General features: G+C 39.2%; 1 protein-coding gene across 3 annotated transcripts; it reads left to right on the plus strand.

Annotated features, from left to right (window-relative positions):
* Positions 1 to 1,976: 1,976 nt before the first annotated feature.
* LRRC28 (leucine rich repeat containing 28) lies at positions 1,977 to 54,308 on the plus strand. 3 transcript variants are annotated; one of them, XR_008489255.1, is made up of 11 exons: positions 1,977 to 2,061; positions 2,495 to 2,723; positions 7,043 to 7,083; positions 9,675 to 9,712; positions 10,448 to 10,585; positions 33,023 to 33,229; positions 39,911 to 40,013; positions 44,261 to 44,436; positions 47,033 to 47,192; positions 50,091 to 51,192; positions 54,283 to 54,308. XR_008489255.1 is itself a non-coding variant. In XM_054387855.1 (10 exons), the coding sequence occupies exons 2-10, from the start codon at positions 2,556 to 2,558 to the stop codon at positions 50,161 to 50,163; spliced, it is 1,104 nt and encodes a 367-aa protein (XP_054243830.1). In that variant the 5' UTR covers positions 1,977 to 2,061; positions 2,495 to 2,555; the 3' UTR covers positions 50,164 to 51,432. The 3 variants fall into 3 exon arrangements, 1 of the variants encoding a protein (XP_054243830.1); XR_008489256.1 differs by lacking the exon at positions 54,283 to 54,308 and having other exon boundaries at positions 50,091 to 50,891; positions 51,104 to 51,123; XM_054387855.1 differs by lacking the exon at positions 54,283 to 54,308 and having other exon boundaries at positions 50,091 to 51,432.
* The last annotated feature ends 17,781 nt before the right edge of the window (positions 54,309 to 72,089 follow it).

A 72,089-nucleotide genomic window follows, 5' to 3' on the forward strand; every position in this document is an offset into this window, starting at 1 on the left:
CCGGCGGCACCCATGCCGGTGAGTGGCTTTACCCGGGGCGGGAGGGGGATAGGTGGGACGGTGCGGATCGGGTTCTGAGGGAGTGTGTGAGTGCCTTCGCTGCTCTGCCCTGTGCCTACCGGGACACAGCTGCTTCTTCGTGAGGGGGTGTGATACTTCACCGGGCCGAGGTCCTTTCTCCTTACACTAGCCGTGGGGGCGGCCTCCCGCCGCCTCCTTAACCTTCACAAGCCTCCGCCTGTGGCGGTCCTCCCTACACCTCCCCCCCGCACAGTCAGCACAGGCCGGTTCGTCTGCACCCACCACTCCCCAGGGCCCGAGGAGAGCCGTTTCGGACGGCTTCGTGTAGCCCCACTTCAGAGCCTCCTTCTGTCGTACCCTGCGACTCCTGCAAGTTTTCAGTGGCTTTTCCCACCAGTCAGTCCCGCTTGACGGCCTGGAGGTCTGGAGGTGTCCTAAGCCTCCCAGTGTCACCCCTTCACATCCCTTCACAGCCTCTGCTCCCTGACGTGTGCTCAGTGTGGGTTTATTTGTCCATTCTCTGTGCAACGGCGGCGTTCTGCCCTAATGACTCTTCACAGGGCCGTCATCATTGGGTATTACCTGCCCTAACTCTCCCTTTTCCCTTTAGTTAAAGACCATGATTGTGTCCTTTTTGGTATCGCTGTGCCTTATCTCTGGAAAAAGAGTGTTTAGAAAGTTTGGCTTCTGGTGGAAAGGGGTAAGAGAGTTTGCCTCTGAACTAAGAGCCAAAATAGAGGAGGTTATGGCTGAACTTCGCACTTGTGGGCTTGTATGTCTATGTCTTCATGTGTGTTATGGCTAAATGTGGTTCAGTTGGTGTATGGAGTCCTAACTCTGAAGAGAAGTCTGTAAGTGCAGAACACCTAAAAAGCATCTCTGGACAAACTGTAATGCCTTAATTTCCTTTATCTGCTGAACCAAGGAATTTTTTATGTTGCTAGTGCTGGACGCCAGACATGTGTGTACCCTGTCTCCTGAAGATAGCTTAAGAACGTAGATGCTGTAGCAGTGGTTCATCTCACATGAACGCTGCTAAACCAGAGTTGAACTGATACTTTCTAATCTTTTATAGAATTCTCCAAAGGCTAATCATCTGCTTGCAGAACTGATCATTGTGTGGCCTGAACTGGGGATAAATCAAGACTAGAAAAGGTGTACAGGATGTACCTAACTTGCACCTAAGTTTTGATTAGTAGTGTGTGGAAATGTAAGAAAATAAGTGCTGTGTCCTTCTAGAAGGACATAAGTCAATGGTAAAAGTGGCTGATCTGCAAATAGAGGGAATTGCTGAAACTTGTAAAGTAGTTTGATTTACATGTATCGTCCAGTTGTCAGTCTTCAGCTGGGTAAGGCATTTTGTTTACAAAGATTGCCATATAATCAGATAAGACTCTTTTTCCTAATTCAGTACCTTCACTTCCAATACTTGTTATAATTAGAACCCTTTCCTTCAGTAAAGGAATGAACTAAACCAGAAAACATTATTAATATAAACCAGTTACAATTCCATGTCTTTCGTTAATGGAAATTAATTTATGCAATGAGTCTGTAGAAAATGGGTAACTTTTAATTAATAGTCTGGATTTATTATGTTCTCTTGACTTGGAGAAAATTGAAAAGATGTAGCATTGCTGTTATACCTAAATAGAGATGACATAAGAATGACTAGAATTTTGGTTATACCTGAAAAACAAGCTAAGGAAAGTCTGGTTCCAGGTATGAGTTAGTTTGTAATTTGTCTTCATGCTTTTGGTTTTGCATTTTGAAGTTGTCAGTTAAAGCTTGACATTTAGTTCTTTCTAGTTTTAGGAATGAGAGTTGAAAATCTGCTCTAACATTTAGCTCTTCATAAATTTTCTTGCTATAAGTTTCAGATTTTTCCTTTTATTAGTTTATTATTTTTAAATATCCTAACTGGCTGCCCATCTCCAATCTCTCTTCCAGCTGATAAATTCTTCTGATCCTTTTACATGGAAAAGGTTAACAAACTTTCCTTGCTTTGTTACTCTGGATTAAAGGTATTTTAGTCATCTAAAGGTAAGAAGACTTATGATCTGTGGGTTCTTCTAGTGTACTTCACAGGATAAGTGTAGTATATCAACAGTGGTTAATAGAGAGTGATTTCTTTTTTTTTTCTTTGTGGTGGCAGCTTTGACAAAATTATCTGAAGAGTCCATGGAAAATGGATGAAAAAACACATTATGTATACCTTAAGATTTTGTTACTGTCAGTCCAAAAACACACTAAAACTTCATCCAGATAATAGTCAAAGACTTGTTTCTAACATACTTTATGGTGTGGAAGTTCTGGGTACTTTATTTATAGATTAACTGGAGCAAGTGTGTTTAGATAAATTATCAGGTAGTATGTTTTAACAAACTCTTTCTGCAAAAGAATACATGGTGTACACCTTGGTAATGCCTTCTCTTGTTTTTTTTTTCTTTTTCTTTTTTATCTTTTTGTCTCCTAGAAATGGGTCTGGTTTCAGAAGATGCAATGCACTAGATCTGGTGCTTGGAACAGCAGTAGTCATGGCATCAGAACTATGTAAAACAATCTCTGAGGCAAAGTTGGAAAGGCACAAGAACTTGTTCTTAAATTACCGAAATCTCCATCACTTTCCTTTGGAGTTACTGAAAGATGAGGGGCTGCAGTACCTGGAGAGACTTTATATGAAAAGAAATTCCCTGACCACGCTGGTACGACAACTTTTTTATTGTAATGTTTACTGTCTGTATGTTTAGGAATTCTGATTTTTGGAATGCAAAACCCCAGTATAATTAAAAAAAGGAATAGTCTTCTAGCAAATCTGATCCTGAATGATGTAATATGTTGTGAAATATAGGTATTTAGTTGTATTATTGTTTGAATTTTCCTAGGTAATGTGAAGCATAATAAATGAACATTTATGACATATTTGGTTGCCCTCTTGAAGCCTGTGAAGATCTCCTGGGAGTGTATTGTGAGATTTGTTGTTTGGGGGTCTTTTAACTGCTATAAATTTTGTTCACGTGTGGTCAGGCCTTTCAACTTTTGGGTGATGCTATGCAAGTCAAGTCTACTTTCCTTCATAACCTTAACAACTTTTACCTTGGTGTGTGCCTTATTTTAAAGGTGTTGTCAATCCCAGGACCTGATTCAAAGTATGCTGTTAAGATGCTAGCAAAAACGTGTGTCTGTGGGCTGCTGCTGCTAGGAGAACAAACAATTAGTTTCAGGATTGTGAGGGGTTTGTGCCTTTATTTATTTATTTTTTAACCTGAACTGAACAATTTCTCACCCTGAATGAATGTGACCTTAGTATGTAGTGTGGGCTAGTTACATAACTAAAATTTCTTAGAGTCGAAACTTGCCATTGTCAATAGGCCCAAGTCTCCAACTAATTCAGTTGTTTATGTTTGCTTTTTTTTCTTGAGGTCTTCCATGGTGTGATAGGTAAAATAACAGCCAGGGAAGAGGAGCTTGAGGGCCTGACTGCTTAAATTATAGTATTGTAGTATTTATAGTATATATCCTTTGAGTGCCTCCTAGAAAAAGTCCAGTACTTCAGTTTAAGGAGAAGTGTTTAAAGCTTTGACAGTGGCACATTAGAATTCCTCAATAAAAGTTTCAGTTCTTGGGTTGAAAACTGAAACGAATCTGAAGATTTAATGCTTTTCTTCATGTTGAATGAATCACTTAAGTTTTCATGTACTGTGGAGAAGTATTTTGGCACTTTTTTTGTTTTGGTAGTAACTTTGCTTAGTAACTTAATGGGAGGATAGGATTTATGGTTACAAGTTAAAGGTGCTTTAAAAATTTAACCAGAGACCATAAACTGTCCTGCTTTGACACTGAAATTCAGTGATTATTTAATGGTGTAAGGTTTATGAAGTTTGTACTGCTCAAAAGAGAAAACAATAATAAGGAGACTTTATCTGTTTTCTTCATGTTTGTGTTAGAGTCTGTTTCTGTTTTTCTCAAAGCAATGCTTAAAATACATAGATTGTAGCTAGGCAAAATGACTTGTAAACAGCACGAAGTGGAGCTCCAGGATTCAAAATGATCAGCATAACTGATGGAATCTCCTTCAGGTGCACAGCACTATAGCTAGGACCTAGGTGAACAAAACTGGATCTAATTCACTGAGCATCTGTTCAGCAGAATAGATGTTGGAAGTTCAAGGCAACAGCATGTTACAGAAAGGCAGATGTCTTTTTGGAACATAGAAAGTTTCACAATCTCTGTTAACAGTGGAGGGAAATAATTACTGGATACTGTTAAAGCACAAGCTGGAGCAGAGATTGAGTGTGAGGTTTCATGCTTGTGAACAACCCACGTAAATTGGAAAGAAGGTAGAAAGTATCAACAAGGGATTTTTAGTGAACATGCCCTGTGAGAGAAGATGGAGAGATTTAGGTTAATTCCACTTGAAAAAGAAAAGACAGAGCAGAAAAAAAAACAGAAGAAGAGAGGGAGAAATAAATAAGGGAGAGCAGAAGTCATCACTGTATTTACAAAGCAGTATTTTCATAATGTTTTTTAAGCTGGTAGGACAAGTAATACTCAATTTTGGTAAAGAAGTAGTAAGTTCCTTACATGGGAGAGGCAGGGGAGGGAATCTCATCTGAGAGTAGCTAAAACCAAACAGGTTATTGAAGGACTCTGTATTCTGTTCACTGAGACTTTTGAAAGAGAAAATGTACCAGTTCCTTTGAGGGGTGATCCTGTCTGAGAAGAGAAATTTTCATGTCTAGTTCAGCCTGTGCTCCTTTGATTCTGTGCAGGATAGTGAGCAGTGGCTTATCAATAAATACTTGAAATTGCATATGAATTATTGGCAATCATCAAAACTATATCTATAAGGTGGTGCTTCTGTCCCACTGGCTCGTTCCTTCAGAGTTATGAAAGATCTTGACTAAATCAACTTTTTTTTTTCTTTTTTTGCTCTTCTCAAATTACTCTAGTCCTTGACAGATGGCTCCTATGAAAATGTCTGGAATAGTTACACCAACAGAATTTACACATACCATGCCTAAGAATAATTTAATTTTTGTCTTTGCTGACAAGATGGAAATGCTAGAGGGCTATGACATGATGAATGGATCAGGAAGCTGTATAGCACACATCTGTCCCAGCATGAGTCTTCCAGCTTCTGCTCATGTAATATTTGATTGCTAACACCAGCCTTCCAGTAATCCTATTCCCCCGTCTATTAAAGGAAATACTGGTGTGCCTTGATGGCACTGTCAGAAGCATGAGCTAGCCATGTGAAAGAACAGTTGTTAATTTGCTAACTCAGACTCTGCAATGCTGTCCTGTCCAGACAGCCCAGCAGGGTCACGTTTGGGAAAATGCCCAGTGGGTGTGAGAGCAAGGTGAGCTTCAACTGGTAGCAGAATTGATGATTCATTTGTCATTGTCTGCTGTCATGTCACCAGCAGAGAGCAGAGTTTGCTATATGTCTCAACTGAAGGATCATGATTTTTTTTTTCTTTTTTTTAATCTTAGTTTCACTGTAGGATGATGTATGAAACAACTTTGACTCAGACCCATTGTTATTGTGGTACTCAAGAGGATAAACAGAATTGCTATTCTGGACTTGTTAAACTATAAACGTGTCTCACCTGAATTTCACTTTCTTAACATATGAAACAGTTAAAGCAAGAAGAAGAGTATAACCTTCATGTATAATGTGAAAGTAGTTCATGGTTCAGGTTAGTGTCCGTACTCTAACAAAGGGTATTAGGATGACAGTGTGCTGGTTGGTGGTTTGTTGTTTTTTTTTTTCTCGTGTTCCCTCTTTTTTTTTTTTTTTTTTTTTTTTTTTTTTTTTAGTTAACTCTTGGATATTTTTGTGCCTGAGCATGTTGCAGCTTTTGCATATTTTCTCATCTGTAGTTTCTTTTTTTTGTTCTTTGACCAAAAATTTCTGAGAGAAGACAGATGTACTGTAGGAAACCTTCCAGCAGGTGGCAACAAGGGATTAGTTTATGGCATGTTGGTCGGGTCATGACGTCGACAATTTGCTTCTGGAGCCATCATTTACAGCACCACAGTTTAAAACCAAAATATTCCTTTTACTCAGATCTATAATGTAGTGTGTTTGCTGCATAAGAATATTCTAAGGTTAGTTTTTTCAGATTAGCATATTTGTTGATAATACGTTTATAAACACAAAGTTACCTTTTAGATAATAATATATATTAAATTTACATGACAGTGAAAATTGTGAGGTTGCTTTTGAACAGGGAATTGCTCATAAAATTGAGCAGCTTTTAAAATTAATTTCTGCATACATATGTATTGTGAAACCTTTTTTCAATCAAACATATCTGTTTAAGGTAGATATCTTAAGCAATAAAGCTGTCTTAACCTTCAATAATTTTGAGTACGGTTGCCATCATGACATCTGAAACTTAGGAAGCCGATTCTGTGATGCATGTTCATGGTTATAAATGCCATCATGAAATAGAATTGCAACTAGGGATCAGTTAGCATTTAGAAAATTATATGCATGTTAATATGGGAATATGGCTTAGTGGGAATTGATTAAGCTACACAAAGTTTGTAGGTCGTTTCTCAGTTTAGCAGCATTACAGAATGAAATACACTATGGATATATGTCTTGTGTAGTTCTTTAATCTGTAAAGGCTGCAGCTTTCTAGCAGTCTCTTGGCTTCAACTAATTCAATTATATTTGAATATATTTTCAAAGTAAAGTTTTGGTAATCTATCTTTTTAACCTCAGAAGTCTGACTACTGTTTGGTTGAGGGCACATTAATGTCACTTCTAGGCTGTAGTTCTGTTTCAGTAGAGAACTGCTCGCCCTTGATATATCCCAGATTGCACTGATGGAGAATGTGCAGTCTGGGGATATGGAAACAGGGTATTATATACAAACTCTCTGTTGATTTTTTTTTTTCCTGTGACTTAGCTGCAGACATGTTTTAGTACAGTTATTAAAATGACTTGGGTGCACAATATGTGTGTCTGCTTTGTGTTTAGAAACCTAAAAAATCTCTAACTCTTTTTCAGCCAGAAAACCTTGCACAGAAGCTTCCAAACCTCGTGGAATTGTGAGTTTGTATAGGAGTTCTAATGTATTTTTATTATGCTGATTGTTCTTATCTTAAAATAATTGTAGAATGCATTGCTTGCACATAACTGCCTCTTAAGTGTGAAGGGTTTTCTTGGAGGGCTAGAGAGGGTCTTCTTTTTTTTTAAAAGGAGATATATCCAGTTGTATTCAGTCTCATGCTAATGTATATTTATAATTTCTTGTTTATTGTGTAACTTTCCAACTCCTGGGTGGACTGTTAAAGCACCCTGATAAAACAATGGAGCCTCCAAATGGTTAGATGGTTGTGACAGAGTAACAAGTTACTGCCTCCATCCCTAGTTGCTCCTTTCTGCCTCACAGAGTTACTATTATCTCAGTCTTTCTGACCGTAGTAATAAGATTTTTTGGAACAAAGTCACAGATTGTCAAACAGGAGCAGGAATGAGCAAGTTGGGATAGTAACTGTTTAATGATGTTTTCTAAAGGCAGAGTAGTTTGTCCAATCTTGTCCAAGGAATGAATGTCACATGAACTCTATTTTTTGGCAGTCAATTTTAAGCTGTGAGCCTGAGTATCAATGTTTTCTTGCTTCTCCTTCTAGTAAGGTTATAATTTCCTTGTGTGATAGCGTTTGCAGCAACAGAGGTAAAAAGGACATGTTCTTTTCCACTTTTAACTCGTTTGGCTTCCTTTCAGTTGTATAAGTGGTGGACCATTGATCCTGTTCATTTCATGGAAGGCAGGAGGAGGTGTCTATCTGAGTAGCCTAGTGCATTCAGCTGTCTGATTTCATCATTATAATTTGGCCCTTGAAATCACCCCTTTCTGGTACACTCAACCACAGTATATTTGAACTGTTTTGTAGGTCACTGTAGTCTCCAGCTTGCTTAAGAGACCATCTTGTCTCATCCTGCCTGAGTTTTGAGAATATACTTATGCTCTGAAGCAGTAAAATAAATATGCTTGTATTTCATATACTTAGTATTTAATGGTTTGCCATGGGGCATGAAGAAATCTCAGTGTCATCTGATGGCACTGTTAGGAAAACTTGTATGAGTTACACCTTAAAGTAGTCTTTTAAAAACACTGAATTGTAGGATTCAAAACTAATTGTTTGGGGTTCAGCAAGCTTAATTGCACCACCATTATCCCACACATCCTGATGGTCTAGAGAGAACTGCAGTGAGCCTGTGTTTTGTGCAGCTCCAATAGTACAAGTTAATTCTGATCAGAGAGTAAGATCTTTTGTTGACAGAGACCACAAAATAAAGATTTATTGAAATAATAATTTGTTAGTTACTTTACATTTTCCAAAAAAAAAAAAACTGAACTGATTTTCATTTTCCTGAAAGTTACATCCTTAGACATTTCACTATATATTTTTAAAAACTTTACTACTATCTGTGGATTTTTGTACATCATGTCCCTCTTGTTGGGATATTGGATGTGCAGCCTCATAGTAGTGGTGGTTGTTTGGTGGTTTTTTTGGTTTTTTTTTGTTAGCTTGAGCAACATATTTCACAACTATTTTCAGGAGCTGCAGCTGAAAGGGATAGAATTCTCACCCTGAAATCATATATAAGGATTTCTACAAACATATCCACTATCTTTGTTACATTTTTAATAAACTCTAAATGTCTGCAATTTTAAAAGAAAAATAGAAGGCTCAGGTGCTCCATGTAGTTGAAGTGTTTATATGTCTTTTTCTTTATTTTGCCTCTATCTTCCCCAAAAGATGGACTTCTACATTAAGAAATATTGTTTCAATAGAATATGGTAGAAAAAATATGCTGTGCAAATAATTTTCGTGTGTTCCTGAGCAATTGGACATTGAATATTCATTATTTCTGTACAATTAGAGATACCAGTATTTGAAAATATTGTTGTTGTCCAGAAGACCCATTGGTTCACTTGCAGCAATGATTATATTGAAAACTAAAATGTGTCAAGTCTAAGTTTTTATGTTACTAGCAGTACTACAAGTGCTTCAGCAGAGGGTGCTGAATATTCTTAGTGACAAATCTGTCCACCCTCAGTAAGTGTCTAAATAACCACGTGTAAGATTGGGTTTTTCTTTTGAAAATGTACTCCAGGTTTGAAAAGCCCACTTGCAGTGACTAGATCATGTGCTTCTTTCTTCAGTCCATAAAGGTGCAAGAGTTTGTGCAGGGGAGAATGTAATTGTATAACTTAGGTGGGTTGGGGATTTTTTTTCTTTTCATGCCTGTAATTTATTGTGGAATAACCTGGTGATCAAAAATGGCTCATTGTGGTTATTCCATCTGTTTTATTTTTTTTTCTTTTTTCTTTCCTCTTATTACTTTCAGAACTAAAGCCCGTAATTATTGTAATTGTGAATGTTTTGTTTTGCATGATTGTATGTAATTCTCTTTTATTTTTATGTTAATTATGCAATAGTCTGAGTGAAACTTAAGTCCCTATCCATTGCCAGTTTATACAGTTTCCACAGCTTTTGTGGTCATAGGGAGGAATGGCTTTGAGGGTGTACTTTCAAGCTGAAATTGGATATTTTGCAAACTGATTATGTAGCAGAAATCCTTGAGGGTAACAGGTGGTGTCCTCTGCTTTTTTTTCTCCTTCCCTCAGGTACCTCCATTCAAATAACATAGTTGTTGTACCTGAAGGTAAGTAATCTACCAGCTCACAATAAGTGGCAGGAATCATAAAATATTCATTTTTCTTCTTTGAAGAGGCCTATTTTTCCTTTGTTTCCCCATAAAACATTAAAGATTTTCATACAAAATATACCCATGTATCTCTTAGTCAATAATATCCTTGTTTATGCTATCTTAAATTCTTTTAATGAATTCTCTAATGCACCTAAATGCTGTTTGCTTCAGTTCTAATTGCAGAAGGCAAACAGGCTAAATGGTGCTCGATCCGGAGTGTCTTCTGCTTTCATCCAGTCACCAGTTACTCTGCTTATTTAGATCTTGACCCATTTGAAACCTGAAGTATCAAGAAGTCATAGAGGTTTCTCTTCTTTGACTTAATTGTAGAGTTTTGTGTCCAACTTCAGGGAAGTACTTTGAACTCTTTCTAAATATATAAATTGGATAGACTCGAAGGAATGAAAAAAGTGATTTCGGAGCAGAATTGTCTGAGGAGAATCTAGAAGTGGGAGTGTTCTGTACATCACTCTTTGTTTTCTTCCCTGTCTCACTGCCAGCAATACTGTTTGTCAGACAGATAAGCATTTCCACAAATCATGTCATTCAGTTGTGAGACTGGCTTTAATACGCCAAAACGTGCTCAGACATAGGTGTTAGGTACCGAGGCTTTTTATACTCTCGAAGTCCTATTAAGATTTTAATATTACTGTTGGGTCACATTCATGTTTTAATCTGTTCTCTCACAAGCCATTGGCTCCCTCGTTAAACTGCAGTTTCTGGACCTAAGTGATAATGCTCTCGAAATTGTGTGTCCAGAGATTGGCCGCTTGAGATCTTTACGTCATCTTCGCTTGGCTAACAACCAGCTGAAATATTTACCTGCAGGTAAGTACAAGTGCCCGAGGGATGATAGCAATGACAAACGCTTGTTGAATTTAATTTGCATAGTGATCTGCTCTAGGTTTATTTGTATCTTACAGCTGAAGCATGGTACAACCTGCATTTAAAGACCAAGGAGGGATTGCTATTGTGTATGTTGTACTAAATATACGCTATAGTTAGAAAAAAGCCAAGCTGTGTATATTTGAGGTAAGGAAAAGTCTTGGAAAATGCTTCTAAAGTGGGAAAAAAATTATCCATTTAACAGTCTTTGCCATTGTGCAAAGAAAATATTGAACTTCCTTGAGAAGACATAAAATGGCAATGACAAGTGTCATTGTGATAAAGTTACGTTTCTTCCCATTTTCCAGACTGTGAAGGATTCCAATCCTTCCTTGCTTTTTATTTACCCAACAGCCCCATTCTTGTATTTTCTTGAAAAGACATGTCTAGTAGGTTTGCCTATGGCAGTTATACCTCGCTATGACAATAAATAACAAATGTTTGTCTGCCTAGTTTATAACAAAACCCCAAAATTTACTCAAAGTAAATGTGACACTAAGCCAGAAAAGTTGGCCAGGGGCAGATTTTGAATGATTTATTTTTTCTCCTTCTAAATACTTTGAGAAGCAGACATAACTGATTATTTTTCTTCCATTGCCCTTATTTTTCCAGATAAGATGGTGATTTTAAGATTTATTTGATTTTATTTTGAAATCTTTCTTTGCTGTTTTTGCATTTTCTGATCTGCAGAGATAATAAAAGTCTAAGGCCAGCGTTTTGAAAAAAACGGGTCTAACTTAAGCTAGCAGGATTAGCTTTTGGCTCTAATTTTAACTAATTTCCCAATACGACCTTCTTGTGTTTTTAAGCTCAAGTTGCTTATTTTTGAGAAATATATTCGAATTGCTCCTTAGAGGTTCAGGGGCAGGAATCTAGCTGTCCTTTCCTTGTATTTTTCTGGGTGTAATAAGCTTAAGAACATGTCAAAGGATGATTATGATTAGAAAGAACAAAAAAAATATGACTATTATATGATATGTAAATGCTCTGGAATAAAATTAGATAAACTTGTTAAACGTTATGACCCAAGACCCAATAAAATTTCCATCAATTTTCAGATGTCCTACATTCAAAAGAAAGGAGTGACTTGAGCATGCTTTATGTTCCTCAAAGATAATTTACCTTATGGTGCTGTACCATGAAAGAAAGACTTGTTCAAAGAAAAAGTGACACATTTTCTGCAAAACTTCACACATTAACTTAAAAAGGTTTCAAAAAAGACTTTCAAAAGGATAATTTACATTACTGAAGAATTGATTTTGAGTCTACCACATTTGATTAGGAACTGGTATCAGCTGCATAGGAAGACTGCATTGCATTTCTCCCGAATCTTACAAAATTCAGTACTGAGCAATGTCCCAAAGAGCATTTACTTTTGTGCGTGTGAAAATTTTGCATGCTTGGAAATAGTACTGCTGTAGCCTATTTTTGAGTCAGAGAATCCAGTGGTGTCTGGTCTTCCTGTTTTTGCTGGTAGTGTACCATCAGTTTATGCATATGCCATTACTGCTATCATTGCTAATCCTGTCTGGATGCTCTTGCTATCAACAAGATGTATGTCATACAGCTGTAAGTGTTATCAGTCCAAGCAAGACTATTCTTTCACTTAAATGGGAGAGTTTGCCCACTGGAGAGTTAATTTACTGCACTATTTTCTAAACTGTAAAGAGAACTTGCAAGCATATTTTCACAGGTTTTCTTTGTAGAAATGGTGAAAATTTGAAAGATGACTTTATAACAAAATCTTTGAAAATAAAATTTACGTTCAACAACTGAAAAAAAAAGTGCAAAATAGTAAGTTGAGATGAATTGTTTCATCCTTACTCATTGGTAGCACGAATCTTCATGGTATTGTTAAGTAGCCTTCTACCAGGAAAGCTAGCAAAGTTAATAGAATGAACTAGGATGAAATGTGATTTCACTGCAGTCCATCATTTTACTGTGCCTTAACAGCTTTACATCAGATACTGCATTGCAGTGCACTGTTAGAGAAACTGACAGCACTTAATTGCTCTTAATTTATAATAAGTAACCATTTAAGATATGATTTGCCTTCTACTGGTGCAGCTTGTGCAGAATTTAAAGGCCTGCATTACAAAATATCTTTTGGGTATAGGTGATGGTCGTTTATGGAAGTAACTTTTCAAAACTTGGTGACCATTTTCTTCCAGAGTTTGTCCTGCACATAGCACACAAATGGCAGTGAACTGTTTATCACAACAGAGGATCCAGTGATAAAAGTCTGATCAGCATTCACCTTGTGTAGCCAGATAGGCAAACTTGCAGCATAATGATGTCATCACATAAAAAGCATATTTTAGAGCTGCTGACCTGTCATTCTTCTTGTCTCTCCCTTCCCAGTGTCTGGTGTGATAACCACCCTCAGTTTTTATTGTAACTACATGGATATCTAGAAGGATACACTTAGTAATATCCTTAATCAATTGCTACAAACTGTTTTCATTACTACTACAGACAGTTGGATGGTGAATATTTGCCATTAAGCATCTGAACACCCACACTTTTTTATTGCATTTTGTATTTTAAGAATGATTTAGAACTGAAAAAAACCTGATGGAATTAATAGCATATGTTGTTCATTTGTAATGCTTTTGTTCAAATTTATGCTCTTAACACTCTTTTTTTTTTTTTGTGTTTAAGATTTGGCTTATAGGAATCTAGCATAACTAATATAAAAAGAATTGAAATAGTATGTGTGGTGAAGCCCTATAAAGATTTATGTCCTCAGTATGACTGTAGACGTTTGGACTCTATAAAGGTTGAGCCTCTGCTGTGGTTTACCTTCAATGTGATAGGCAAGATTTTTGTCTCTAAGCAACTGTTTTCATTGGACTTGTGAGAATGTAACAGCAAAGCGCGCTCTTCTTTCTTGGGTTTGGAGATTATTGCCCAAGTAGTTTTAAAAGGCTAATTTAAGGGAGGAGATGGGAAGAATGATGAAAATACGTGCAGACAGCATGAATACATAAGCCTTGGTTTCCTGAAGAGGCTGAGCAATACAGGACTGATGAGGGGAAAAAAAAGGCATTAGGTGAATCATGGAAATTGTGTTCCTTGGAGATTAGAAAGCACTTTCTCTGCTATGCCACTCATGTGCAAATGATAATTCTATTTTTGTGCTTAGCGAGTGCTACCAACTCAGTGTTACCCGTGGATAAGGTCATGTGCTTTGACTGCAGAGGGTTTTGATTAATGGTGCACCACCACTGAAACAATGGGACGTCCATCATGTATCATTAAATCGTGAGAATTGTTCAACGATGACTGGGCTAAACTTTGAGAATTAAGAGCAAAAATTTGTTCAGAATAAGCTGTTGAAATTAAAATACAGTATAAAATAGCTGGAGGAAAAAGCTTTGTGAAATTCAATGGAAGTCATGTTTCAGATAGACTTTGGAGAGGGTTAATAAGTGCACTGACCACCTTCTGTTTAATGCAGTCATTGTTACCTAGATTCTGTGGTAAGCAGAATCAGTAACTGAGAGACTGTCTTTGGGAGGAGAGCTGATGGAGAGAGTTAAGATGAGATTTAACATTATGCAGTTCTTTTGAGTACTTTTTATTTCATTGACATGCACAGGCTTTTTGTTGTGCAATCTGTAAATCTTGTAGCTTCTGTCTAAAAACTTTTTGGTTCTTCTATTTGGGTCTGGTATATGTGGTTCGTTAACTGTAGCACTTAATTTAAATTCTTGAGGGCCATTTGGAAATATGTAACACCAGAGATCTTACTTGAAAAACTCTTTAAGAGTTGCAACATAAACAAAAGATAGTTATTATTTCATATGATTATGTTAGTTCATGTGTAAGATTGACTTAGAGTTGATACTACATTTTCATAGCAGCTTTATTTTTTAGAAATCTCCTTTTATTCAGGGAGCTGATGTCTCATTCTAATTTAGAATTGTAGAGTTAGTCCTATCTGTGCTGTGAGAAGTGATTTTTCTGAATCTTCTTACTCATGAATGACCAATTAGAAAGTTCTCTGCTGTTTCTGATATTTATAGTGTATATGATATTTCAACTCCTTTCATTCTTGAGAAATAAATATTATTTTCTCTGTCTAAGAATTATTGCATCATTTGCAAAAAACCTCAATGTGCTAGATAGTCTTTCTAGAAAGAGTATTTTTTTCTAGTCTATTCTTCCTCTTTGGAGTCCTAAAGCCAAAGTTATCTCTCACTTTTGCTGTGCTACCGTTTAGACTTGATTTTTCTTCAGCCTTGGAAACATCTGGTGTGAAGTGGTGGCTCTTCACATTTACATTTTGGTCTTGTGGTTAGTGAGCACACGTTTGGACAACAAATGACGTAAAAGAGAGTGGGGTATACTCAAAGTGGGATTTAAGTTTTGTATTTGACACGGATTAGATTTTTTTTATAATGCATATTACTTGAGAGATAGTTATCCTTAGAAATGGCAAGTCGTAGCATCTTGTTCTAAGATTTAATTAAAAATGAGGTTATGTTTACTCAGCACACATTGCAGTTAATTATAGATATACTAAAATGAAAAGCTTAATGCTTTGCCAAGTCAAGAGCAAAAGCAAAGTAATTAAACAAAGAGCAGGGTATGGTGCATGATCTCAGCCCATCTTTTGGCAAAGATCTTTTTAAGAAGGATAAAAAAATATCAGCAGATGTCTCTACAGGGGCCAGACCAGGTTTTCTTCTGTGTTTGTTGTCATGGAACTTTAAAAAGCAAGAGTTGAGCACATTGATCACCCAAAATATGAAATGCAGTCCAAATAATACCAAGCCTCATATAAACTGGGGGATGCTTTTTCTTTAATCTGTAAAGGGAAAGTGCAGGTGACTGGGGAGCACCAGCAGCTGCTGTTGCTGGAGTACTGATCTCTGCAAGAGTCAAAGGCAGGTTTAGGTTTAGCAAATGCCTTTCTTCCCCACAGGAGGAAATGCATGGCTTGTATTTCAGACTGGCGTTTCTGTGTTGTCTCTTGAGACTTCTGCTTATTGCATCCAGTTGTTGCCATTTTGCTTCACTCAAGTAGAATTCAAAGGAAAATTTATTCGTCTGCCTTTGGTGTTTTGAAAGGGCAACCTGCAACCATATTTAGGGGAGGTTAATAGCATGTATACTCTTAATTTAATTGCTGTTCAAATCTTTTCCCTTTTTCAGGCAAAATGTTTTAGAAATACAGTCTGTTTAAGTCTCATTATTATTATTACATTCATAGGCTTGTAATACTTCATCTTCAAAGCATTTGAGAAAGATCCTGTGAAGCTGATAAGGGACTGTTACAGAATGGAAAAGTGTTTTTAACAGAAGTGATTTGCTCCAGGCCACAGCAGGAGTCAGTGTTAGCCAGAAATAGAACTTGGGTGTTTCCATTCCATTTGTTAAGACCACACCTTTTTGAGGTTGATCGTATTTAATATTGGGGAGGATCTAGTCTTTCCACCCACTATTAGCAAATTAATAATTATCTCTCCATAACTAATAATCCTCTAAGTTAATAGGAAATTAATAGCAGTAAGATCGGTGAGATTTTATAAGAGAAACAACTTGTGCTTCCAGAAGGCTGGAAAAGTTCATTGAGATGGATTGTGAAAAATGCAACTTAGATACAAATACTAGATTATTTTCTCTTGCATAGGTAACTTCAGTAGCAATGACAAAAAAGGTTCAGTTGTTATTAACATTATAAATCAAACTACATGCTGATTACTGCTTTGTCTATTTATAAAAAAACCCTCAGAATGTTAATTCATTATTGCTAACTCTGTTTTACTTAGGAATTTGCTTTGCTAATTGGAGGCAAGAGAAACCTTGAGACATGAAAACCGCATATTCATTTCTCTCGCTTTTTTTAAGTTGCTATAAAGTACTGTATTTGCTATTCATACCAGTATTTCACTGCTAAAGAGTACTTGTATACACGACTTAGTAATTCTGAATAAAGCTTAATATAAGGTATTTCAGTAAGTCTTAATTAAAGGCATATAAACACAACTTCTTCCCTACCTCCTTTTTACAGTAGATTTCCACTGATCATGGGGACAGCATGCCAATAGTTCTATTCTAATTCTAGACCCTGGCATTAAAATATGTAGTCCTAACTAATTTTTAAGACTTGTTTTCCCTGTTTTGATTTAGAGCCTTCAAAATGGGGGGAAATTAATTCGGCTGCCTCTTCCCCCCTCCTTGTGTGTGTTTCCGTTCTGCTCTTATTACTGTCTTATTAGAGTAGGTCACTTTTGACATTTAAATAAAGATCAAATCTTTTTTTATAATGATTGTGACTTTAAAAGCAAAGGCACAAACTGATGCAGACCCTGTTCTTTTTTTCAGAGTTGGCATAACCTTAGTCCACTCTGCTTTCCTAATTTAGTAACATGTATAAAAATATGCACGACGCGACAGGTTTGGTACGCCAGGCACCCATCCAGGAGTGTGGTGTTTTTAAGTAAATGGACTTGTGGGGATTTGAGGAAAACATAGATTAGGTTACATGAGCTTTGCACTCTGTAAGTATGTGACTATTTAAAGGAATATAGACTCCTAAATAAGTACATCTTTTAATTATTACCATAATGCATAGTTTTCCTTGAAGTAGCTTAATGCCAAAGTGTTAAAAATAAGTTTTTCTTTGCACAGATCTGTAAAGTATATGCTTTGTTTAATAATTGATTTCTATATTCAGTTTACAGAATAAAAACGAGTCAGCGTATTTAAAGTTTACATTAGCTCTTAGGTTCAACAGCAACAAATACATATTTAATGTTTACCAGTGTCGATGCAAAACTTACTAGTGCTTGCCTGATAAAGTGTTGGATTTTTTTAATATTTGGATTAATAAGGCATCAGTAATTCTGTTGTATGGATGTGGGAGAATAATAAAAATACCTGATAGTATCTTTAAGACATTCTTTGGATTTCTACGAGGAAAGGATTTTTACATGTTTTAATCTTGCATAAACAGCCTTGTCCTGAGAGCCAGTAAGGAGTGAAATTTTTAATAAGAAAAATTTCATCTACAGAATCATAGCAGAGAGTGATCTCTGAAGAGTTAGAAAGAAAGTGGCAATGTGGATGCTTACTGCTTGTTGTTGGACTTTATGACCTAAACAGAGGTGACCAAAGCCTGGGGTAGTCTATTGTACAAGTGGTATTCCTTACAGCTTAGCTTTCATGCATGTCCAAAAACAGTGGTATATATTTAATTATCACAGAACCACAGTGGTTCTGTGATATTTTATGACAGTCTGCCTTCCTCAGACATTTGGTTTGGGTTAAATTCTCAGGAGGACTACTAGTACTTCTGAGTGCTTTAAATTTTTGGGAGGGAAGTGAGGACAGAGAATAAAAAAGAATTCCTGGAAATTTTTGTTAACTGAAATTTTTCCTATATATTTTCACCTGTATACTGTGTCAGAATGAGTCATCTCATATACAGAGGTGCTCACTATTCTTTCTTTGTCTTCAGACCCTTATTTTTGTTCCACTTCTCCCCTTATTGTGGGGCTTCCAAAAGCCTCTTTGTTAGTATCATACAGCATTTTTCAGTATACCGTGGAAGGTTCATAATGTCACTGAATGCTGCTAGCAAAAACCATATTATAAACATAGAAAATAATCTAGAGCTATATTGGAAGCTTAACATTTTGCTCTGATGTATGCTTTTGTTCCAACACTTCTTCCACATAGGCTTCAATTGGACATACTGCAAGTGAAATATTTCCTGTAACTGTAGCAGGAATGATGTTAAGAAACAAACCAACCCAACAAACTATCTCTTTCAACAATGGCCTGTGGTATTCCTCATTATGGTATTGCACAGCAGGTTCTCAAAAATGCATGTGCTGAGTATGTTTGTGTTGTAATTCATTAATCTGAGAACTAATAGGAAACAGCTGGAGGAAGCCGTCAGTGCCTTTCATTGTGATGCTGAAATTCCATATTCAAATATTGTTTTGCGCACTAGATTTATTGTACTAGAAAATTCCATCTTAAAATTTGCTGTTCTAATTTATTGCAATCACTGGAAAAAGTATTTGGAAATGAAGCTATTTTAATGAGCACGGTTTTAGTTCAAAAAGATAATTGTGATACGGCTCAGTGCATCACCTTTCCAAGTACCTGCGTTTTTATAAAACACAGACCTTAAAACAACTTTTGTCATTACCTATCTGGAAGAATGATCCAGGACGCACTGAAACTGGTATCGATGCTTCATGTCAATAAATTAAAGGCTAAAATCCTATTGAAGCAAAAACATAATGACCAAGTATTTGAATTTTCTAATAATAGTCTTAAACACTGAAAGTCTCTCAAAATTCTAACATAACTTTACTGATGTAATTTTTTTCCCCCCTTTCTTATGTATTTTAGCAAAATAACAGCGATTTTTGGACCAATCACACTTTTTCCTATGTCCCTAACTTGATTTTTGGTGACTTAATTTGAAATATTAAAGGGTCCTGTGAATCAGTGTTTCAGACCCTGTTAATTTCATTGAAAATCGTTACATGGTCTGGTCAGAAATTGACCTTTAAAGGTCCCCTTTTTATGTGATATTTTTGCAGGCCACAGAGTCTTTGTGAAAGTAATATTGCAATCACATGTCTAGAAAGAGACATCTCACTACATTCTCACTACAAGAAAGGCTTTGAGAGCATCTCACAGAACTTGTCCGAGAAGAGCAATGAAGCTGTAGAGGATCTGGGCAACAGGTCTTCTGATGAGCAGCTGAGGGGACTGGGGTTGTACACTCTGGAGAAAAGGAGACTGAGGGGAGACCACCTCACTCTATATGACTCCTTGAAAGGAGGATGTAGTGAGGTGAGTGTTGGTATGTTCACCTGTAGTAACAAATGATAGGATGAGAGGAAATGACCTCAAGTTTTGCCAGGGAAAGTTTATGTTAGATATTAGAAGAAACCTCTTCATTGAAAGTGTTCTCAAAGATTCAAGCAGGGTCTTCAGGGAGGTGGTTGATTCGCCATCCCTCAAGGTGTTTTAAAAGGTGCATGGATCTGCTGCTGAGGGACATGGTTTATCACCAGACTTGGCAGAGTTAGGTGGTGATTGCACTTCATGATCTTAAAGGTCTTCTCCAACCAAAGCGATTCTATGATTCTGTGTGTCAGAGTGACACCATGGGAGTTGTAATCACTAAAATACCTTTTCTAATTACAGTGTATTTCTGGTAGAACAAGCAAGTTTTTAAAGGGTAAGAATATATCAGTGCAAGGCTTTCTGTGAACTGCTGTTGCCCAGTTTTTTATTTTCAATTTTGATCTCTGAAGCATCAAAGTCCTAGACACCTGGTTTGAGTGCTTTGAAACTAGTTTCTGAGAATGGGTCAGTGTTGCCATTTGTTTCCTGATATTCCACACGAGATCCTTGTGAAAGTAACATCAAAGCGGCAGGGGTCCCCCTGGCCCCATACTCATAGTTCCCACCTGCTCTAGCTCTTCCTTTCCTTTTCTGAAAAGGAATTTCTAAGAAAACTGCTGAGGGGTAGGTGAAATCAGAATGGAGCAGAGAAGAGCCAACCTAATATTACCAGTGGTGCTCTCAAGCCTGTTGTGCTTCTGGCTTTTCTGTGATCCACTTGTGAAAATCCAAGTTGTTGCAGGAACACGTATGTTTTCTAAGCTCTGGGCCATGGGCTTTCCCCCTGATAGCTGTACCCCCCAAGGGCTCATAGATAGAAGATAAAGGAGTTTGAGTGCTGCTTCTGATGGTGAGGTACTTGGATGATCAGTGCATTCCTGAGAGCATGGGAGCAGATGTAGCTGTATTCTCCATTGTGAAGAGATTTGGTACTCCGTCTTGAATCCTGGCTCCTTCTTTTTGGCAGTGCTTGATTTCTCAAGTCACTAAGCCTTGTTTCTCCAGGGGTTTTCCTCTTGTCTGTGGGGGTGAACAAGAATTTTGAAGATGTTGAGAGTGCTTTTAAGTAATCATGACAAGCATTCATCTGAAGTTTAAGACTTTATGAAGATGTTGGAGCTCTTAAGTGTAACTGGAGAAGCATGGTAATTATGTTGTATGTTCTTAGGCCTTTTATTAAATAAGGAATATGAAGTACAAGTAATTTCAGCACAGTTTATTAAAAATAAAATGGCATAATATTTTTATGCTAGATTAAATTTGATATTTCAGTAAATGATTAAAATTCAGATTTATTTTTTTATATATAAGTCTCGCATACTTTGCTTCAAAAAGTTTGAAGCCAGTGACATGGCATATGCAAAATGCTAAACTGAAAGGATTTTAAAATGAGATTTGATTTCAGTACTAGAGTGAGAAGAGATCTTCAGATGGTAATAAAATCAGGAACAGGGTAACATGGCTGCTGCCACATACAAACAGTTCATACAGTAAGGTACAAAGTAGTCTTTCAAACATCTGACAGGAGAAATTACAACCTGAATTTTCTAGGGTATGTGAGAACAGAGCCCTGATGGAATTAATCTATCTGGCTCTCCAATCCTGCGATCATTAGAGCTGCCACTTGAGAACAGAGGGCTTCTGAAAGAAAGTCTCTTGACCTTTGAATATACTCCCAATGACATGCTGAGCCAGAGGCAACAAGACAAAAGTGGGAAGTTTATGCAGCAATATATAACTTTAAAAAGCATTAAGTTGTCATTGCTGCTTTGATCAGTGATAGAGTATACTTTGATAAAACTTGGATAAAGGGCTCCAGGCTGTAGCATCAAAACAATGCATTCGGTTCCTTTTCATTTGAAAAATGTATTTCTACAGTCTGTTTTTAAAAAGTGGAATGTGCTTGTGAGAACTGATTAGACCTGGCATGCAGACCTAAATAATGAAGGTCAGCTAGAATTATTTGGGGTTTATGTTTTGATTCTTTGAAAACTTGGCTTGGAGATTTGTGGAGAGGATTCATTGTGACACAGTTATATACCACAGAAAAAATAACTCTAGAAGTGGCCGCAGTTGTGTTTGAATTCTGATAATTTTTCCATTTGTGGTGTTTGTTTTATGTGAGTTTATTGACTGCATAGCAGAGGAAGAAGGGTCTTTTGTTGCTTTTGGTCAGCCCTATTCTTGTGAGGTTGAATCTAAGCTGTAGAAAAGCAGACGAACAGAGGTTTAATTTTGTAGGTATGTAATTCTGTGTTGTAGTCTGTTTCTGAGTGCTTGAATGTTTTTTTATATAAAGGTATCTGAAAAGCCACAAAGGCTATTAAAAAACCCCATTCTAAGTGCTTGAATTCTATATTTTACCTTTGAGGGCTCCAGAGCTCTACAGATCCATTCATAGCTCTGGTAAATCCCCTCCACATTCTTGGTGGCAATGCTGATAATCTTTGTAAGTGAGAAAGTGTGGTGATATGCTATACAACTGTCTTCAGTGCTGTTTATTACAGTAGAATACTTGGATTTGTGCTGAGATATTGTGGGGGTTTTTGCTTGCCTTTGTGCTTAAAAAAACCCCACAAAACTAACCCAAGAAGGATTTTTTTCAACTTTATTTGCACATAATAAGAAAACTACGTTAAAATAAAATTCATGTACATTACTGTAACTTTTTTAAGGCATCATGCCATTCCTTTTGCAACTTCTTCCCTCAATGTTCTGAATCCACTACCGAGAGCACCACAAAGCCTCTTCCTTGGTGTTGGATAGGAGGGTTTGTCTGTTGTAGCTGGCAACAGTGGTGTTCTGAGCAGCGTAGCTTGGGGCTGTCAGGGCAGATTCTCCCTCTTGCGCAATGCATGTATTAGCCTGTCTTCATGAGAGGATGAATTTGGGACTTAGAGTAAGTCTTTTCACTTTGGCCTTACAAAAATTGTCACTTACTATTGAGAGTTAACATTTCCAAGAAATAAATGGAACATGAGTGACCATAGTGCCTAGTATACTTCCTGAGTAAAGTAATGAAAGAAAAGGTTGGTTTGTAACTCATCTGTAAGCACTGAATTCTTCTGCCTTTACTGACTGCCTGGTTCAAGGCACATGTGATGTATATGAAGTTCACTTCTGAAACTCCAGAACAGATGCTCTTTAAAATACTTGTAAAAGTCTTTCTTTTTAGAATCGTTACCCAAAAGCAAAACTGAACTCAAAGGGAGTATTAAAATGCTCAGGGCCTTTCTTGTAAACATTGGCCAATAGCTGTTCACATAGGTGAAGACAGATGTGCACGGACAAGGCTGAGACTAAACCTCCAAGATGGAGACTTGGTTCTATGGTGAGGAAGATGTGTTTCATATACAAATGATGTTTGTGTTTCTGTAGTCTGAAAGCATCTTTAATACAGACAATCTGTTCAATAGTGTTTAGTCATGGTTTCTGTCATGTGCAGGTATTAAACTGTGGGTCTTTTCTTCTTTGAAAATTTTCAGCAGTTTGTTGATGTGTGAAGAAGGAAATGGTAATACTGTTTTCTAAATTCAGGCTTACATTAGAAATGCTTAACAGATTTCAGTATGCTGTACTGCCAAAGGGCTCCAGCTTTGTTTTGGTGCACTGACTGATTTCAGGAGGGTCTTAAGTAAAGATGCATCTAGCCATACAAGCAAAATCAGCTTTTCAGGAGGATTATGTCTGTGCTTACTGCCTTTACTAATATTTAAAAATAAAAAAATGACGAAAACTCAGTTCATTGTATCCTTCACTACTATAACAAGGCTGATAAAAGTTTAATAGTGTGTATCTGCTGTGGCAGTATGCGGCTGCAATCCCCTTCATAAAGTTCAGTAGTTGTTAGTTCATGGAATCTATTCAGGTTTTTCATTTTCTGAAAAATAATTACATGTTAACTAGGCTAAACTAACTTGCTATTCATTTTTCCTGTAAAACTTCTTACTAATTGGAAATTTTAGAGATTCCTCTGTGTTGCACCAAATCAACGTTTGTGACAAGAAAAAATAGAGCTTGATGCTTAGTTTTAGTAATTTTTAGAGTTGGGTAGTAAAAGTTTAACTTATTTTCCCATTAAATTCTTGTATCTTTATTCATAAAGTTATCTGAAGGTACTTTTGTCTCTGGTTCCCTTGGTGTGCTTTTCTTTCCCTAAGCTCTCTGTAACTTGTGTGATTAGTGCTATTAACAGGTAGTTGATTTTACTTGTGCATTAAGCAAATACTAGTAGGACTTGAGTGCTTAGTGAGGCTTGGGGGACAAAGTCATTTAGTCTTTGAAAGTCAACAAACACAAATAATTAGTGCTGTGCAACAGAAAAAAATTATTTTTACCGTGCTGGTCAAATATAATTTTCTTTTATACATATCATTTTGAGAGTTAAAATACTATATATTATCAGTATCCTCGCTTTTACTCATCTAGTCTGTTAAATAAATTGAGACAAAATAAAATGCATCATTTACTGACGCTAAATCTAAATGGAGAAAGCCTTTATAGAGAATGTGCAACACTGGAGGTATTCTGTCAGATTAACTTGCCTGTGGTTCATGGCACACACAGAGCATTTGATAGCTGTATTGCAGTTACCTTAATTTTATTACAGTAGTACTTAAAATAAAACCCCATGTTTGACTTAGCGTTGTCCAAATCTGCATTAAATTGTTATTTGTTATGGACGCCTTAGATACCAAGCAAGTGCAAGTATACTCCAGTTGATAATTATTTAATGTTTGAAAGCTTTAAAGACTAAGACAACTTGTGTTGCTAAAAGAATGCAGTCAGTAATAGCTGAGTGAGGGGTTTGGAGTATCATTGCCAGCCTTACTTGGCTACTTTGTGCTGATTTGAAACACTGAACAGCAGTATCTTCTTGCAGTTGCTCTCAGTGTTTTGAGAATCAGGACATAGTGTTATTTTAAGTCAGATATCTTCTTTTTCTAGTGTTAGCCTTAGCTAGAAAATTTTACTATTTGGTTCATGTGTAGTAACCACATCATTATAGTAGTTCCTGCCTGCCCTTCTCAGCTGGTGAATTAACCAGCCTACAGGGTGGCTGCACAGGCACTGATCAATAGAAATGAGCTGGGCTAGTAAGGAGGAGCAAGAGAACTTCCTGGTACTGCTGCTAAAGGGCATCCAAATCCATTGTTTGTATTTGAAAAAGGTGTACCTCTGTTATATTGGAAACATTTTCTGTCAGTATTTAGCCAGTCCCTCCCCTGTAATTACTGTCACAATTTGTAGTAACTCCGGGGGCCTGGTAGAACTCTTATTTTCATAGGACTTCAGTTAAGACAATCCCATCCATTATAGCATTCCTTTGAAAAACAAATATGGTGACTCCACTGCCAGAAGCCTAGTTCCAAACTAATGATCTTCCTTCAAGTCTTTTCCTCACTGCACTCAAATTTGTAGTTGAACTTTTTTGTTATGGAGACAGTTGACCTTTAGGGGAGAGGGTTCTTTAGTATCTCCCAACAATTAGATGAGTGAGCATAACTTGGCTTGATGTTGTATAATACTTTTCCACTGAAAGTAATCTAACCTAGACTTATTGCTTTTATTACAAATTTGCTTATTTCTTGGACAGGAAGGGGAAAAAACCCAAGCCACTGTCCTCAAGAAAAGAAAGAAAGATGCACTTGTTTCCAGTTGGTTGGAAATAGTTGATAGCAACAGTCACAACAGCTAGGTCTTTGCTTGGATTATTTAGACAGTAGTGTAGTAACGGGTTAGGAGCTGCTAATCTATGTTTGTCAGAGAGACCAGTCCCTTGTGTGGATCTGAAGTTTTTCCTTTGAAGCGGAAACGAAAAAGCTGACCTAAAATTTATAGCCAGGACTGACCCTGTCTTTGTGGCTTCCTGAGCTATTCTTAATCTCTCTCTGGGATGCTCATTTTGTTTGCCTTAATTTCAGGCAATTACTGGCTTGTTGTACTTAGTCAAAGCAGAGTACATAAGTAGCCATCTCTAGGTGGCTGGCACCTTGAGTTCATATTATTAGCTCTTTGTTTTATGCACAATTTGTTTGGTGGGAAGTTTCCCCATCCTTCTACTTAGTGATATTAGTGCACAGGGAATTGAAGATGATGTGCAGCAGTAAAGATGGTAAGACACAAACAAAACAAGAGAACCAGGTCTCATGCTTTATTCATTCGCTTTTGTTTATTTGCATATCACCCAGGAACACCCAGAAAAAGGAAAACAGCTGCTCCTAAAAGGAAAGACAACAGGAAAAATATATCCCTTCCTATGTAAAAGACTTTTCAGTAAGGTGCTAGCAGAATTTTTCATGCAGTGCACTTGACAAAGTACCGTTCTGTCTCTTCTCACTTTATTTTGGCTCCTCTGTCCAAAATTTGGGATATCATTGCATAAAACCATAGAATAATATTAATATATTAATTTCAAATCTATTACTTACTTGTGTAGCAATAGTACCTTGCTGTGTGGCACTAAAGTCCCAGGCAGAGTGCACTAGAACAAAATGAAAGGGTAGATTGTCTTCTAAAAAAAACCCCAAACCGACCAAACAAACAAAAACCCAACCCAAAACCCAGCAAACCTGATCGTTGCACGGCCTTGAGTTACCTTTGTGCATAAAAAACTTTTTTCTCCTCTCTATTCCTCTTGCCCTTTCACCCACATCCAATTATTTGTTCTAATTGTTCTTATTGAGACCATTAAATTATGGAATGAAATGGAATTCCAAACCTGCATTGAGGGGAAGTAGGGAGCACAAGTTAATAAATACCGTGGATCTGTGCTCCCTGCCTGATACTTCAGTGCTGATACCAAGGAAAGCACAGAATGCCAGACTCATGAAATGCAGAAGGCTGCCAGTTTTGTTAATATGAGTTCAATTATGGTAAAAGATAGGGAACCAGTGACCTTTAGAAGAGTTTGACTTAATGAGACCCTCATGACTGATGTCTATTTTCAGCTGCTTTTAGCTGAACTGAAATTACTGTTTAGCTACAGTAGACAGTACAAAGCCACTTTTCTCACCTTTGTTTGTGAATGATGCTACAAAATAACATTGGGTACTAAATTTGCATGTGACATTTAGCAAGGCTGAGGAAAAATTATTCTATTTGGGTAGGTTGTAGTAGTGTGTGTTTTTCACGTGGTTCTGGGGTTATGTCTACTGCTTAAATGTTTTGGAGAAGAGTCATTATAGTTTGGCTGACGTAGGTGAAGTTATGAAGTGGGAACATCTTTAAGGTGTTCCATGCATAACTGTTCATTCACAAAGACAATCCTGCCCCAGAAAATATTTTTCTCTGTTCTTTCCAACCAGGATATGTGTGTGAAATCCAACCATGTGTATAAAGTAAAAGTTGCAAGTTTCATCAGCTGAGATAGAGGCTGTTTTCGTAGAAATTTATGGGTTTGAACTCATATTCAGCACCTTATTTAGAAACAGGTTATACATAAAAGTTACTGAAGTATCATGATGTGTCTTCCAGTCACTTCTTTTTCTTTTCTTTTTTTTTTTTAATGCATTAAGCAACTATTAGCATACATGGGAAAATACAAGATAAAAATCCCTTTCAGGTCTGTTAGGCTGGAGAAACAGAACATTTTTCAAGCCTTCTCACAATATGGTAAGAGATCTGCATACAGCAGTGTCAAAATGTAAATGTGATTCAATTTGCTTCCTCCTTTCTTTGTCCTTAAATCTAATGATACCAATTTTCAGTTATGGTCAAACTTACTTGTTTGAAGATGGCACAGGCCTATCATAAGTGCCAATTTTTGCTAGAAAATTTAATTTTTATAGGCTATGAAATGTGAGCTGCATGGTAGGACAGTAAATGTAATACAATATATAACAGGCTATTTAATATGTTTTAACCATCTTAAAATCTATTTAAGTCCTCCTGAGACATCCTAGAGCAGGTTTAAAGGGGATCTTTTCCATCAAGCTCTTAGTGATTTAAACTTACTTCCTGTCCATTACAGTTTTAAACTGATAAATAGTATCACAATTTAAATACACATCAGTGTATGGAGACTTGCCTTTTTTTCCAATGGGACAGGTAATAAGCTTTGTGTATGAAAGACCTGAAGCAGCTTTTACTCACTGTGTAGGAAGATGCTGCTTGTACTTACATTCATGGAAGTTGATTAAAACAGTATTTCAAAGGTGAAGTATGGTAGCCAGTTTTAGCACTGTTTGTTCTTTTCCTGAAACAACAACTTTCTTTTTTGACCCCAGGATAGAGAGGGATCACTTGATGCATGAGGTCCAGTGCTTCACAGTCACAGCGAACCATCACAATACTTGGATTCTGAAAGAATTCATAAGAGTATGTCCCTCTGGGTATCACACGCTGGAAAACATTGCTCCATGTTATATAGCAATGATTTTTAGTACAGAGTTCTGCAGCCTTGGAACACAGACATGCCGCATGGATGGCAGGCAGCAGAGAGAATTGCCTCTACATGGGAACTCTTCGGTAGATGTAAACGTTTGTATGATAACAGCAAGATCCTCATTATTTATTGCCTGTGATACAGAGGTATATTAACATGCTTTCTTGCTCCTAATACAGTGCTAGCTACATACAGGAGTTGCATTAGTTGTTTTCACTGGTGGCTCATTATCTTCAGGTGGTGAACCAGTATAGCCAGTCCTTCGCTTCCTTCGTTGTTTCAAGCAGAGGCCTGAGTTGCAACACTTTCATATCATGCTTATTTTCTGCTGGCTTTTTCATTCCCTTTCAATCACTTAAGTCTAAGAGCTTTTACTCTTCTTCCTGTATGGTAATTTGGTTCTCTATCATGTTAGCTGTGCTTTAGGTGCTTGTGTTGACAGTAGACCAAACCTATTTTGTTGTATTATTTTTTTTAAACCGAGGTAGACATTCTAAACAAGTAAACCCTTGATGAACACCACTGCTAGTATTGTTTTCTCCATTGCAGTAATTTGCCATGAGATGTGATACTCATGTGTTGCCATTAACCAAGAAATTTCATCCAAGAAAGACAAGCCAGTGTAACATGATTTACATTTGGAAAGATCTGGGTTGCGTTTTCGTTCTGCCATCTATTTAAGTTCCAGTCACTGATTACTCTTGGCTGCTCTTTCCCCCTAAAACAATTGTTAAAAGATGCTGAAGAGTACTGGGTTCACGTTAACAGGGCTTTTTTGAACACAGGTTCTACATTTCCTCAGCTCTAGGCTGCTATCCCAGAAAATGTCTTACTCATTGAGAATCCTCATGTCTGAACTTGCAATTTTGATATATAACCCCTTTGTTCAGTATTCTGGGATGGAAATATTTAAGCAGCCTTATGTCATTTTAGTAGTGGATGTGGTAATTTTCAGTGCTTTGTCCTTGTTTCCATGAGGTATTCTGTCTCTGTCTTCACAGCATTATTTTTACAGAAAAAATGATGCAAAAAAAAGCTGATTTAATATTTGGTCTGTCTTCCTAATTTCTGCCCTTGTTGACATTAGTTCTTCATTTCTTGTTCTTTATTTCTTGTTGAGAAACCTTTTGTTTGTCTGTGACTTCCCATTTTCCTGGCCTCCTGGCAGTTTTCATTTAACTTCTGCAGCCTGACTACTAAATGCCAGCTCTCCTTGCTGATCAGTCCCTTTTTCCATTCCTTGTAGGTTCTCTGCTTTCTCTTAATATCCTGCTTTGAGGTGCATTCTCATGCAGGTAGGTTTGTAGCCCTTTGCTGTCCCCTTTTTTGCTTTTCTTGGATGGAAAGACTTAGCATTTGATTTAAAGTAAATCCATGCCTTCCATACACTCAGATGTAACTGTGTATGTGCTTCATATATCTTTGAAGGAGATTTTGGGTTATGGCCCAACACAGAAAGATGGGATTGGCCTTGAAATGTAAAGAAAACTGTTAGCTATTTTTCAGTTATGCAGTAAGTGAGGCCTGTAGCCCTAGAAATTTAAGGAAGTTTGAATTGTCTTTGGCAATTATTGTATGTTGTATAGGCTGCTTGCTTCCGGATGGATTTTTTTCCTTTATGTAAAACCATGGGAATTAATTTTCAAAACGGGCATTTAAACCACTTGACTCAGAAATAGATTTTTTTTTTTCCTTTCTTCCTGATGCAAGGTGTGTTTATACAAATTCAGTTGTTAGAAGGTCAGTAATTTTGGAAATGTCCTGAAATTCATTCAAGATTGCACTGAAAGAGATACACATCTGTTTCTGTTTGTGTTGAAGCAAACCTATTTGACAGTTCTTTTGTCCTTTTTTCCAAGTGTTTGGGAAAGCTGTTACTGTGCATTCAAAGGCTACTTTCTGGAGCCACAGTAATCACTTCTGAATCTTCATATTATCAAGGATGAAAAAGATGAATTAATTATACAAGTGCTGGCAGTTTTAGCATACAGTCTGAGGTATTTATGTGTATGTCTGTGTCACTGAAACCACCTTCACAAGGCTACAGGCAGGACTCCGGGTATAAGTCTGTATTTAAGTTCTTGTGAGGTAAGGCAGCATTGTGGATTTAGTGTCTGTCAGCTGCTTGGTGTGTGCTGCACCATGAACACGTTTGTACCATATGGCCAAGCCACAGAATTGCTCAGCTACATATGAAGGCAGTAATCTGTGCAGATGGACATGGCTGAAACACTTGGGTTCAACAACCATCACAGGAACGTCCAAACTCAAGTCTGTCAGTTAGAGGCTTGGCAAAGCTACTGAGGATACTTTTCTGGCTTCTGATATCAAAATGGGACTCAGTATTCTGCCATGTTGAGTTTGATAGTGTTATTCCTAGAGCTAATATAAAATTTAAATGATACATTTATGAATTTCATTTAAATGTAATTGGAACTTCTCGTTGTGGTTTAATGGTGATGTCTAATGCTTGTTTCTTATCCTTGGAGGCAAGGGAGAAAAAACCTCGGAATAGGGATCCCTTCTTTGTCAGTTGTTTTTATTTGGGAATAGCAATTTCTAAGTCCACTTCTCATACATGGCTTAGTGGTCGATAGGTGAGAGCAAGAGAGATTTGTGTCTTTCATTGTTTGTTGGTGAAGGCATTCTTCAGTATATATATGTTGTGAGTTTTTAACGCATGAATAATAGTAAAAGCTTGAAAAGCTTATTCATGGACAGTTGATATCTTGTGTTATTTCTTTTCATGGTTTTCCTTTGCTTCAATGAGATAGTAACCAATTTAGTGTCATTAGTAAGTGTCTAAGCAAGTTCTTAAAAAATGAGTTTTTAACACTATGGTGGGGAGTCTGAGGATTATATCTTTGATTTGACGGCACTTAAGTTGTTTGGTTTACTTTTTAATTTCATCATGGGTCAGTGGGTGTTCCTGTAACATACGGCCATGTATGTTGAAAGTAGATATTTACATCTGGTATGCATTGGAACTTTAAGGTAGAGAGGATGACATTTTGGTCAAGTATGTGTTTTTTGGATGAAGGATAAAGTGAGAATACTTTTGTTTCCTCTTAGATTTGAAACATATCATTCTAGCAATGCCTTTGAAACTCTGCCATCTTTGCCAACCGTAACATTTATGGGATTTTGGACCTAAACTGAATTAGAAAACTGTTTTTAGTGGCAGAGAAAAAGGTTAGTGCATGAAAATAGCTAGGTCTGTTATTGACGCACGTGGTCAGTGGTTTGGCCAAACGTAGGTGGCTCTTTTCCTGTCACTGTTTTCAAGCATATGGCTTTGTTTGTGATGAATATAAAACTCCTTAGAAATAAGTTCTAGTGCAGTTCTTTTGCATGGTGGTCTCTTACTATTTAGTGGTGATTATTTTGGTTTTCCCATTCATTTTCAGTCTTGTAATAAAAAAACCCCAAACCCCCCCCAAAAAAAACAAACTAAAAAACCCAAACCCCCCAAAAAACCCTAAAGACCAAACAAGCTCATGATTCCTGTTGACATCAAAACTAAGAGTTTGAAGAATGTAGTCACCTGTGTATAGCAGTGGCTTCTGTCAGTGACATTTTATAAAAGGATGCATATACTATGGTGTTTATTATTATAGTTAATTCTGGGATTGTTTGCAGTGGGTAGAAACACCTTTTAAATGTGTACACACAATTTGTATCATTAGGACTTCTATGAACAACTCTGATACTGAATTATAACTTCCCTTTTTTTTTTTCCATGTTTCCAATCTTGAAAATAAAGCAGTTTTTCCCAAGGTCACCATCACATTTGCCATGTCTTTCCCTATTGTATAGAAGAGAACTTGAAATGAACCTAGTGTTTTGTTTTCCTCTTCACGTGTAGTGTATAAGATGCTACCTAAGAGCTTGGGGAATAGTGAATTTTCTAGCTCCTGCTGCAGAGAGAGCTTCAGGACACAACAGGTTCTGTTTAACTTAAACAGTGTAACCCTATTTATAGCTTTAAAAAAAGCCTGGGTGATAGAGCTGTAAATTGTGCAGATTGTGGATTGTGTAGATTGTCTGGTGTTTTCAGTGCAGAAAATTCTAGTGAATCTTGTTTTAGCAGCTCTCAGATGTGAGAGCTGGTTTCATTCAGCTGAGAGCAAAGTACATTTGGTTCTGCTATGCTGAGAACTGCCGTAAGAATTCACCAAGCACTTTGTCCATTCCACTGTTGTCATGTGTTGGAAAAAAAAAAAAAGTAAAACTGTTTAGTTTCTCCATATTTGGGGAAAATGATTTATAGAATTATCCAGTTTATAGAGTAACCATGCAGGAATAAATAATCCAAGAGAGAACCTGTAGAGTTACTTAATACAATTGTCAGTCCTCATAGAAGTGCATCCTGGTCCCACAGGCCAAACACAGGGGTGATCGCTCTGTGGCACAAGTGAGGCTACTTCTGTGATCACATCTTACAGATTTTTAAGACCTTCATTTGTTTACTTCATTAAGAAAAAAATAAATTATACTATTGCAACCTAGAGCTTATTGTAATATCTTCCTACAGTATAACCTAACCATATCACTCACAGGTTATTAAAAAATTCCTTTTCTAATGTAAGCTAGGTCTTTTGAATTGTATTATCAAGCCAGGGCTGTTCGTAAGCATGCTTGGTAAAAGGCTGTCACTAAGCAAGAAGTGCTATGCATGTATTTGTAAGTCTCATTGCAAGAGAATGTTAAGTAAGGTGGATATAAGCATTGCACCCTCATCTGTTTTAAAAAAATAATTGCATTTGCATGAGTTTAAGGGACATGCAAAACACCTGTCCTGACAGTGAGCTGTGTAATGTGTTTTGTTTGGGGTTTGACAGCAGTAATTGTCACAGTTAAGAAATGCTCTTTCTTGAGAGATCTCCTATTTAAACATACTACCTGATAACCATTCCTCATCAAAAAGATTTGAAATAAAAAGATAATGGAGATGATTAGTATCAGCTGTGAACACAGATTGGTAGCAAGGTGTCTTAAGCAGCACAGCTAACTAATGACCTTTGTTTTCAATTGACGTGAGGTGGTTTTTTTTGTGGTCTTGCTAGTAAAATAGTTGTATTAGTAACTCTCAATGTGTCCTGTTTTGATTGTAGAAGTTGGTGACCTGAGGGAGCTGCAGACACTGGACATTTCAACCAACCGTTTGATAACGTTACCTGAAAGGCTGCACATGTGCCTTTCGCTGCAGTACTTGACTGCAGACCGAAACCACCTGTGGTATGTGCCCCGCCACCTGTGCCAACTACCAAGCCTCAATGAGCTCTCCATGGCTGGAAACCGCCTTGCATTTTTGCCACTTGGTGAGTCACCGCAGACATTGGGCTGGGGGTGGGAGAGAGAAGACATAGGAAAACAAACTTGCTGTCTTCAAAAGGGGAAATAACCCCCCAAACCAGCAATAAAAAAAATGCAACAGGTTGTTTTCTTTGGTGGTCCCTACAAACTGTGTTTCTGGAGTTGTCACAGCAACAATATGGTCAGAAATTAAGTCAGTAAACCAAAAAGCAGGCTACGGTTTCATGTCTGTTTTAAAGTAATAGGTCCGCTATCAAATCGGCTTTATTTATAGCTAACTGAGGGGAAAAAAAGTTTAAATGATGTTGTGTTTAAATACAGTACTATGTAATCTGAGTTCCACTAGTTTCGGTAATGATCTGTTTCTGTTTGCTAGATCTGATGATTTAACTAAGATTCTTCAGCTAGGGTTTAAAACCTGCTGTGGAATCCCAGCAATTCCACAAAAGTTATGTCTCATCATTGGGAATATTGATACTGCATATAATCCAGATTTAGTTTGTGGTGTGTGTAGGCACCCATCAAGACTTCCACTTAGTCGCCCAGGAAAGAATTTATCTGCCTTTATCTCAGCCCTGTCAGAGTCTGGAAGTGAGGAAGCAGGTCTTCAAGAATAGGAGGTGCAGTCAGTATGTGGTAGTTTGTTGTGGGAAGCAGTTGTGGTGTTGATATCTGCGGACTGTATATCCTGTTGGTGAAAAGCAAGTTCTCTTCCCTGCCTTTGTTACCTTTCAGCCCTGCCAAGAGATAATCTCTGCTGAAATAGGCACGCAAACCTATCATGTCAATAGTCACGCAGATCTATCATGTCAGTTGAATTGCCACTAACAATTTTTCTAGAGTACAGAGTTTGATGTTTATTAGGTGCAGATGAAGTTCTGATAATCACATTGAAAAGAAGCTGAAAATGGAGGTGGCTAAAAATGAGATAATTTCTGAATTAATTACATTTTATAGGTTTAACTTAAGTTTTTCAGTACTAGCAATTTAGTCTTTAAAGAAGTTTATCGTCTTTCTGATTTTCTTAGTTTATGTTGCTGGACAGTAAGTGCAAATCATGCCTCCAGACACAGTCTTTTAGTTATGTCCCTACATATGTCATTATATAAATGAGAAGACAAGTTTTCCAGGATGCATCATCCAGAACCCACCATACTAATGAAAAAACCCCATAGTAAATTCTCTGATTTTGAACTCCATTTCATGAGACAGGAAGTGGAATATTTTTAATTTTGTGAAGATAAGATGCTGTTCAGTTGGATGAAATGTGTAATATAAAAGGGTAAAAGTTTTTGCTACTTTTGTGCTAGTAGCTTATCTGTGAGCAAGCCATGACCTGGATGAGCCGTAGATCTGCTGAAGTGTTTTAAGTTCAAAAGGAGGAAATAAATCTCTAATATAATGACACACCTTCTTTTTTTCTTTATTTTTAGCCTCAAGTTCAAAACATTCAAAAGGAGCATTTTAAAGTAATGGGAAACATCAAAGTCTGTCAATTGACCTTGTTCGGTAGTTCTTAATAGTGACTCACTGGTGAACATTTGGAGATAATTTGCTATCTCTGGATATGAAACTGAATCATAAATCCTAGAGTTCAGAGGAAAAGCAGCCCAGTATAAATGTAAATGTTTAATCCTTCCTCTGAAGAATCAGAAGGCTTCAGAATGGTCAAGATATGATGAAATGAAGTAGAGGAGAAAGTTAGTGCATTGAAAAGCAAAAAGATTAAATCTATCTTAAGCTGTATAGGAAAATATTTTTCTTGGAGTATTAGCGTAGTTAACGCATGATTGTAGCATTATTTCTGCTAGCTGCACGTGTTGACTAATGTGGTTTTTGTGTGTACTTGTACATTCAACTTCACTTTACTAGTTAATGACTGAGTCAGGACATTAAATAACAGTGAAAGATACTGTAGAAATACCTGCAAGCAATACTGAAGCAAGAAATGTCAAATTTTCAGTTAGGGAGTTAAGCTGAAAAGCAGACATTTTATTCATCTCCTGACAGAGTGTGCAGGGTTTTTTTCCCCTCTCCCTCCCCTCTCCCCTCTCCCTCCTCTCCCTCCTCTCCCCTCTCCCTCCTCTCCCCTCTCCCTCCTCTCCCCTCTCCCTCCTCTCCCCTCTCCCTCCTCTCCCCTCTCCCTCCTCTCCCCCCCTCTCCCCCCCTCTCCCCCCCTCTCCCCCCCCTCTCCCCCCCCTCTCCCCCCCCTCTCCCCCCCCCTCTCCCCCCCCTCTCCCCCCCCTCTCCCCCCCCTCTCCCCCCCCTCTCCCCCCCCTCTCCCCCCCCCTCTCCCCCCCCTCTCCCCGCTCCTCCCCCCCCCCCCTCTCCCCCCCCCCTCTCCTCTCTCTCTTTTAAACACATCTATATTAGAAGAAATGTGTTTGGAACATATTGCTTAATGCTTTTTAAAAGTGCGATTTATTTATTTCATATGGTGGTTGAAATTTATTATGCCAAGGAATCCGTTCCTCAGCTAAATGTGTCCCTTAATGCTGCCAGTAGAGTCTCTTGTTAAGTGTAATGGAAATCTGCATTATCCTGGTCCTAGATGGATAGGTGTAAGATTAATTGCAGCAATAGCACAGTGCTTTCACAGCACTGCTGCATAGGTACTTCATAGGATTTTGTCCTGGACATTCTTTTAAGTTTGTGGGCATGTGTGTCTTGAATGGAAAAAGAAGTATGACACCAGTGATCAATTTTACAAAATACAATAATAATACCTGATGCCACTTGCTGACTTTCAGAACGGGTACATGAACAAGCAGATGGGTGAGCAATAATGAATTAGTTATTTGTTCTGCAGAATATATTTAACTCTTTAATATGCCAGCATTAAAAACAAATAAATACTATCTCTTAGGTGTTGAATATTCCAGTATTCAAATAAACAAGGCTCTGTGGATCTGAGCCTTTGGACCTTCCCAATCAATTTATTTTTTAAAAGCTCCCAAATTGTGTAAGTTGAAAAGGAAACTGCTTCCTGGACAGCCCTGTTATTGTCAGTGTAGCTTTTGTGTTGCCCTAATAAATGATCTTAGGAATGCTGTTCTTCAGTGGAACTACTGATAATTTTGTATCAGTCTGCTTATAATGTGATTTATCCTTTGATTGAAATTTAACTTTAAAATGTTACTACTAGCAAATATTCCAGTGTCTGAAAACTACATTGCAAGCAGAAATTTCAATCTGATGACATTGCAAAAATAAAAATGATTTATGTAGTAAAGTACAAGTATAATTAAGATAGGCCATAAATTCTCAAGTGTGCCAGCAGTACAGGGGATGTTATGACAGCACATAGTCAGTGTTACATCACTTTATTGATGGTTTATGTGCACTTTTTTGTTAAGAAAAGGGGCTAATAATTATCAGTACACAGTAAACAAAGGTCTTATTCTACCTCAGTATATGCTGGTTTTGTGTCCTTGCCCTCACAGTATGGTTAAAAGAGCATCAGGGCAGACACACAAGAGCTTTTGTTCCATCTCCAGCCATGTGGAATGCATATGCCAGGGCCCTGAGGTTAAGGGGAAAAAAAAAAAAAAAAGGGAGAAAGAGAGTAAAGGGAGGAAAAAAAAATAGAATTGGAGTTTGTTCAGGACTCATTGCATTTGGTCATTTCTGGGAGAAAGGTCTTTGATCTAGGAGCCTGGAAGAAGGAAAGTGGAAATGTTTTAGACACAGTACAATGCTTGCAAAAGCCACATGAAAACCTTCTTTGTAGCTTTAGCCTTTTCATAGATGGGCAGCATCCTTATTTTACAAAGGTCTTCAGAAGCATGGGGGATTTTGAGAACTTTTTAACAATATTTGTTGACTGATACAAAAATTAATGTGGATGGGATTACAAAGAGCTTTTTAAAGTGATGATTTATTTAAATTTAAACTTTATAGAGAGTGTTTGAAACTGGAAAAAAATCTTTTGGGGACTGAAAAATACTTGGTTATTAAATGCAAAGAAACTATATCGAAGGAACATTTCTAGTTACAGGCTATTTGGCTTTGGGAATTGAATTTCTCCTACTGAGATATTTTGTCTAACATCCAAAAATTTACTTTAATTACCTAGGAAATGCAGTCAACTCAGAACTTAGAATCTAAACATAGCATAAGATAAAGACAGAGGGAAGAGATGAGATGCAGCCGAACTCCCCCCTCAGCGCATATGAAAAGAACAGCTTTAGAGCTTTTTTTTGACTTGCTTGATTTTCAGTCCATTTGCATACATCTGTGTAGAAATGAGCAAGATGAGCCTCTTTAAAAAAATTTCTTCCATTCTCTAAATTAATATGTTAAACAGCAGCACATTCAGGCTATCCCAGAAACCCAAAGTTTTCTAAAGGCTTCTGCAACATGAGGTGATGTCCTCTAAGCCTTAGGTGTACCACACACATGCTATCTGCTTTAAATTTCATTGGCTGATTCTTTTCCAGCCTTACAATACTTTATGGTGTTACAGTGCCTCAGTCTTGCAGTGGTTTTATTCATTGTAGGATAACAGTGTTTTTGTTTCATCTAAAAATATCCCAGAATTTTACTAAACTATTTTCAGCCCTGCAATATTGAGCCAAAATAAATCAGCTTTTTGAGGTGTTAGCACATAACAATGCAGAGCAGCATCTAGCAGCAGTGCCCATCAGTCAGCAGAGATATTTGGACTTGTTTCTGGTGGCAGGACGGTATATGGATGCAGCTCTGTGAACTAGAATGTCTTCAGGACAGGGTCAGAGAAGCCTGTGATGGTTCAATGTGGCCCCTGATGTACAGTTTGAACAAAGCCCAAATCATGGCCCTGAAACCTCCATAGACTGTTGCAGGGCAAGGATTTCTATTAAAAGAATAATACCCAAAGCTCAGGTTTTCTATGTTAACATTTTTATTTCAGAAAAAGGAATCTATTTGTTTTCTGTTTATATCATCACTTATTCTTTATATGAAAGATTAGATAATGTGACACCCTCTGAAGCTCCTCTTCAGCATGAGCTTTTAATGTTTCTGATGCTTACAGCTGCTACTCAAGTGGGTGACAGCTGAAGACATTCAGTATATTTTAAGATGGGCAAACATTTGGGAGGGGATCACTCAAAATATCATTTGCTTTGACTGCACTAAGTGGTGTCCAGAGTTCTTCTGTGCAATAAAGCTTTACTCAGTAATAAAGCAAGAATTATACTGCCTGTTGTCATAGTGGGGAATGATAAGAGATCATTCTTCCAAATAGAATTTATGAATAGAAATATCATGGAAATGGTTACTTTTATTCTGCTCTTGGCCACAATTGCAAAAGGGACAGAAGCTATGTGAATTCCTTTGGTTATCCTAACCAAGGGTAACTGACAGCTGATAAATATGGGAAGTCAGAATTAGTCAATATTAGTATTGTCTTGCAATGTGACTGATTCAGCCAAATGCTTGTTTATCTTGCTTAGTTTCTATACTCATGAAATTTTAAGAAGTTGGGAAGGCAAATAGATATTATTTTGTATTACTCTTTTTTTTTCATAATGCAGTATATGTGGGTTGCAGCTCTCCCCTCCCAGGCAGAGTCTTTGAGACATTGCTCGCTTGATCTGTAAAACACACACATCTCTTTCCCTAATCCAGTATCTTGAGTGGCATAGGGAGCTGCAGGTGGAATGGGCTACCCAGATTATCCTATGTGGCATGTTTCTTTCCAGTTCAAAACTCTTTTTAGGCTGTTCTTTTTAACTCACTGTTTGCTCTGTCTTTCTGTATTTCTCACATTTAGTGTGTTTTTCACTTCTACTGATAGACAATTTTAGTCCTTACTAGATCTTGCTAATAAGCCAAATTCTTGTTTCCAAGAATTCTTCCTGGAAGCCTAAAATTTCCCTTTCAATTTTTCCCACTTGAATTTTGGGAACAAAATAAAATTATTCCTTATCTTTATGGTCCTATCTGTGGAGGTATGTACATACCTATTTCTATTCCAGGAAGGTATTGCTTAAATATGCTGTACTTGGTCCTTTTGACTGCCAGCCATAAATATTTTAACATACATCATTTAAAAAGCACGCCTTCAGATGTATTGATCCTTTACTTGTAGCCACAGCTTTTGTTGTATAATATCCTGCAGTTTAATGCTTGTATATTTTCTTGTGTGCTGTAATTTGCACCATCACGGAGACTTGTTTCGAGTGATTACTATTTGTATTTGATTATGGCTAACATATTTAGACAAGTATCTCTTCTTGGAGAAAACAAAGAGTGAGACAGGCCAGATTCTTCTACATCCTTACCACTTTACCAAAGATAGTGGAGCTGTGATTTCAGTGATGTGAGGCCAGTTAGTGAAAACAGATTTGACCTTACGAGCTTGAAGTATGGGCTGTGGAACTGAAATCGATTGTCCCTTTGCTTCCTCAAACTGACTTCAGAGTTTGTCAATGTTTGGATTTAATTATTTACAATGAAATTTTCAGGGTTACTGAAAAGGAGTTTTGGGTTGGGGTAGTTATTTTAAATGCTATTTTCTAACCAGCTTTTTGGCTCAGCCATAATAAAACTGTTGGCTGAAATTTTGCAACCAAGAACTACTAATTTATGTTTGCTTGCATTGAGTCAGATTATCTTACTTATAATTAAAGAGAATTGCCTTGCTTATAATTGTCACTATGCCATCCCTTCTCCTCCTGGCATTTCTTGTTTTCTAAACCCAGATTTAGGTCGTTCTCGGGAGCTGCAGTATGTCTACGTGGATAACAACATTCATCTGAAAGGTCTCCCATCTTATCTGTATAATAAAGTCATCGGTTGCAGTGGGTAGGTATGAATTAATTCGGCTGTCGCACATACTTGTTCCTCGTAACGTTTCTCATAAATATCTTCCTGTGTGATACAACTGATTATTTTTGTATGTCTGTGATTGATTCAGAACTGATGTTAGTTTTAGGAGATTATTGCAGCTCCCAGTTCTGTTTTATTTTTGCAATAAATCTTCTGTATTAATTGCTGACTTACTTACGATATTTTAGTATTAAACTGTAACAGGCAGTACAGTTATCCTGAAGCAATTTGTAATGATAATGAAAGGCTTAAAGCTGAATCCTAGCTATGTTTAAGGGTTGGCCAAAAATTCAGGCTTCAGAGAATTTCCAGAACTAAAGAATGAACAAAATGTTTTTTACATGTGTAGCAGCATCTATGTGTTTCATAAATTCTCACAGTGAATTATGGGCCGTATCTTGGAATATCACATACAGCCCCTTCACTTATTTTACATCTTAGTGTCAGATTCTTGTAGGTCTTGGAACTACTGACTAAAATAAGAACTTCTTTTAGGAATTAGGGATTGACAGGTATATTTTTACATGTGGATTTTAAAAATATCCTAGGCTGTCTCATGTTTGTGGTTAGGATCTGAGAAAAGAGCGGTCTGTCTAGGACACTAGCTTAATTCTTTCTGCACTGACACTAGCATAAATTAGGATCAGTACCACTGATGAATGGAGCTTTACTGGTGTAAAACTGATCAGAAGAGGATTGTCCCCATTACCATCTAATTATAAATTTCTGGTATGCTCGCTTTCAGCAAATCTCGCATTAAATATAAATTTCCTCTCTGCAGCCTGCACTCTCCTGCAATATGTGAGCTGCTGAGTCTTGGCATTTTAAGGTTTTTTGATATTTCTGTGTCAGCTGGTTGTGTGATATTTAAATACTTGCAGTTGGATTATAATTTTGCTGAACTGTGTGCAGCCTCCAAATTCTATTAATTTTATTTTTCACAAAAAAAAAGAATTCTAGTCCTTGTTCTTTCAGAACTGGCTGTAAATGGAATGACAGACATTAAATTGACAGTAATGGTAGTAGAACTGTATTGTTTGTGACTGAAAACACTAGTGATAGTGCAGGAAATACTCCAACAAGTTTGGTCCAGCTCACCTACCTATTTCAGGTCATTTTGAACGACTGTGTCTTTATTTCTTTGGTAATGGTAATTTCTTACTCACTTGAAAAAAATTATCTTTGCATTGACCTTTTGTCAAGATATTAACAATTCTTTTTGCTGTCATTACATGTACACTGCTGGTGACGCTAGCCACTAGTATTTCTGGTGGAGAGTACTGTAAATCTGATATAGGAGAGATGAAAAAGGTTGCAGGTGTTGCAATGAAATTAATTTTTCTAATGCTTCTGTGGAATAAAATTAAAAATGCCCCTTAATAATAAAGAATAAACTGAATTATTTTTAGTAAGCAAAATAACACTTGTATACCAAACAGTATTTGTCTTTATGTTGTGAAACCATCTTGAAACATCAAAGATAATTTTTAAGGAAACTTTTCAACACGGGAAGAGCACTTTATATATTTTATTAAGAAACCAAAGGGTTTATTTCGTCATGTGCTGAGTGACGAAAATTATGTAGTTATAGTTATGTGAAGAATTCCTCTGTTCCTTCCAAGAAAGCATTAGTGACCAGTGCAAGGTTTTCATGGATGAGGAGAGAGCTGAAGATCCAGGCTTTAGTGCTCAGTCTGGTCATTCACTGGAGAATAAAATACGGCATGCTGCTGTTACTAACATAAAGCTAAATTTCTGAAAATAGAATATAAATTGCATTGTGTAATTAATGAATCTCTGTCTGGGAATTCTGCAGTCAGACTGACTGAAAAATTCTTTTATATAAGAGGTGATGATCTCATCACTCAGAATAAATTTCGATCTTATTTTTTGCAGATTGGATTTCAGAGTCTCCAGCTAGGTATCTGTCAGTCTTGTTGAAGGCAGCCAATAGGTGGTCACAGCTTTTTTTTTTTTTTTTTTTTTTCCCCCATTACTTATTCACCAGGGTTCTTCTGCAGCTCCACTTGTTCTAGCTAGTTAGCTCATCCACTATTCCACTTTTTAACCCCCATGGATTTTGTGTAGGTTTTCTTTAATGCTTTGTTCTTGCACCCAGTATTACTCATAGGTTGAGGTTCATTCCCTTCATCCATTTTGATTTAAGGGTGTATATCTCTTAGATTACTCCTCTTGATGGCCTGTGTTGCTTGTTAACTTTGGTTTTCAGTGTTGTGGTCTGACATTAATAGACTCACCCTTTACATAAAGTAGACCACATGGCTCAGCTCTGAACTGGAGCAACTGCAGTGAGTTCATGGATGTGTCTCTTAGCTAGGCTGCTAAGGGGTTTATAGCTCGAAAATACATCATTATAGATTTATCTGTTATGGTAGCTAATGCATTGGGTATGGATTGCCTGGGAATGGATTGTTGGAATATTTGATCTCTGCTTTCCAATAATAAATATTAATCCCATTAACGGTTTGTGGGAAAGTATTAAACAAGGGGTTTATTGACTTAATGTTTGATGCTGCTCTTCTTTTCCTGTTTCTCTGGGCTGTTTTTCCTTTAATCGGAAGAGATGAGATTCTTTGTTATCAGAGAAGTACTATGAGATTTCTTTCACATCAAATAAGGTTGAATGTAGTTACCTCAGTTTTAGGTCCAATATCTGGGAAGGCTGACAAATTTGTGTTTCTGTTCCATTTGTTAGGACTGGCCCTAACAAGTTGCTCTTGGCTTCAAATTTAATTTGTCATAAACAATTCCAATTCCCCTGTTGACTTCCCCAACCTCTTAGTAGAATTTTCCTATGCATGTCTCTTTGGTATGATAGCTTGCAACAGGGATCATGTAAAGAGTTATTATTTTTACAAAAGCTAAGTTTCTCTCCTTGGATCCTAATAACCTTCCTCTTCCTTATATGATTTATAAAGGACAAAGCTAGCAGATTTATGACGGTATCTTTGCACTACAACTTAGGCTGTTCTTTTTTGTTTTGTTTTTGTTCTTTTTCCTCTTCACTTAATCCTCTGCACCCTCCAAGGGAGCTCTGTGGATGGGGAAGGGTATATTAAAGAATCACCCATGTACTATAGTTGAGAAATCCTTTACTATTCTCAACTGGTTGATCTAAAACACGTGAAGCCAACTGTTGGGTATGAAACTGCTCCCCTTGGTGAAATATTTAATAATGATGGCATTCAGGGGCTAAAAAGATTATCGTGTTGGCAAAGTCAGGGACACACAGTGCACTTGGTTCACCTCCTTGGGATTGTGTTTTCTTTTTCTCCAGCTTTTGAAAGTTATCTCATAAGTAGAGACGTCCAGATATCCCATGGCTAGCACATTAGAGAAGGTGGGAATCTACAGAAAATGTGTTAGCACAGTCATAAAATAGTTTGGGTTGAAAGGGACCTTTAAGGGTCGTCTAGTCCAACTCCAGCATATATTTCACTCTGCAAGGAACCGTTGAAGGGTGCTGCACTGAAGAACAGTATCAGGCATACTTTGGGTTGGTCATCTGGCTTTCCCCTTGTGACGGTTTTAAGACTGTCTTTTTAATTTTTCTTCACCAAGTTCGAGCAGAGAAAGTGAAAGAATGTAAATAAATCACTATTGGGTGTAAGAAAGCAAAATAATGATTATTCTAAACATTTCCATTGGAGAGACAGAAATGTTTAAGAACCTCTACTCAAATCAAGGTTGGGGAGTTGAGCAGTCTTGGCTTGCTCAGCTTCTGTCTGCCTGCTTCTTCTTTTCTGGCTGAAGATAACATGCTGACCTTGACAAGATAAGTCTAACAGCCTCTCTGCTTCTTGACTCTCTGCCTTCTGCCAAGGGGATCTACGGGGAGTCCTTCTGGCTGGGGGGGAGGCCCCTTGGGGAAACGTTGCTTGAGGGAAGCAAAGGGGGCTTGGTTGTACTTTTGTGTTGATTGTACATATTTGTAAATGTTGTGAATAGTGTATATTTGTACATATTAATTGCATTTCATCATAGATTATAGTTTTGCTTGTAAATACAGCTTTCATTTGCTTCCAGACTGAGCTAGCCTGGTTATTGTCAGTGTGGGACGGGGATTTCAGCTCTCACACTGTTACAATTCATATTTTGGTGCCCAACATGGGGCAATTGCTTGTATGATTTAGTTCTGCTCAGACCCCTTAAAGTTGTTTTTATTATTCTAATCACTTTCTAAATACCTTGTGTCCTCCTAGTTGTGGTTCTCCAATTCAAGTTTCAGAGGTGAAACTACTCTCTTTTTCATCGGGCCAGTTAACTGTGTTCCTGCCTGCAGAGGTGAAATCTATAGGAACAGAAACAGATCATGTGCTGCCTTTGCAAGAGTTGGCCATGAGGACCCTCTATAACACCTACTACAGGTTTTTAAAAGGTAAGAAATTTCTGTGTTCTTCAGTTTACCAAAAGAATGGAAGTGCTTTTCTGGCAGTGATAGGAACATTTTAAATAGCCCTTCCAAGATCTGGTCTAGGATTAATATTTTTAAATTGTTGTTTAATCAAATTATGTTTGAAATGCTGTATCAGAACAAAAACATCCAATATAAAAACAAAAGAAATCAATCAAACAAAACCAACCAAAAAACCAACAACAGAAATCCAAAGACTATTTCTAAGGTCGAGAGGTGTTACAAATGTTTTCTTACCTGAGGACTGTATAAGGAAGGATGCTTTTTGCAGGAGAAACTCTTTAATGGAAAATACAGATGAGAAATACAGTTCCTGAGGCAAGATGCATCAGTCAACAATGCAACTTCTCGCCAGGCAGCATGCTCCTAAACTGGCAGACTTGTTATACCTAAGGCGAAAGAAATGTTAGCAGCCTGTGGCCATGTCAGTACAGCATGACAGCTGAGCTGTTTTAGTTCTGCCCCAATTCAGACTCTTCATTCCAAAGTGGCCTTTGGCTCATCTGGTTATGCATCATGTACCACATGCGTTAGCAATATCTGATGATAACCTGCAGATGCCAGTTCTATCAGATTTAGAAGTGTTGTGACTCCCCCCTATTCATGGCATTTTGAGAGACCATCAGCTTTAGAGGTGAAAGTGGAAAGCAGAAAGGTAGAGAGATACAATAAAAAGATTAAGAGGTTTTGTGATGAGTCGTCACTCTTACCATGGCCACTGGAGGAAATTGTAACTGCTGGACTATTCCTTTGCTAGGAAAAGTGTGCAAGGAGGTCTGCAGCAAATAGACTGTACAGGAAGTGGAGGAGTGGGATAACTACAGTGTTAGGTGTTCAAAGGAAATGACACTGCTTTGTGGAAAGTGTATTTACTGACATAATGAATGTACTGACTGACCAGTTCTTGGTGGTGTGTGTGTTGTATTTCTGCATAAGTGAGGAGAGGTCAGGTTTCTGCTTGTTTAAGATCAGTGTACCAACTGCACCAGCATCACACAATGATGAATATTGTTGCACTGTGATTTGCAAAATTCTGACTGCCTGAAAAGGAGTTTGGGAACACTAGGTACAAGATCTTCTAAACCATCAGTAACTGCTTTTCTCACCTGGCTGTGTCTTGCACAGTAGTACAATAGTTGCTAGAATATGACTGTGAATGTGGTTTCTGAAGGTGTTGGTGAAATTTGGTGTGGGACTAGCAAGATACTGAAAAATCGGTTTAAGAAATGGTTTGTAGATGGTTTATACAAGGCTGTGAGGATTGTACCTAGTTGCAGCCAAGAGACAAAACCTGGAGATGGTAAAACGTGTTTTTAACTATCTTGCCTACTTTTAGTTTGCTACACTGTACTATTTAGATTTTTTTCCTATATTTACATATACATACACATACAGATCTTATTCTGAGTGACCTTATTAAAGGCTATGTGCATTACCACTGGCAACACCCTCATTTCAGTGAGGCAGCAGTAATGCATAGTTCAGACAGGTGCAAGATAATGGTGTGCTAGGGAAGCAGGTGGCACATATGATTAAGGTAGCAGATTTGATCTATCACTACTTAAATTTGTGGTTTCAAGGGTGCTGTTAAATACTTGGTGGCTGCTAGGTAAGAATGGCAACAGCAACTGGACTACTTTTCTGAAGATCTTTACTTGGTTACAGAATGTGACGCCAATGTACCATTTCTCATGCTCATCATCTCAGCTGAGGCTGTTGTGGTACATTCTGTGTGGGGAGGGTTAAAACTTACAGCATTTGAAAGTTGAAACTAGTGTGATATGGCATAACTCATTTATCAGGTACTGCATCTTGTCATGATTACTCAGCACCTAAACTCGTTCACCTGTCTTGGCTGACTCTCAGATTCCAAATGGAGGTTAGCATGCTGATTTTCATTTATAAAACACTACGTGGCTTGGGCCAAGCCTGAGAAAGTGATTGCTGTTTCCCAGGAAAAGACCCTGGCACCTTGTAAAATGTAGGGGTGCACTAGGAGATTATGACTGTGTTGATCTTTTTAGAGGGATCTCTTCGGTTAGATCCGTGAGAATTTTGCTGGGCTGGATTGTATTTCAAGTGATTCTGAATATTTCAGATTGGTTTTTGCTGATTCTGAGATTGGGACTTTTCAGTGAGCTTAGCTATCCTGCTGGACTGATTGCTGGAATACTTCAGTCAAATACTACCGATGTCCTTTCCAGAATTTTATTTATTATTTATTAATAAACACCTGTCTAGGTCATCTTTGAGTCTGAAAATGCTTTATTATATATTACTGGGGTTTATTATTTGCTTCTGCTATGATATTTTCATAGCAGTTAATCTTATGCCTACAGATGCTAAACTTAGATATCCAACTTTAACTTTTTGAACTTATATCATGGAAAGCACCACATGTTGCACCCTCATTGTGGTAATTGTTTTTACCTTGCTGTTCTTTTGACGAAGTCTTCAAAATGTAAGACAGCTGATTTTCTGACTTGTTCATGGATCATATTTGTTGTGTTTGACTTGATCATGCAATTGTTCTGTTACAAGCCTTTTTTTTTTCTTCTAGATTTGAACTTTCTGACTCCAATCTCACTACCCAAAAGCCTCTTGGAATTGCTGCACTGTCCTTTGGGACACTGCCACCGCTGCAGCCAGCCTATGTTTACCATTGTCTACCCAAAGCTCTTTCCCTTGAGGGAAACTCCAATGGCAGGATTGCATCAAGGGTAATTATAAAGGAAATTACACTAGGGTTTCATTTAAGAAGAAACACACCTTATAGAACAAAGGATTTCTTAAGGATTTAATTTTTTTAACTTAGCAGTCTTTCAGATCTAAAGCCCATGTCCTATGATTGCATGTAGAAGTTGTCAAGTCTTTTGTTTGCAAGACAACTGCAATACTGCTGTTGGACTGTTTAACAAGGGCTACCACGCTTTCCTATTTCAGACTGCTGTAAGATAGTGAAAGGTTTTGGTAGGATGGGATAGACCTATTTGTTGTGGTACTGCAGCATATGCATGGCACTTCTGTGCCTTGGGAAGGAAATTAGCCAACACCATTACCTTCGTGATGGTCTCAACCCCAACTTTAGGAGAATGCCACCACCAAGTGAAAGTGCTATAGGATTAAAGATGGGAAAAGCTCTAAAGCCAGAGTTCAATTTAAATGTTCTGCAGTGAAATACTCTTGTTTTTCCTTACCACACTAATTACCTTGAGATTTCCTGTGAGGTATTTTGCATTGTAACACACATTTCATAGCAGTATATCTGTTTAACAATATTTCAGTTTTTATGGTTTTAGCAGTTGTGAATGGGTCTGCAGTATTCACAAGTCAAGTAGACAAGTCTACACAGACTTCCTGGCCTGCTGGACAGTACAGTCATAGAAGGGACTCAAAACTGGGATATGCTTCAGATAACATTGCCCTAATGTAGACAGAGATTTAAAATATCTGTAAGGTGAGCACTGATTGCTTTGCAGTGATTCTTTCCTTAACTGCTCTTAGACAGTCTGAGTTGATAGTGTAGCCTACCATGAGCCGTACCATCAATAAAGCCACTTTGTGCAATGGAAAAGCATCATCAGAAATATTTAAACTGGTTTTACTTGAACAAAAGTACAATATCATTTGAAGCCTAATAAGTATGGTTTAAAGAAAAGTCACCTGGAGTTAAAGAAGCAAATGTGATGTTCAGGTTCTGTTTAGAAAATCAAGGCGTTAATGACAAAGCATATGCCTGAATGTGGGGAGCAGAAAAGAAAGGTGCTTTGAAAACCAGTCATTCTGAAAGTACTTGTTGATGTGTATAAGTGACAAGAATGCCACTTAGTTCTTGTCTTGCTGAAATCCATTGATGTGATAGTTATCTTCCATAACAATCAACTGCTTTTCAGTAGAAGGAACTTAAAGAAAAGGAGAGACAAAGTGGTGACTCAGGTCCATGGTGCCTGTTTTCCACAGCAACATTTTGCTGTGAGTTTTTTGGCATAAGAATCTGATTTGCTGGCAATTCAGCATTATGAAATGAAAACACCCTAGGTATGCCGAATCTGGACAGCAGCCAGAAGGCTAAATAAATGCTATTTGGGAAAAGTCTTAGAAAGATCTAATTGTAGAGATTGCATACTTCAACTTGCCATTCTGTCACACTTCACTCATACCTTGAAATTCATTGGCGTTCATGTTGAGTGAAATAAATGGCTTCTACATTACAGTCTTAATATTCAGAGTGGCATAAGGTGTTATAATCATGCTGTAAAGAATTTATTTCAAGCATTGAACACTATAATTTTCCAAGAAAGTGATGGAAAAATACTTGCTGGTCACTAAATCCTTGTATTATCTGAAATAAACTGACAGCGAGAGAGTTTGAACTGGAGTAGAGAACTTCTCCTTTCTATAGAATTACTAACCTTTGCTCTTTGTAGAACTTAAGTTACAAGATGATAGACAGACACCTTTAGGAATTCATGAAGTTACAAGTCAATAAAAACATACCATGGGGCAATTGTGGAATAACACTGTATTAACCTTCTAAAATACATTAATTGAAAAGATGTATTTCTGCATGATTATCACTTGTTTAGGAAAGGGTTATCATTCCCTCTCTTAGGTAATAATGTACTGTGTTCTGCAAAATGCCTTAATGAATGCAGTCTTAAGTAGCTTATGCAAATCCACAGAAAAGGAGATCTTAACAGGGCAGCGTCTCCTCCTGATCTCTGGAGCTCGTACTCTTGACATGGCAAGATTATATGGAATTGTAGAAGTGTGATAGCTGGTTTAGAAAGATGTGAAGGGCAGCGTTTCTCTTCTGAAGAGCTTACAGTGACCATGAAAACACACAGGGTAGGGATCCTGAATGTTTGAACAGCACTGATAGCACGTGCCACATCCATGCCAGTAACTTCTGTCTGGATTTCCAGATCATGTTCTGTGTCCTCTTAGAGGAAAGGATAGTTTAGTGTTGAACTGGATTTCTGTATCTGAAAAAGCACAGATGACATGAGCACTGGGCAAAGTGTGATTTCTGGGTTAGAGAAGAGCAGTTTTCAACATTTTTGAAGCAGATATTTAGGTCCCTGCCAGGAAGGGAGCAGGAGGAGGGTCACAATGAGCACAGCGAGGTTGGTATCGGGCTTTCATGTTACCACCCCTGCTGTAGAAACCTGCCACAATGTGGCAGACAGCAATGCCTGTCGATTGTCCTTTCAGAAGATCTGGGCCCACGTTCACTCGACTGAACCAAAGGAGGACACTGGACTTCAGTCATTTTCTGCCTACCAGCAGTAATTTAAGAAACACATGAGCGGAGTTGAAGCATTTAGCTATTAAACCTACTGGCTGTAACACTGCCACACCCTCTGCAGAAAGAAAAACCACATGCTGCTGCTTTAAACTGAGTACATGAGAAACCAGAAGGTTTTTTGAGAACCCCTGCAGTGTTGTCCTGACTATATATTAGGCAGTCTTAGAGCAAATGAACCTCCTTTTTCTGAAATGGTGAGATGGGCTAATCCTGTAATTTATGAGCCGGAGATCATCTGCTCTGGCATGGGGCCAGCAGCTTTAATCTTTACTGACAACTGTTTTCTTCCCCTCCCCTTTTTCTTTTCTAGGAGGACAACTGTTAGTTTTGTGGCATACTGCTGCTCCACCCAGTGTCTGCAGACTTTTGACCTGCTGAGTTGATAAGCTCAGGAGCGCTGCCAGTTTAAGCTGCATTAGCCATTGTATCCCATTGGTACTGGAATCCTGTGCATGCGCCTGTGCCAAAGCAGAAGTGCCCGGTTGGGAACACTAAGAGGCACTTAAATCCTGTCCTATCAAATTTGGATGAACTCCACAAACTTTTTGGAATTGTAAATACCAAGCTTTTAAACGTATTAACTTCTTTCTCCTCCAGGACAGCATGCAAACCAAACAAATTCACAAGCTCTGACTTTAGGATTTCCAGTGTTTTTCGACTGTGGCTCTCTTCAGGTTGAACCATTGCATCATTTGAGGCCATTTTTATTCCTCTAATGGAGCAGGGGGGGGAAGGTTCAATTATGACAAAAAAGTTTTCACTACTCCCTCCCCATCCTCTTCACCCCTACAGCTGGATTTAGGTGTATAGATCAAAGCCTACAGGAAGTTTTGATGGATCCAAGTGACTTTTGCATAGATTTTATCTTTATTTTCTCCCTCCCATCTTAATAATTTCCCCAGTAGAGTTACTGCAGTTGTATACCAAGTCTTCCACACTTAACTGTGGTATTTAAATCCACCTCTTACAGGCAGATCTTTCCTTCTGGTATCATTAGAAACCACACTGATTTAACTGGAGTAACTAGAATATGTCTGGAGACTAAAGGCCCTGTTTCGGTGAAGAAGGCTGGTGTCTGCCCTGAGTGGTCTTGCTTCCAGCATGTTTGAGGGTGTGTTTCCTTTATTTTCACCACTCGAGTTCTTTATTTTTGAAAGCACTTCCCCTTTTGCTTCTTTGGGTTTTGCAGGAAGAAGATGACTTAAAGTATCAATTTCACTTGGAAAAAACAATCTAGTATTATAATAGCAAATATTTATCTGTATTTATTTTTGCAGTTGCAGACTGTAGATATGTGAAGAGTCGGTCTTCATCTTTTTCTAGATTCAGCATTTAGCTGGTGTTTGGAAGTGTGTGCGTGGAGTGTGAAGTGTGTGCCTTGAGGAAGGCTGGAAATCCAGGGAGAGGTAGAGGTATGTGTATAACATGTACATATGCACACCTAGGTATCTTCACAGAAGGGCTGCAACACTTGTTTTCCTGTATTAACAGCAGATTTAATGTAAATTCCCACTCGCTGTCCTATTTGTGGAAATTCATTTTTTCTTAGCTCTTGTTCATCTTAAACAAAGGACAAAGGATGGGGGGAAAAAAGGCCCAAAATTGCCTGCAGTACTTAAAATTCTAATTTTATATTGAAACAGTTTACACAAAATTAGCCCCTCCTAACTTGTTTTGGAACATATTTTTTTTTATATAATATGTTCCTTTTTCTTTATTATGTTCTATTTCATAGTTACAAACTACTTGTTGATTTAGCACAGTGTGGTGCTCTGTGCAGTAGGTAGTTACAAGCTGAAATAGATATGAATGAAACAGTTTGTTATAAAAATGGCAAGATAAAGAGACTTATTTGGTAGTGTATTAGCATATGTTGTGGTGAGGTGTGCATACTTCGAAGGGAGTAGGCATTAAAATGTTTTCGTTTTGCCAAAGAAGCTTTTGCTCCCATTGCAGGCTTCCTGGCATCTCTTCAATAAATAGAATACCTTTAAGAGCTTAAAAGGGTACCAAAAAGCAAGTTTTGAGGGTGGAATTTTTAGGCTGTGCTTGTTACTTGTAAAAGCTTTGCTGGTTTTATTGGGTTGGTTTTAGAGAGTTGAATTAGCATTAAGAAATGTAGAATTTAATCCTTAAGGAATGCAAGTATCATCTACTGTTTAAGAATTGTGAAAGTTTCTAAAATAAATCCCATTTATTAAATCTGCTTTGCAATAGGGGAAAGAGCCATGTCCAACCAGGCTTTGTGCTATTAGATTTCTGACTCTCTCATTTCACTAGTTTGTTTCAATGTTGGTACCCCTACCAGGCTTTCCTACCCAGTGGGGTTTACTGCCAAAGCAGCAGAAGGAATCTTCAGGTTTTTTTCTTTCCTTCAGTACTACACAACTGACATGTAAATTACTCATGTGGAGTCACACCTTTATCAGAAATGTGCAAGTACAGTACAGAATCCATTTTTTTGAACTGGAAGATAAGAGAACTGTGGTAGTGTTACAAATACTAATTGTTGATACAATACACTGATCAAGAATTTTCAGTATTTTTACTGTTCCTCTGTTTTGTTGGAATTTATTGTCCTCCTTTTATAGTAACTTACAGCCTTTCAAACACAGTTAAATCTTGAAGCTGTATCTTTTGATCAGCTGAAAGACTTTGGTGTTTGTTTTATTGAGAGTGAGACAGTAAGGCAATAAAAGTCAACGAGTGGAGCTTGATTATTTTATTTTTTCTAAACTTTTTCTTTTTTCATAATCTAGTTTTTGAGTTCATATCAGTCTATTACTGTCTACAAGTGCAGTTCAGACAAAATTCTAGTTTTTTTCTATAAGTGGGATGAATCTTAGCTAACATTTTAATAGGTGATATTTCAAGAAAGGAATGTTTGATGAATAAATTTCTTACATAAGCAATTGATGCTGAAATGTCATACCCTATTTTTATAAAACAAGGAAGAGAAAAGCCAAGATACAGACTGAAAATGCAGCTTAAATTCATGTTTCTCTGATGTATTTTCTTTTTATGCAAACAGTGTTTGTATTCATCCCTGTCATTGGCTGATATTGTTCAGGATTAAAATAACTCCATTCTCACTTGTTCAAATTTTTCTAAAGTTGGTGTGCTGTAAGAGCATTTCAGAAGTAGCTACCATGAGAGCCAACTGTGCAAGTTGCAGTAGAGAGAGAGAGCTTGTTGCTGATTGAACTATGCATCATTTTTCAATAGGAAATGTTACAACACTTGGACTTCCTTCAGTGTGTTTTATTTCTAGGTAGTTTTTGATTGCTTGAGTTGATTCATCAGGTTCACACTGAGAGAAATTTCTCCTGCAAAAAGTCTGGTTCCAGCAGTTGGAAAAAAAAAAAAAGTCATAATTTTTAAACTGATTTTTGTCATGAAGGTAGATCTTAACTCTGCTTAGAGTGTGAGGAGGAGAAGTTTCTGGTGATTTTGGGGTTTTTGGTAGACATTATAAAGAGGACATTGCAGGATAGAAATGAGAGAAAGTAAGTCTTGAACCCATTGTTACTGCTATAAAATTTCTCAGAGTAAAGATTAATTGCTGGTGTGATTAGGGAGCAGAGGCGTAATTTTTGTTTGTTGTGATGACAGGCACCATGTTACTAAAACTGGGACCCTAGTGCTTAGAGAGAATTTTCTGTTCTGCCACAGAGGAAACAGAGGAGTTTCTGGCTTTGTTTAAAAATACTACTTGAGTGGTTTCACTGTGGACACTTCCATTTGGATCACTGCTCTTGGGAACCTTTCTGTTACTCCCCCAGAGGGTCAGAAATACAAATGCCCTCTTTCCTGTGCCGAGAACAAGGTCTAATATCAAGAAGGGTGTATTTTTTCTGGTTTGGTCTGATGCTTCTCTTGGGCTCTTACTGAAGTTTATTACAAACCTTCTATTTACTCCATTGTGGTGAGGTTAAGATCTTATGCTGAGCAGAGCGGAGCTGTTTATTGCCAAGCTGGCTTCAGTTCTTATGTATCAAATTCTGCTGAATCCTTTTTTCTGGCATGAAGGGAGGACGAGACTGTTCCGAGACCTGTGTGGTAACGGCGTGTCAGGTTTTACTGACATAAAATCATAGCCAAGCTGAAGGCTGGAGAGTGACAAACCTTTCAGTAGAAAGGGTGACTCTTTGGGGTTTTTTTTGGAAGGGCACTGCAGCCCCCAGCAGAGTACCACTGATAACAGAAGAACATTTCTCTTCATGTCAGGGGAGAATGAATCAAGTTTTAATTGCTGAGAGAGAACGTGTTTCACTATATTTGTATTTCTTGCAATAACTGGGACGTTGACACTGAAGTTCATACGTGCTGCTAGGCAGCCTCTGTATCTGCAGCTGAACTTACATAATTCCAAGACATAACTATCCTTGCTTCTTAGTTCCCTCTTAATACTACTCACCTTGTTGCAAAATGTTGTAGTTAACCTGTGATGGAAGAGGCTGAGTAAATTGAATCCAGAGTTTTTATTACTTTTTGTATTACAGACCTATTTTGTAAGAGACTGAAGGTCTGGTGGAAAGAAATGGTGAGGTTCATGTCAAATCTTCATTGCTTTTGCTTTTATGTGCCCTTCTTTGGATTACAACTTGAACTTGGATTGCAATTGAGTTTGTTCTATGTCTGTTGAAAGCATATGTGTATTGCTTTTTTTGCTCTGTATTAACCATGTGTCACTTAGTGTGGAGGTGAGCTTGCTAGATTTTTATTTAAAGTTAGTGGTGCAATTTATTATATGTGCTTGTTAATAAACTATATTTTTGGATAGAATTACCGTCCATTAAATTTAACTAAATTCTTGCTCCTGGGGCTATTAAGAGGTAGGTATGTTAGGATGTAACATTTAATTTACATTTCAGTTCATTTGCATAGTAATAACCTAACAAGTCTCTTGTCCCAGAGCTGGAGTGGTGGGGTGAAGACACTTCTTAGTACCAAGCCCAAAACAACAATTCACTTCACTTAATCCCTTTGCCTCAGACAATATAGCTCACCAGGTCTTGCATAATGGGAACAAAACCCATATGGAAACTGTACTCTAGACCCCTCTGTGATTATCCAAAGAAAAAGAACTTTCAATAGGGCTGCATTAAGTGCCAGCCTGATAGTCCAGAGATGTGGCTATGGTTCATGTATTGCTTACTAAACCACATTCAGCAGCTTTTTCCCTTCATCTAACAAATACAGGAACAAAGTTGCTAAAAATAAGTAGAAATTAAGCATCTCTTCTCCTAGTTATTTCAGTGCTTGCTGTGCAGCATTTTGCTTCACTTCAAGATGCTACTCTGTATCCATCTGACTAGCTCTTTGAGTTGGATGCTGTCTGAATTACTATACATGTATTGGGAGAATGTCCATCCTTAAATGAGACCTGTGTTGGCCAAGGTGACTCTGAACATCAGTTATAATGGATGCTTGAAGGGTTTAGATACTGATGAGACTTCTCTGATGCTTGTTTGCTAGTAAGTTTACAATGACTTACCTTTTTAGTTTTTGACAAATGACATCACTTTTCCTGCCTTTGTAATAGGTAACCTCTGTTTGTGAGGCAGCAGGAGGATGCAAGTCCCTTAACTGAGATGGAGGTGGGGGGAGAAGAACTCTTAACCTCTTAACTTTTACCAACGACTGCTTCATCCCTTATGAATTAGAAAGAAACAAATGGGAGAGCTTAACATCCTTTTCCTTTGCAATTAGAAGTACTTGGCATAAATGCAAGTTAAGTGGAAACTTCAGTGGCTGAATAATGCTATTGTATGCAGGAAATGAGAGGAGCTGAGATCTCGCTGGGATAGGCACTGGGTGTTTTGTGATTTTTTTCTAAGCCAAGATTTAGGGCTGTTGTATGTGGTGACGTTTTTGGGAACTGGAGAGCTGAATTGAACCACTGCATCAGTGTCCCTCAACTCTGGTGATCACATAACATGACAGTAGATCCCTCTCTCTTCTGCACTGAAGAATCATGTTGGTATTCCCTATATAGCTGGCTCAGGAACCTAGGAGTGGTCTTATATAACTGATTTCTGTCTGCTGCTTCAGCTAGAAAGAGAGCAAGCATTGACCAAGTGCTGTTGTTATCTTTCAACATAATAAAGCCTTCATAGCATGCTTTTTCAGGAGCCGTTTTGCCCTTCAGACATCTCCTGACTCCCAGGCAAAAGACCTTGACACATCTGTGAGGGATCTTGAAACTCAAGAATTAAAGCAGTTCTGTTGTTGGAGGTGCTGAAGTGATTTTACTTTCTGATGATGCCTTCCAAGTGGCAATCAAGGGCTAATTTCTCGAGTACCCTGATACTCTTGTGTGTGTTCATGAGGACTGTAAATATTGACAGGCTCTTTCTGCCAAAGAAAGCTGTCAGTCATGGCTGCCTATTCTGTTGCTAAAAATGACTACAACCACAGTATGAGGACCATGGCTTTGCAGATGTTCTGCTGTCATATTCTGTGAAGCTTATAAAGTATGTGAAGTTTAAATTCTCTTCAAATCAATTGACAAAGATTTCTTGTAATGAAAAATGCAATAGTGTTTGTTTATTGGTTGGTACTATGAATGTTATTTGGGTGCAGTATTATAATAGCAGATCAAGCTATTATAGTAAGAAAGCAAAAATTGCATTGTTAAATTCCATTTTGGTGCAGATAAGGTCCACTGGAAAGCTAATGTTTTGTTTAAGAATGCGAAACAGTTAGAAGCACAATTCATGATAAAATGGAGGTATGATCTGAAGATGGCTGACAACATTGAAAAAAATGTGTTTAAAAAGGTAACCAGTGTTCCTTCCAGGGGCAAGTATCAACTAATGGTGGTATCAGATACACCCCCTTCTGCTTTTGTTCATCCACATTCTGGCTCCTATTGTTCTGCACTTAGAATTGTTCCATCAGTCTTATTAGGTTTCCTTTATACTTCAGCATTCTAACCATTGATTTTTATTGTTAAAGCAATTAGAAGGATCAAGTTGAATATTTTTGGGTCAGTTTGTGATAACTGTGATTGCTTCTCTGGCACTGAAGTTTTAGAATGGTTTGAGCGTGGACTTGAATTTGGCTGCCTTTGCTTTTGCCTTGTCTCTGTTGGCTTTCTAATTTCATTTTGCAAAAAGCCAAGTCAATGCAGGTGATACATGAAGAGAAGAATTACCAAGAAAAAGACCTGCAGAAAGCCTGCCTTGGAATAGGGCTGGCAAAGTCACCAATATGAATTCTAGGTAAGTGCTTCTTTTAAAGTAGTGTGAAAAATAATTTGAGCAGTAAAGAGGATTAATTATTCTGTATATGCACATCTTGCTGTTCTGTATCTTTTTTTCTAAAAAAAAAATGAGTAACTGCTAGGTAGGAGGTTAGTTTCTATCTTACCATCTTTGTAGAATGAAGATTGATTTTATACTTCTACTGATACACTTGTTACAGTCTAATAGAAGAAGCATATTACCTGCACAGTGACACAAGTTCTTCCGTCAGACAAAAGCACCTAATCACATGTCTGTAAAATCATCTAGATCACAAATACACGTTCTTTTCTGGTTGGAGATGAGTAGAGGATACCTGACTTAAATTAATGGATTCTTTTATATTAAAGCAGTACTTTGTATCAGATTTTCTGATCTAGCAGTATCTAATCCTGGCTATATAGCCTCCATTATGAATCATGGGGGCTCAGATTTCTCTAGTAGTTCCATTGAAACTGTAGCCAAAATTATGTCTAAGTTTTATAAGGATAATTGGGAAAAGGTTTGAATTGAAAAGCTCTATTTAATTCTCTTATTTTTTTCTTGCTCAAGAAATCTCAAATGGTGCAGGAACTGGTTATTACTAGCTAGAAATTTCTGTCCAGGTCAGTGCTGAGCCAGTTCCTTTCACCTGCTGTGTTGGGTGGCAGCTGTCTGACATCCTTGCCCAACTCACTGTGCTCTGGCCCAAGCTGCAAAGATGAAAAATATTGATTCCAGTCCATCTCATTGAAGTATTGTCATGAGGTGTTCACAGACATGCTGGGACTAGCCTTTTACTTACAGGAACATATATCCAGGGGGATCTAGTGTGTTATGTAGCAAGCAGCTGAAAGAAGGGGAATGAATTTACTGTTTTTATTTCCGGTCAGTAGGCTGAAACTTTACTGTGGCTTTAGCTGTTCTTGATTAATTTGATATGTGGATGCTCCTATTCCAGAATAAAAGTGCCTTGCATAAAATAATTTAATTCCTTCAGTTTCACTGGGGGGTAAGCACATCCACATACCTGGTATTTAAATCTGAGATAACTATTTCTCTCTGAATTTACACCCTGCTATGTTCTGGATCAGATCTTATGTGTTCATTTAACAAGACCTGATTTATTGTTTAAAATGCTTTCTTTAGGGAAGTACCTTGTTGGAAAATAAAAATTCTGCTTCTAAGTATAAGATGGTCATTGGAACAGGCTGCCCAGGAAGGTGGTGGAGTTACTGTCCCCAGGGGCATTAAAAAAATGTGTAGACTTGGCACTTTGGGCCATGATTTAATGGCCACGGTGGTGGTAGGTTGATGGTTGGGCTCAGTCTTAGAGGTCTTTGCCAACTGAAACAGTTCTATGATTCTGTGACATGTTATTCTAGTGCTTCTTTTGGAAACATCTATCTTTCGACACTTATTTTGAGATAATATTTCAAATTGAGAAACACAGCTTTGAAACATGGTTTGGAACATACAGGTTTTCTGCTGTGAAAATGTGTTTTATGTCTCTGTGATCATATTTTCTGATGAAAACACAACTGGCAGAAATGGTTTGGATTGGCTTTGCAATGCCCAGGTGTCAAGGTAAGAAGCTGCACTCGGAAGTTACTCTATAACACAGCCGCCTTGCTGGGTGCGGTTTGAGGTCCCTAGACACAACCCAAGGCTGCTGCAGGGTCTCAGCTGCTGTGGTTAGCTCAGTGTCTCTTGTGAGGCCAGTAAAGAAGGAACTGATGAGGGGACATTTTTCTCTCTAACCTGTCTTTCTGCCCTGGCTCTGAAAAGCACAGTGTCCTCAGGCCTCTTGAGTAGTGTGGTGATGATGTAATGTGTTGTCTGGTTCTCAGTGTGACTTGCCTGCTCTCTTGTAATGCTTTAGTTCAAAGCTTGCAATTGCATGGATTGAGTTCAGCTGCCAGAGGGGTCTTGCTGTCAGAGGAAGGATGTTCACTTCCGTAGTGCAGCATTGGCACTGTGAAAGCACAAGCACAGGGGAGAGCTTGCCTGAAGATGTATTACTAAGCTCTTTAAGATGTAATACTCTCTAGAAGTTCAAACCAGTGTAAGGGAAGGCTTAAGCAGCTTAATGGGTTAAAATGATCCATGACTGTGTCCTTCAGACAGTTTAAAGACCCTGCAGCAACCCAAGCGGGCCACCTGTTCCTCTGCCAGACAAACAGGTTACCCTCTTGACCTTTATTCTGCCACCTTTCACTTTTGCCTGGCCTGGCTCCATGTGTGGAGTGATTGTTCTAAAGTTTGTCATTGTTTAAAATGCCACTTGCCGACGTTTAATGTGCACAGCAGCAACCTGAGCCATCACCCTGTGTTAATAAGACTAAAACCACTGGACTGACACCAGAAGATCTGCTTGCATTTGGCATGTCATAAATTAACATCATTCTTACCTGCCAGGGATGATTCACTGCTGGCTCAAAGCATATTTAAACTTTAGAGGATGCCAACAAACTGGGCGGTGGTTTGACCTGCCACGTGGCCTGAGACTGCTGCTTTTCTCTCTGCCTCCGCCTTCCCTCGGCTGCAGTGTGTCGGGAAACAGAAGCTCTTTATGGCCTTATGAGAGCTTGTGTTTGTGTGCAGCCCTGGCCCCTCCAGCCCCCATCTGCCAAAGGGCTGGCCTGTTTGTGGGAAGATCCTCTCTGGCTTTCAAATTCCTAGCTAGATTGGTACTGCTGTTTTGGGGAGTGGTTCTGGGAGCTAATGCTTGACTACATTGTAGCTTGTCATTGCAGCATCTTTAGCAGGCTTTCTTCCCAGAAATCCTGCCTACCTTGGGCAGGCAGGCAGAGTAGTGACAGCCTCATATATCAGAAACTGCAAATAAATTTCATGCTGGTGGAGTACACTTTCTCAACTAACACCTTGGAACAGGTGGGTTAAGATGGTAGCCCTGGTGGGCAGAGTAGGAGGTGGAAAGGGATGCCCCACATGGAAATGACAGAGGCCATGTTGCAGGGGTATATGCCAGAGGTTGAATGTATTCCTCAGGGCCCAGACACTTGGGCACCAGTGTCACAGCAACTGTCCAGCAGTGGGGTGCTGGTCTGTCCTGAGGGACTTGCTGAGCAGGAGGCAGTGCTGCTTTCAGGATTGTTCACTTGCTTCTAGGGAACTGCAGGGTCACAGACTCAAGTCCTGCCCTGGGAGTGGGAACGATCCCCTGGGCTGTAGCATGGCAGAAAGAAATAAGAGATAAGGGATGGGAGATGGTTAAAGGCATTCTTCCTCTTCCTCATTTAAATCCATGGATGAGTGGAAAAGATATGTATATGTGGTGGCCAAGAGAAGTATTCATGTATCTCCTAATAGAGACTAGGTCTTTATAAAAAGACTCAAGATTTGACTTCTCACACTTTTCCTTTGGGGCTAATGCGTTCCTTGTAAAATAATGTGAAGGCATAATGTGCTCCTTCAGTGGAATCTGCTCCTTTACTTCCATTTACTTCCATGTCTGTTTACCTTGGCGCATCCAAATAATTTATTAAATACCAAGTTTGCCTAAGCAGTCCTTTGTGGGCTTTGGAGCCTTGAAGTCTTGCTATAGGCATCAGGAGGGATAGAAACAGGCCCTGTTTCCATCTGAGATGTGTTTGAATCTGGAAATCCAAAGCATTGTACGGAACAGGGTGTAACCATGATTTGGTTAGGGGTAATTATGGTAGGCAACGCCAACAGGAGACTGCAGTCCTCATGTTCCTCACCACAACTGCACACAGGCTGGCAGTTTAACCCTGATATAACGATTTCATTAGAGCCATCCACTGTCTCTTGGTTTCCTTTCCAGCAGGAAAGCAAACAAACCACATTACACATGGTCCACTCTCTATAGGTAAGAAACGAGAAATCCTGGAGATGCATCATCCTATTCAGCAGGGCACACAGGAGACTGACCCTGCAGCCCCAGGTTACCTGGACTTCAGCATGCTTGCCTCCTTCATCAACACTGCTGAAGCACTTTCAGAGCCAGGAGCAGAGGTTAGAGAGTGTCTAGAACAAGGACGGCAGCTCTGCTCTGCCCAGCTTGCAGACACATGCAGATTGCTGCCTGAGCTGCATGAAGGCTTAGGCTGCCTAGATTTTATTTTGTGGGTAGTGCGGGTTGTTGGGTTTTATTATTTTCTCTTTATACATGGCTAACATGGAGTGTAGGGCTGGTTGCTGGGTGGTGGGGATTGCAGTTGGTAATAAAGGTCTGTTTTCTCTCTTTCTCTGTTTTTGTCTCTGAGCAGGATGAGGCACATGAGGGGAAAATCTGACTTGAAACAGAAGCGCAATTTGAAGTTGGAGTTAGTCCTACTGAGAGAGGTTTGGTTACACCACAGATGTCCATCATCTCAGGGCACACGGCTGTGACTGCTCATGCAATGGCAGCCCCTGGGGTTCAGGGCCACTTCTGTCCTGGACACTAGGCCTCAAGCAGGGCACAGTATTACATAAAACCCTGATCCCCTCATTAGTGTGCGAAGTGGTGTTTTGATGTGTGGGGCAGGATGTCTGACTGGTGGTCCCTCAGCTCCCACAGTCTTGTGAAGATAGTGCAAAGGTGATGTGTATTCTCCTGTCATGAGGGAATGGCCTTTATCAGGCATTGGAGTCGGGACTCTTGGGGGCTTGCACCCTTTTTTCCTTTTCTGGGCACCTACAGAAATCAGATGTATTCTCTCAGCACAGAGACGTCTCTCTGAGTGTGAGACCCCGCTGGTGGCCTGTTACTTGCAGAAGGATTTTGCTTGCAGGGAGAATTTCTGCAATCACCAAGTGAAAACTGTTCTTTTAAAGAACTGGGCTTTTGGTACAAACCTCTTGAATCTCTCCAGGTGAGTCTTTTTAACAAGGTCACCAGATATCCTCACATCTGCTCAGAAGAGGGGATGAGTGAATCCAGCTGAGCTGAATTTGTGTGTGCCCTCCCTCTAAAGTGAACTGCAGTGCTGATAAATTCTTTACCCCTTGCCCCTGCCATCTCTGCAAATCACAGGTTATTTCAAAGCTGAAGTGAAAAGTGTCAGACTGCCACAGCCGATTGCAAGTTCAGCTGAGAGACAAGCTGCAGCAAGCCTAGGCATGTTCTGGGGTCACTGCCCAGACTGGGAGAGGGGATGCCAGCGGTGCTGCTCCATGGACAGCACTGGGATGTTTGTTTCTTGTAACCAGTTTGAGGCAAGGAAGATTCAGTGCTCAGCATTGCTGTAGGAAGAGGAAGGGCTTTCCCCTCTGAACTGATGGTCAGTAGACGTTGCAGCAAGAATCTATAGCTGATATTACTGGTGTTTTGGTTTTGCTGGTGTAAAGAAAAGCAGAATCTGGCCTAGGGTGAGGGTGTTTGTGCTTTGGCAGTGGGTGTGAAAGGAGAAACTCCAGAGGGTTGGGCGGCAACATGCTAGTTCTGTTCTCTTCTGTAGATGGCCTTCCGGAGACATGCTGGGAGAGTGGAAAATGTAATGAAATTCCCAGAGCCTCCTGGTGTACTACCAAGGTATTCTTGCCAGCTTTCCAGCCTGAGATGTTGGTGCAGCTGTAGGGGCCAGCCCTGCAGATAGACCTGTTGCAGATTAGCCCCCATCATAGTGGGAGGATTACTGAGAGACACATTTTCTTCACCTGGGAAATGGCACACGCTACAGTTGTGGTTGGCTTTGGGGTGAAATTAGCTGAATCAAGGGCTCACAGTTGATCAAGCTTGTTCCAAACTGCCTTTCTTTTTTGAAAGCTCATTTGTTTATTCTGGTTCACCAGCTGAGCAGTACAAACATCAGTAAAAATGTGATGCATCCCAAATTCTAGCTGTGAGGATGGGTTTCATGGCCACTGCAGTCTGCACAAGGACTTTTAGATCCAAACCATCTGTGGGGCTCAGAGTATGCAAACTATTCATGTTGTCCTAAAGGTTTTCCAGGTAGCAAGGCCTTAGTGTGCCTGAATCTGTAAGAACACAGAGACCTGCACCACTGACAGTCCTGAGGGTCTTATTTTAAGCTTCTATTGAATAGATCGATCATTGCTCTGCAGCATTTAGCGGTGGAGAAAAAAAATCAGGAAGGGAGTTAAACAAGTGTCTCATGTGGTTTCTGTTGTCTCTGCTACGCTGAACCTTTCTGCTCACACAGCAGGGTTTTTCTTTGCCTCTGTTTCCTTAGTGCAGATGGTAGCAATAGGTTTTGTTTCCCCCCCAGCCTTAAAATTAACAGCCTTGGCAAGCTTTCATTTGCTGGCTAGTTTTGGGTGGTGCTGGAGGATTGCTCCACTCAGTACATTTCCAAGACTGGCTGTTAAACCCAAGCTCTATAAAAACAAACTTTTTTTCCTTGTTTGTTTATTTGTTTGAGGGAAGGGACCTTGGGAAAGCAGATAGGAAATCTGCTCTGACTATTTTGTCCTCTAAAGGAGTTGGCTTTGAGTTTCATTAGAGTAGCAGATTGGCTTCTTGCACATATCTCCCACAAGCAAAGGCTGAATCGGGAAAAGCTGGTGGGCAGAAGTACTGGAAACAGTCTTCTGCTGTGTTTAAGCATCCACAGGAGGGACTAACAAAAACTCTGGCCTCCTGTCTCCAGGTTCCAGCAAAGCTTTCTAGTCCACCTAGTTACACAGATCAGCTTTAGAACACGATATCCTAAGTTTGTGAATTTGCAGTGTGATTTTTCTCTTTTTTCCACCCAGTCACAGTAATCCAAGCTGGGATCAAAGAGCAATTGTAGAATGACAGCCCCTCACCATTCTCTAGTATGTGCAGCAATATTTAGCTTACAGAGAAATTAGTGGCCTGAACTGCTCTATTGATACAGATGCTGATGCAAGTGGATTCTATCCAGAAACGGGTGAAGAATTACCATTTCTGTGTTGTAGACGGAGCAATTAAATCCAAAGGAAGAGATGGGCACTATGTTTCTTAAACATTTACAAGAAGCCAATGGGAGGGACATAAACTGAGTCAAGTACTCCTGAGTCCAGGTCCATATATATTTGTGTGTGTGTGTGTGTAGGTATACCTATATATATTTATCAACATGAAAATACATAAACTAAATATATAATATATTTGTACAGTATATGCAGTTTATATGCCAAAGGAACTTAACACCAATTTGAAGTTCTTTCATTGCCTGCCTACATGCCTTTCTAGCTCAAGACGCTCTGCTCTTGGCATCCTTCTGTAGTACAGCAGCATGTGTGGGCACATCTAGATTGGCAGCTCTGTGCATACTTGGTGCATCTTCACTGATCGGGTGAGACCTGTAGCATGCTAGAGACTGTAGGACCCAGACTTTTGGCTGTCTCCTCTGTCTTGAGGACATAGTTTGAAAGATTCACTCATCAGGTGTTTAATTTAAACTTGGTTCTACTTGAAAAAGGAACCTGAATATCCAATGTCCTGCCACAGCAGGAGCAACAAAAGATCCAGAGCCACTGTTCAGCCTTGAATTTGTTTTTCGCATGTTCCAGGACTGCTCTTCTCAAACATCCTCACTGGTTGTTTTCATCTGTTGCTAGAGTCGTATGTCTCGAAGGAAGGACCAGCTCTGCCATTTGAACAGCCCTCCTCCATCTGCTGCTGCTGCTCCTGTTGCTGTAGCTGTGCATGGAGGCAACTCAGTGACACCAGGCTTGCAGACACTTCATCAGTCTCTCTGTCATTGCTTGTGTGTTTCCAATAACCTGTGAGCTCATCACAAACTTTGCATTTTAGCACTGGGCTCCAGAGATTTAAGTCGGCTAGGAATAAGACTACTGTCATTGCCAATTAGGATCCCTAGGATAAAAACACACTGGGCATTTGGGCCCACTGTTCCTGGAGAAACAGCAAATTGCTACAGCTGAGAGCTAGCTCCCAAATCTAGTCTTGATAAGTCCACCCTCACCATGAGGAATAAGACTGAACAAAAACTAGTCATATCTATACCATAGTTCCAGTTCTCTGTAGGCTAAGCCTGTGCTCTAGGTTTAATTCCCATCTCCAGCTAGACTTCCATTTCAGTGGAAACAATAATCTGCACAGCTGGCCTCAGATTTCATGGAGGGTATGCAAAAATGTGTTAGAGATACTTAGGAAGTTTTCTGTCCTTGTCAATGTGCAACACTAAAAGTAAACCCAGGCATCTCATAGAGTATTTGAGAAGCCAGGTCTTCTTTGCTCTGTGTATGGTTTTACTGAGATGGATATGGATGGCATAGCCTGGAACACAAGTTGTTTATTTTAATTTACAAATTAAAAATAAAGCCATGTTTATTTGCATCAGTTGAGGGGTCGTCTTCTCACAGCTGCTTGAAAAGTGAGTTCCAACTGCCAAGTAAAATAAGGTTTAATGTTACAACATGTGCTGGGAAGGGCAGAGCTGGTAATTACTCTGCAAGCAGCAAGATTCCAGTAGGTTTCACACAGAGAAATCCATGTGAAGTGCAGAAGCTGGCTGGAGCTTTGGACAGATACAGGAGTGAGGTGTGAGGAAGGTGTGGCGATTGGTAGCCACCTACAGCAAGTAACCTCTGTGTAGGTGAGGAAGTTGTGTCCTCAGGGAGGCTCTTAGGAGCAGTTCTCTCTTGCCACACACTAGCTGCCAACCCATGTCTGATAGTCCTGTTATGGAAAGCTAGTTAGGAGGTGGCTAGAATCCCTGGTTTCCTATCAGTCCTCTGTTGTCAAGCTTTGTGCTCTGGTGAACACTGGAAAATGTGCTTGTTATGTTGGGCAGTGGTTTGCTCCTAAAAATTGGTGAGGAGAAAGCTCATTTGCCCGGGTCTGCTTTCTCCTTTTGCTTGTGTGGACCTGTACAGTCTCTGTGAGGCCCATGTGGGCTTGGTGTTGGGAACAGCTCTTTGTCTGTGAGATACCCACAAGCCTGCAGGGAGGACAGTTGTCAGAGGGGTATCTATTTTTTTTTTTTTCATCTCTGTTCAATGTTGATTAAGTGGTTTGCAGGGCAGTGATGGCTGGTGTGGTCTCAGCTGTGTTTCATCTGACTCATATGGTACAGTGGAATAAATGACCAAGATCTAAATGTAGTTTTATTGTGGATGAATCTGAAAGCCCAACTGTCAGTACAACAGTGTGGTGCAAGGTACCCTATCTATTTATAGACAGAGTTTCTCTGCCCTTTAGGGGGTAAATGCAGGAAAAAGAGAGTAGGCAAGGCAGAGGAGGCTCAAAGACTGGACTGTTTGACATCTCCATGCAGGAAGCAGTTCAAGTCAGTTTTTTTCTGAAGGCTACCAGAATGACTGACTTTGCTCTTCTTAATGAAAAGGAAACATGGTGGAATCTGACTATAGCCCAGATCACATGGTCTGACAGTGTCCTCTCAACTCCTGGAGGGTCTCAAGCTGGTTCATAGAATCATAGAATGGTTTAGGGTGCAAGGGACCATAAAGTTCATCTAGTTGCGACCTTCCTGCCATAGGTAGGGATGCCTTCCACTAGACCAGTTTGCTGAAAGCCTGGCCTGGCTGTATTGACTGGACTGAATAAGGAATGTTGTCTGCAGAGCAGGGTACAGTTATTACCTGCATCTTGCAGCATGACAAGCCATATGCCTGTTCTGTGCTGCTGCTGCCAGAAGCCTTTTGTTGCTGGCCCTCCTCAGCTCTGGATTGCTTTGGGACCAGAATTTAACGAGGCAGTTTACAATGGCTTTGACACCATTTGGGTAGATGAAGCTGGTTCAAAAAGCATCCACCCACTTGCTAAACAATGCCTCAGGCTCTGAACAGATTAAACTGTTGCTCTGCTGCCTACATGCAGCTTTCCAGGTGGAGTTCGTTTTTGATGTTATCCATCCCCCTTGATGGCTAATTCTGACTCCACCTCCCATCTCTCTTGTCTGTAATTTGTATTATAATTTTGGGAGCCTGGTTGTTGCAAAGTCCTGGGCAGACAAAGAATGGTCTTAGTTTCAGAAAATGCCTCTGCCCTTTCAGTTGGTCAGTGTGAAAAACCAGGAGAAAGACTTCAATAAAAATACAAAGGACACTCTACACGCTTATTGGAAAGCTCTGAGTCCAGTTTAAGTAATCCTCTCACAGGGAAGCTGATAGGGCTGTGGTTATTGAAAATTCTGTCCCTGTTTTGTTTGAGAACTGGTGATTTGGTGCTGCATTTGACTTACTGGCATTGCAGAGACATGGAATTTTGGAGAAAACTTGATTTAAGTTCCATTTGATGTGACGGAGATTCCAATTCTGAGTCAAGCATTTTAAAAAAACCAACAATCATCCCAACAACTACTTTCTTTTTTTAGCCAGAAGCATATAATCTTCCTTGGAGCTTTTGTTAAGCACCAGGAGGGCGAAGAGGTGGATATTGTGAGCTAGCACAATTAGGGTGGCAAGCATCATGCTATTGTAGATTTCACTAATGCAGATCAACGTGTATGTATGTTGAAACTTCAAGTGAATAAAGAGCAAACAGCTGGCTTGACATTCTGACAGAGCTGGCTGGGAGATGGCCCAAACATGGAAAAGGGTGGGGTTTTTTACTTTTTTTTTTTTGTTTGTTTGTTTTATTTTGTTTTGTGTTTTTTTTTAAATAAAAAGAGAGAGAGAGTAAAAGTAGCTGTCTTCAAGTATGTTTGAAATGATGAGAAGAACTGATGTGCAAAGCGATTAAGAGATCTTTGAGGATCAAAAGCCTTGATTCAATGTTGCCAGTGGAACAAAACTTTTCATCTGTTCTTATGTGGACCTTAAAGTAGGGCAGAAAGGTGTAGTTTTTAAATTATATCATTTCAAATGTTACTTTGGGCAGGGGGAAAGGGTTCGTTCTGTTTGTTCTTTCTCTTGTTATTCGGTGTCCTTAATACAAAAGGCCAGCCTGGCTCTGAAATGAAGAGCAGGGTTGTTCTATGAACTGGTGGTTCATTAGTCTCCTTTTGATATGTCAGAACAGTAAGGGACCCTTTTATTTTTTTTCCCCCCTTTCTAGTAATGTCTGTGTTCCTTAATCAAGACATCTTCCCACATCATGCTGCAGAGGCTGAATCTTTTTTCAGAGATTTCCTAAGTGGGTTGCACCAATAACACTCATCGTGTGCAGACAGAACGTACAGACAAAAGTTTGATGCATAAAGAAGCCAAACCCTGCAGTAAATCCTACTTCCCAGAGCTGTGTTTATTTGAAGATGGATGCCCCCTACAAGGTTAACTCTGTCTGTTTTCCTTGGTAGCTTCTTGCCAGCAGGACCATAGAGCATGCCTAGCCTTGGGAAGGTGAGATAAGGGAGGCTTGGAAGAGCAAATTGCTGGATTCCAGCATTTCAGGCTCATGAACTATGTGTTTTTTTTCAGGGAAGGGCTGATAGAAGTATCAGTGAAAGAAGGTGAAGGGATCCAGGGCTGTGAGAGCAAAGACAAGAGATTGGGAAGGACATGACAGGACTCATTTTGAAATGTCCTTGTCTTTGGGTTTCTGCAGGGGACAGTGGAAGAGCTCCCTCTTCCTGTCCCATCCTGCTCTAAGCATTGTGGAAAAAGCCTTCCTTTCAGGCTTGAGTGTCTATGTGGCCTCAGCACCCATGAAGCACTGTATTTTCATGCTGCACAATCCACAGGACAGCATGAATTTGCTGCATAGATTCACCAGACCAGCTCTGCTGTATCATACACAGCCACTAAAGGGTCGGTTTTCAGAGCATTCATGGACAAGTTGCCAGTTTGTTTGGTTCAACGACAGAAATCACCTTGCTGATATTGGTCCTGCAGTGCTGCAAATTACTGGTGACAGAAGAAAGGTTCTGTGTTTCTGTTGCCATTGCAGATATGTTACTGAGTTAGGCATGTGGTGCCACAGCAGTGCAGGTGCTTCCTGTGACCTGGAGCTCATGTGCTTCTGGTGTGTGGTTTTTCAGTATGTGCTAACTCAGGTCAGGTGGTAGGTGTACTGTAACCCCATCAGTATGGCAGCTGTGATACTGTGATGGCCCAATCCTCTTTTGACTCAAAACAATGCATGTGGAGGGACCAGGCTGATAGCCCTTAATGACTCTCTTGTCTCAGACAAGGTGTGACATACCTGGTCATGAACAGACAGGGTGATGGCCTTAATAGCTCTGGAGGAGAGCTGCTGGCTGCCTTGTCACAGAAATTGTACTGCAGGGGCTTTTGTGATTTGGAGAGGCTCCGAGCCCCCTCTCTGCCAAAGGGTATAGAAGGACCACAACTTCCAGGGGTCCACATGCTCTGGTTGTATCTACCACAGAAGACCCTGTTGGGATGTACACCTGACACTGAAGGACTTGGACTGTGAAAACAACGCTGGATACAAGGAGTGGTGATGTCCTTCTATTTCTCTGACTTCTTAACTCTCCCCCTCTCCCCCCTCTCCCCCCCTCTCCCCCCCTCTCCCCCCCTCTCCCCCCCTCTCCCCCCCTCTCCCCCCCTCTCCCCCCCTCTCCCCCCCTCTCCCCCCCTCTCCCCCCCTCTCCCCCCCTCTCCCCCCCTCTCCCCCCTCTCCCCCCTCTCCCCCCCTCTCCCCCCCTCTCCCCCCCGATTTGCCGATGTGAACTGCAGAATGAATTAATCTTCTTTCTTCTTACAGAATCACAGAATAGTGTGAGCTGGAATGGACCTTACAGATCATCTAGTTCCAACCCCCCTGTCTTGGGCAGGGACACCTTTTACTAGACCAGGTTGCTCAAAGCCCCATCTAACCTGGCCTTAAATAAGCAATTCAAAGGCTGACGCATTCACAGCTTCTCTGGGCAACCTGTACCTCTCCACCCTCACACTGAAGAATTTCTTCCTAATATCTGATCTAAATGTAACCTTTTTCAGTTTGAAATCATGACCCCTTGTCCTATCACCACACTCCCTGATAAAGAGTCCCTCTCCAGCTTTTTTGTCAATTCCTTTTAAGTACTAAAAGGCCACCATAAGGTCTCCCTGGAGCCTTCTCCAGACTAACTCTATCTCTCTTGGCTTGTCTTCACTGGAGAGAGAAGCTCTTTCTGTCTGTTCCTAGCACTCCTAGGGGCTGGCGATCTGCACCCTCTTGGGCTTGAAAGCAGGCATGTATTAATTTATGGCATACATTAATTTACTGCATAGTTTTCATACTGCTCCAACATCATGGTAAGCATGTGTCATTTCAGCATATTATCAATTCCAATAGAGCTGCTGCAAGCAGCAAAAGAGAGGAGAGAGAGTCTTCGTGCCTGCCTTTGGGATTGAGGGGTGGAGATTAGATTGTCCATGTGTTCTGCTGTTACAGTAGCTTCTCTCCTGGTGTTCACGTAAATAGTTATTTTTAGGAAGATCATATATTTCCCAGTAATTGTTTTAACTGCATCAAAGAACTTGCTGACATAAAGCATGTGATTTATGGGTTCCTGCTACTTTTTAATAGCTGAACTTAAATCCTGGATTCACTGAAGCCATTTGGAAAATTGGGATTATTCCAAGCTGGAGCCAAGGGAGGGAGACTGGTATTTTGCCAAGATCAGCAGTGATTCATTCCCACATTCATGCTCAGCATCCAGTGAAGGGCAGAAGCTGGGAATGCTGTAAGGAGAGCTAGCAAGAGATTATCATGTTGAAGGTGAATCTGCCCTACTCACTGCCTCTGCTGCTAGATAAGGTCTTTTGAATGAGAAGGACCAAATTGGGTTGTGTTTTCCTTTCATCCCCTCTAAGAGCAGATTTATTCGTAGAAGCCCCAAGTTGACTAACTTGCCTGCTGTCTGTAAGGCACAGAGAGAACTGATTATTGGCTGTCCCAAAGGACAGGCCCATAGGATTGGAGTACACCTCAGGATAAATATACCTTGGAAATCCCTTACAAAGAGATGTTTTAGTGACTGCTTGGAATGAAGCAATGTCTGTATCAGGTTAGCCCAGCAGTCTCTGGCAGTGTGAAGCAGGGGCCCTGAGGGACCAGTAAAGGGACAGGGTGGACGCAGGACTCACTGCTGGCACATTCTGTCACCCTCTGGTGATACTTGCTCCCTGGACACCCTGAGTGAGAGGTGATTGCCAAATAAATTAGATTGGTGATAATGTAATTGAGATTAGGTAATAAATCTTGAAGTAAAACAAGAAGTAGAAGCTTGCTGTAGTCTAGAATTTACTAGGTCTAGTGTAGCCTAAGGACATTTGTGCTTTTGGTGCTTGCACCCAGGGTTCAGACTCCATCTCCTAGGACATACAGCTAGCCAAACAGTCACTAATATGTGGACCTGAGCAATGAAAGGGGCAGCCTGTCCCTACAGGAGCCTGTCCTCCCTCTGTCCCTCTTTTGTCAGTGCTGCTTAGCAGGACTGTGCTCCAGCTGCACATCCAGTAGCCATTGCTGTGCTTATGGGGAGAGCAAGGCTTTTACAGCAGGGCAGCTGAAATGCTGCTTAGTTGTGAGCCCCGTGGGAATTGTCTTTCCTCAGAGAGATCTGTTCTTGTCCAGTTGACAGCAGAGTAACATTTCTCATCGTGTTTCAGTTCTCCCCAGTCCTGGGAGAAAAGCACAAGGAGATGGTAAAGTAAATGGAGCCAAATACCCCATGGTTCAGTCCCAACAAAAAGGAAAGGTCTTTCTCTGTCTTGTATAGCAGGGGCACAGCCACAGTGTTGTCTTCATTTGCTGACATGATCATCCCTGGTGAGTGTGTTTAAAATACAACAATTCTGAAAGCATTGCTGTTGTGATCAGGAGGCAAAAATGGCCAAATTTATGTTTGTGGATAAGAGGCAGTAATAAACCCTTGAACTTTCAAACATATAGGGGAGCACTGACATCTAAATGCCAGAAATTCTAAGCCCTTACCTTGCTAATTCATGTGGCATTTGGAGGAGCTGTGGATTTTTATTTCATCCTGGTATTTGTGGTATTTCCTGCCATTAGTGCAGGAAAACCCTTGTGTGGTAAATGGTAGCTTTTTCCTTCGTTGGTGGCAGCCATTAAGACTTGGGTTCATGAAAGGCAAACCCTCCTGTTCAATACCGAAGGATCTCAGAGGTGGCTGGGAAGGAGAACATTTCACTGGGGTTGAATAAGGATGTTGGTGCTGTGACTGGCTGCCAGCTTAACAGCTTGGAGCAGAATCAAATCTTGTCTTGAGATCCAAGAGTCTGGGACTTAA

This window comes from Indicator indicator, chromosome 16 (genome assembly GCF_027791375.1).
Source record: "Indicator indicator isolate 239-I01 chromosome 16, UM_Iind_1.1, whole genome shotgun sequence".
NCBI classification, from domain to species: Eukaryota; Metazoa; Chordata; class Aves; order Piciformes; family Indicatoridae; genus Indicator; species Indicator indicator.

Excerpts from the sequence above, each read along its gene's own strand:
- LRRC28 (XM_054387855.1), top strand. The coding sequence starts at position 2,556 with ATGGCATCAGAACTATGTAAAACAATCTCTGAGGCAAAGTTGGAAAGG. Across the intron at positions 44,437-47,032 it reads CTACTACAGGTTTTTAAAAG|ATTTGAACTTTCTGACTCCA; the intron begins GTAAGAAATTTC and ends TTTTTCTTCTAG. Across the intron at positions 47,193-50,090 it reads ATGGCAGGATTGCATCAAGG|GAGGACAACTGTTAGTTTTG; the intron begins GTAATTATAAAG and ends TTTCTTTTCTAG.